Genomic DNA, 71,155 nt, shown 5'->3' with positions numbered 1-71,155 from the left:
CCTATTAAAGCCCATGATTCAAAATGCTTCCATTAGGGGGTTGCACGGAGAGGCAGACAGAGAGACATCCCCTGGAGGGTGAGGCCACGGGGAGGCTCAGCTCTGCCCCAGCTTGCGCTGTTTGCACGAGGGCTGCTTGGGATGAAGTAGCCCAGAGAACGAGGAAGGCAGGTCACGTGGTCGAGGATTCCTTCGAACCGTCTGTGCTGTGCTGGTCCCAGGGGAAAGGCAGGGAGTGACAACTGTGTGTGTGTGTGCCCACGTGTGTGTGTGTAGAGTTAGCAGGGGGTGTGTGACATGGTGTGTGTGTGCATGCATGTTTGCCCATATACATGTGTGTAGGTGTTAGCAGGATGTGTGTGTGTGCACGTGCGTGTGTGCCCACGTGTGTGTGTGTAGAGTTAGCAGGGGGTGTGTGACATGGTGTGTGTGTGTGTGCATGCATGTTTGCCCATATACATGTGTGTAGGTGTTAGCAGGATGTGTGTGGCGTGGTGTGTGTGAGTGTGTGTGCGCGTGTGTGTGTGTGTAGAGTTTGCAGGGGGTGTGTGACATGGTGTGTGTGAGTGTGTGTGCACGTGTGTGTGCCCATGTGTGTGTGTAGAGTTAGCAGGGGGGTGTATGACATGGTGTGTGTGAGTGTGTGTGTGTGTGTGTGTGCCCACGTGTGTGTGTAGAGTTAGCAGGATGTGTGTGGCATGGTGTGTGTGAGTGTGTGTGCACATGTGTGTGTGTGCCCACGTGTGTGTGTAGGTGTTAGCAGGATGTGTGTGGCATGGTGTGTGTGAGCGTGTGTGCATGTGTGTGTGTGCCCACGTGTGTGTGTAGAGTTAGCAGGGGGTGTGTGACATGGTGTGTGTGAGTGTGTGTGTATGTGTGTGCCTGCACGTGTGCCCACATGCATGTGTGTCAGGGCTGGCAGGGGGTGTGACATGTACGGGGTGAACACGTGACCCCTACCTTTGAGGAACAGAATCCTAGTTGGCTGTTTGCCTCGCAGACTGTTCTTTTCCATGCTCAAGTCCCCTCCCTCCCCTCGGGAGCCTTCCGTGACTTCCCGGCCCCAACCGCCGTCCTCCCCATGGCATCCTCACACCACGACACAGGTTTTCTCAGGATCTGCAGGAGGTCAGTTCCAGGATCCCTCACAGATACTCAAATCCAGAGATGCTAAAGTCCCTCCCACAAAGCGATGTTACATTCTGGCATCATCTCTAGGTGCCTAGAGTACCAAATGCAAGGTGAGTGCACTGGAAACAGCTGTTGTGTTGTTTGGGGACAATCATCAGGAAAAGGTCATTATCATTCAGTCCGGGGGAAGATGCCTCTCTTCCAAACATTTCTGACCCGCAGCCGGCTGCATCCATGGTTCTGGAACCCATGGTTAGTCTCTGATGGGGACAAGGGCATTTGCTTAGATGCGGTCTTGACCTCTGCTTGTTACCCATAAGAATTCTCTCCAGCCAACCAACCGACCTACCAATAGGCTCCTCTTAGGGGAAGACGTTGTCCTTGTTGAGTTCATGTTTTAGTTAGAACAGAAACAATCACAGGTGTCCATTGCTTGCTGTATTCCAGGCCGCATACAGAGATGAGTAAGCTCACAGGCCAGGCGGTGGGGTGAATGGTGTCTCCAACAGCTGTGTCCATGTCCTCACCCTGGAACTTTATTGGGCACTGTTGCCAAATTGCACTTGGCAGAGGTACTTAAATTAAGGGTCTTAAGACCACCCTGGGTTACCTGGACAGGAACTAGCGCCAATGCTAAGCACCTGTAGAGGAGACACCCAGAGGGGAGACCCAGACACAGGGAGAAGCCACAGGAGATTGGAGGCAGAGCTCGGAGCACTGTGTCCACAGACGTGCTGTAGTGGTCAGGAAGGGCTCTCTCCTGGGGCCTTTGGAGGAAGCTGCAGAGCCCTGGGTCTCAGCTTTCCAGCCTCCCAAACTGTGAGAGCATAGAGTTCTGTTGTTTCAGACACCAAATCCACGAGTGTGTTACAGGTGCCGGAGCCGGGGCCATGCAGGCAGCAGGAGGGCAGGCAGAGCATCTGGTCCAGTAGAAAGAAAAGCATTTTGGCCGGCGCCGCGGCTCACTAGGCTAATCCTCCGCCTTGTGGCGCCGGCACACCGGGTTCTAGTCCCGGTCGGGGCACCGGATTCTGTCCCGGTTGCCCCTCTTCCAGGTCAGCTCTCTGCTGTGGCCAGGGAGGGCAGTGGAGGATGGCCCAAGTGCTTGGGCCCTGCACCCCATGGGAGACCAGGAGAAGCACCTGGCTCCTGGCTCCTGCCATCGGATCAGTGCAGCGCGGCGGCCATTGGAGGGTGAACCAACGGCAAAGGAAGACCTTTCTCTCTGTCTCTCTCTCTCACTGTCCACTCTGCCTGTCAAAAAAAAAAAAAAAAAAAAAAAAAAAAAGAAAAGCATTTTAGCATTCCACTCCGCTGAAGGCAGGGCTGGACAGGAAGCTCATCTCAGACCCCAGCTGCTAGAAAGCAGAGAAGAGGTGAGGAAACAGGGGATCCAGCTAAGAGTGGCTGATTTTAGCGTGCAGGGCCGGGGCTAGCAATGGAATTCACCTGCCGTTAAAGTACCCAGACAAGAGGTGGGTATTTGGCTTCAGTGACAACACTCATTCAGACGGCCGCCCTTCTTATCTGAGTCCTGGGTTCGATACCCGACTCCCCTCCCAGTGATGCACACCTTGGGGGCAACAGTGATGGCTCAAGTGGTTGGGTCCCTGGCAGCCACCATGGGAGACCTGGATTGAGTCCCTGACTCCCAGATTTGCGTCAATCAGACATTTGGGTAGTGAGCTAGCAGATAGAAGCTCTTTTACGCTGTCTCTCAATAAATAATAAGTATCTAAGTTATTTATAGGCATATGGTGAGACTTCAAGGTGCTAGGAATAAGCCCCAGTGTGAGAGTCACCCACTTGTGCCTCTGTGTGAGAGTACTCACACTAGGTCATAGGCAGCAGATACAGAGCCCATCTACACTGGCCCTGTGGGCCACCGTATTTACTATGCATGATGCTCTTTCAAGGTATCTCCCTGCACAATTTCCATTTTGCACTCAAGAAGCTCAGTGAGAAGCTGCAAGAAGACTGGAACACCTACCTGAGGCCCCCCTTTGCCGCTACCTGGGCAATTCTAGAATCATCCAGAAGCCAACGTTCGCTGACCACATCGGCCCTGAACTGCCGTTTCTCCTGTATTTCCTGGTCATCTCCAGGATACAGGTAGGTGTTGGGTTAATGCACCGTGAAGTTAGATGGAGCTACTTCTCTTCCTCACCTACAGCCAGTGACCAGGCCAGACTCTCTGCATTGCTTATCTACAAGATGCTTTGCTAAGAAGAAACCCTCCTCTCCCTCCTCTCCCGCTGCCTGGGATCAAGCTCCCATCACCTCCTGCTTTGTGGTTCCTCTGGCTCCCAGCTGGCCTCATCCCCTCCAACCTCTCCATTGGAAGCTTTCCTCCAGCTTCCATCAGAGCGATCCAGCCCCAGACGCAAATCTAATCCCAACACTGGGCTCCACTCCCCGCCCGAAAAGCATTGCTCATAAAACCAAGTGGAAGCTTCTTGGTCAGACACTTCAATGCTGACTTCCTCCAGCCCAAACTGGGAGGCAGGCTTGGTTTGAAAGGGACAGAGAGGGAGGGAGAGAGAGAGAGAGAGAGAGTTTTTCCATGGCTTGTTCACTCTGCACATGCCCACAACAACTATGGCTGGCCAAAGCCAAGAGCCAGGAACTCCATCTGGGTCTCTGATGTGGGTGCAGGGGCCCAAGGACTTGGGGCATCTTCTCTGCTTTCTCAGGCACATTAGCAGGGAGCTGGATGGAGGGCAGAAGTGGAGCAGCCCGGGACTGAGTCCCGGGCACTGGAATGGGAGGGGGACAGTCCAAACAGCAGTTCAACCTGCAGTGCCATAAGACCTGTGCCAGGTAGGTAACTTCTAAGCTGGTCCTTCTGATCCCTGCCTCCTGGCCTACACCCCTGGGGCATCGAATGTGAGCTGGACCTCGTGAGTCCTAGCAAACAGCTCTCGACAGAAGTGACGGATGGAACGTCTGAGACTGGGAAGAGGCCCTGGCTTCCGCTTTGCTGGCTCCCCAGCGCGCTCTTAACCTCCTGCTCTTCCTGCTGATGGGAACAGCTGCCACGCAGCGAGCCACCCTAGAGAGAGAGGCCAACGTGGCCAGGAGCTGAGGGTTGGCCCTGCCAACAACCACACAAGTGAGCTCAGAAGCTGACGGTGCCCCAGCTATACCCTGCAGTGCCTGCAGCCCTGACCGTGTTGGTCTCACGTGAGCTGCAGCCAGAGGTGTTGCCAAAGAGGGCCTGGATTCCCAGCTGATAGAGGCTGGGGACCACAGATGCTTGTGGCTTCAAGCTGAGCTGCAGGATAAGTTATTGCACAGGGAGAAATAACCAATGCTCTCTCAACCTCATTTTTTAACCACTTCTTCCTCCTCAGTCAATATTCTGTGACCTTGAACTTCTAACTAGTCTTACACATACCGTTTCTCCCCAGCCCTTTGGAGCTCTCATTTTTTTTTCTTTCCTGCTCTTATTTTTATTTATTTTTTAAAAAGGTTTATTTGTTTATTTGAAAGTCAGAGTTACACAAAGAGAAGGAGAGGCAGAGAGAGAGAGAGAGAGAGAGAGAGAGAGAGAGAAAGAGAGAGAGAGGTCTTCCATCAGCGAGAAGTCTTCCATCTGCTGGTTCACTTCCCAATTGGCCACAACGGCCAGAGCTGTGTCATTCCAAAGCCAGGAGCCAGGTGCTTCTTCCAGGTCTCCCACATGGGCACAGGGGCCCAAGGACCTGGGCCATCTTCTACTGCTTTCCCAGGCCACAGCAGGGAGCTGGATTGGAAGTGGAGCAGCCGGGATTTGAACCGGCACTCATATGGGATGTCAGCACTGCAGGCTGGGGCTTTAATCTGCTACGCCACAGCGTCGGCCTCTCTTTCCTGCTCTTAACACTCTTTTTTTTTTGACAGGCAGAGTGGACAGTGAGAGAGAGAGACAGAGAGAAAGGTCTTCTTTTGCCGTTGGTTCACCTTCCAATGGCCGCCGCGGCCGGCGCGCTGCGGCCGGCGCACCGCGCTGATCCGATGGCAGGAGCCAGGAGCCAGGTGCTTTTCCTGGTCTCCCATGGGGTGCAGGGCCCAAGCACCTGGGCCATCCTCCACTGCACTCCCTGGCCACAGCAGAGAGCTGGCCTGGAAGAGGGGCAACCGGGACAGAATCCGGCGCCCCAACCAGGACTAGAACCCGGTGTGCCGGTGCCGCTAGGCGGAGGATTAGCCTAGTGAGCCGCGGCGCCAGCCCAACACTCTTTCTTTCTTTCCTGTCTGGTAAACACGTACTCCTTGATGAAAACCCAGCTGTGAGCGCACAGCTGGTGAGATGCCGTTCCCAGTGTGCCGCAGAGCCTCTCTCCTGTGCTCCAGGGGCTCTGGCTGCACTTGGCTGAGGGCACGTTATTGCTCATGGGTAAAAGGTGCACCTGCGCTTGTGCCTTCCTTCTCCCCTCACTTCACTCACACACCCTGCACACACACACAGCCTAGAATTCCAGGGATCTCTTCATCTTCCACCTCCAACACCTCCACAGGGCTTGGGCACATCCACAATTAATGTTTTTCATTAAAGGGGCCAGTGCTGTTAGGGCCAGGTTAGGCTTCCATCTGCCAACAACCACAGAAGTGAGCTCAGAAGCTGACGGTGCCCCAGCTGTACCCCGCAGTGCCTGCAGCCCTGACCGTGTTGGTCTCACGTGAGCTGCAGCCAGAGGTGTGGCCAAAGAGGGCCTGGATTCCCAGCTGATAGAGGCTGGGGACCACAGATGCTTGTGGCTTCAAGCTGAGCTGCAGGATAAGTTATTGCACAGGATGCTGTATGGGCGCCGGTTCAGGTCCCGGCTGCTCCACTTCTGATCCAGCTCTCTGCCATGGGCTAGGAAAAGCAGCAGAGGATGGCCCAAGAGCTTGGGCCCGTGCACCCATGTGGGAGACCCGGAAGAAGCTCCTGGCTCCTGGCTGCTGGCTTTGGGTTCACCCAGCTCCAGCCATTGCTGCCATTTGGAGAGTGAATCAGCAGATGGAAGATATCTTTCTCTGTCTGTCTTCCTCTCTCTGTAACTCTGTATTTCAAATAAATAAAAAAATAAATCTCTTAAAGAAACAAAACAACATTTAAACAGTGACATTGGATAAATGAACCTCTTGCATCGGTTTCTTCACATGTAAAATAATAATAGTAAAATAATGACATAACATAATCGTAATAACAAAATAATATGCAAATGACAGTAGTCATGGGATAATGATAATACAAACAAAATATTATTATGAGCCAGACTCTGCACCAAATGTTTCGCATATGCTATGGCTAAATCTCAAGCTAGGCTACATGATAATTAAATTATAGCCACTTCTCACAGGCTCAGAGAGGTTAAACAACATGTTAAGGTCTCAGAACTGAGAGTGGAGCTGGAATCCCAAGTCTGCCTGATTGTGCAACTGGTCCTCTTTCCATTATAAACTTCTTTTTAAAAGATTTATTTATTTATTTGAAAGGCAAAGTTACAAAGAGAGGGAGAGGCACAGACAGAGAGAGATCTTCCATCGCTGGTTCACTCCCCAAAACGAATGCAAAGCCCTTGCTGAAGCCAGGAGTCAGGAACTCCGTCTGGGTCTCCCACATGGGTGGCAGGGGCCTTGAGTCTTCGGGATCTTCCACTGCTTTCCCAGGTGCATTAGCAGGGAGCTGAATTGGAAATGGAGCAGCCGGGACTCTAACCGGCACCCATGTGGGATGCTGGTGTCACAGGCAGCGGCTCAACCCAATGAAGAGTCTCCAATGCTCAACACCAGGGCTGGCATGGAGGATCCCTGTGGGTGGGCATGGCCGGTTCCTGCTGTCTCTGGGGTAAGTGTGGGCTGATCCTTACAGAGCAGGTGCACAGACGGACAGGGGCATGGAGGCAGGAGAGCATCTTACCCCGGAAAAAAGGTGGGAAGGGGTGATCAGTAACCACGTGTTGTAAGTGAAGGCACCGGAGGACCCCAACAGCTGTTCGAGCCTGGCTCTCTCCTGGGGCCTGTGGTTGAGCAGCGGATCCAATTAGCAGACTGATATATGGATGTATGCAGGTTGGAACAATGCAAGAAAGGGCTGCCTTTGGCCTTGGGAATTCTGATGAGCTCTTAAAATTCAATGGACACCAACACAGACTTCATCTGAGGGAGTTTGGCTGGGTGCACTGGGAAGCAGGCAGCTCTTCTCAGCACGTGGAACCAGGGAATGGCATTCCTGGAGCCTTCCCAGGGGCTCGCCAGTATTCCGTGGTCTGGGGCAAACCTCCCTCCCTTACCCTCAGCCACTTGTTTTTGCAAGGGCTCCCTGGGAGAACCCGACTAGCTGGAGAACAAGTTTCGAGGGGTGACGGGGAGGCTGGGCAGCAAATTGGACCCATTGTAACGTCAGCCCCAGGTCCACCAATCAGAGGCCTCCATCCAGACCATCCCATGCAAAGCCCAGAGGAAGACGGGTGTTTCTCTCCAGGCAGCCTGATACATTTCCATATATATATGTATATGTATATATATAAATACTGTTGCCGATTATTAAACAGGATGGAGGGAGCAGCATTCAGTTTCAAGTCTGTTTCCCTTTGCAAAAACTATCCAGTTTCCCTTATCTCTCTCCGCCCCCCTCCCCTGAGCTATGAGATTGAAAGGCAAATTCCCTAGCTGGGTTAGGGAGGCGGGTGTTGCGAATTAGCATATCAAACGCACCCAATAAACCGAATGGAAATTAGCAGGATCCCGGCTCTGACATCTCCTCAGCTGCACGAAATTGAGGTTAATGTGACCCAACCCTTTCTGGTTTAAACAAAGATGAGGAAACCAGTGAATTCTGTGCCATCTGCCCCTGGGTCCAGAGGCTTCCCTCCCCCGCGGCAAACAGAAAAACAACATTAAGGAGACAAAAAGAAGAAGAAGAAGGAAATGGGAGAGAAGACGCCCGGCATGTTAGTGGAATATATATGTATATTCCCTGATATATAACTTAATAAAAGTTTATGGACCCCGGATAAGGGAGCAGCGCTAACAGATGCGCTGGGACTGAAATATGGTCCAATTAAGTCCGTAACAGGGTGAGCTTTACTTTGAACATTCTCCAAGTTGAAATGAAAGCTTCACAGAACAGATAAATCAGGCAACATAAAATAAAAGCGCTGATCAGGCACGGCTCCCGCAAGGAGGGGCGGGGGAGGAGGAAGACACTTTGCAGGGGGTCTCTGGGGCTGGGTGGGGCAGTGGGTATAAGGGGCGGGGCAGCCCTCCTGCCAGACCTCCCTATTGGATGCAGTGACAGGTCCCTGTCGCTCCCCCCCCACCTCAACAGTAAATACAGAACCACTACTTGAGCCATCCCAAGTAATGCCTTCCAAGGCAGCTGTTCCTCCAGGAAGGGGAAGGCTAGGATGGCCTGTGCAGTTAAACCATTTGCCCTTAGCCTTGGACTCATCTGGTTTATGCCCATGGCCATGGCTGAGGAAATGGCTCGCACCTGCCACACATCAGGGCTCAGCTCAGCCTCACCGCCTCCAGGAAGCCTTCCCTGCCTGTCTAGCACTTAGGATAAGACAGAGAATTCCTTTAGGTTTCTCCACAGGAGATGACTTGTGTGGAAGCACAGGGCTGGATTGGAACCACCAGACCGAGGTTTGCATTCTCTGCTCGCTCTCTCTCTCTCTCTCCTCTCTGAGCAGTCATGAGTGAATTCCTCGTGCTGATTCTGACTCTCAGCTGTTACACAGAGCCCGGGGTTCAGGTTTCCAGAGTGACACATGGGGGCGGAGCCGTGTTTGCCTCTCGTCTCAATCTCCATCCCTGTCCTCTGGGCACTGCGCGCTCTGCGATTTGGGTGGGGGTCAGCGAAGCTGTGATCTTTCAGGATCTGCGATGGTTTGCTCACTGGAATATTTTTGAGCTTCTGTAAGAGTACCCGAGGGGATGGCAAACATCCATGCAAGAGGGAACGGAAAGATAAGTTCATTAGGGTGCACAAATTATTCATCTACGCACAGGACGGGGGTCTTTGAAAAGTTCCTGGAGAATACCTGTGATGAAAAGAAACTGTGGATGGATTTCACAATTCTTGTGCCAAAATGAACTTGCCTCTTTTTTTTAAAGGTTTATTTATTTACTTTGAAAGTCAGGGTTACACAGAGAGAGGAGGAGAGGCAGAGAGAGAGAGAGAGAGAGAGAGAGAGGTCTTCCATCCATGGGTTTACCCCCCAACTGGCTGCAAAGGCCAGAGATGTGACAATCTGAAGCCAGGAGCTTCCTCCGGGTCTCCCACATGGGTGCAGGGGCCCAAGAACTTGGACCATCTTCTACTGCTTTCCCAGGCCATAGCAGAGAGCTGGATTGGAAGTGGAGCAGCCGGGACTCGAACTGGTGTCCATATGGGATGCAGGCACTGCAGGCAGTGGTTTTGCCTGCTACGCCACAGCGCTGGCCCCTAAACTTGCCTTTTAATTCCATTTCCCCATGTCCTATTGGAGCACTCTTAGGCGTCTTCTCCAGGAACTCTGGGAAGACACTGCTTATCTGGGAGCGATGCCTTTTCCTTTAACCTTTAACCGTAATCAGGTGGCGATGGACTCTCTTGGAGGCTCGTGTTGCTGGTCAGGCGCACAGGCAGGTGTGCGGGGCCTGGCAGCTCAGTGATGTTCTCTTTGTGCAGCTTGGAAAAGTCCAGAGTGCACATCCAGAAACAAACGCATCCTTACTGGATTCCGAGGGGCTGGATCACTAACGGCTTCCATCCTGGGTCATGGGGTCCAGCCCTTCCCCCAGCTTCCTCCCTCAGTAAGGAACACATCCACCTCACCCACATGTCATCCTCACCCACAGCAACGGCAAGGTCACTGACACCTGGGGCCTTGTCCTGAGCCCCTGGTATCGTGAAGGCTGTCTTTCCCTAACAGCAGAACCCTGCCTCCAAGGACTGCTATGGTCCCATTTCATGGATGAGAAAACTGAGCACCAGACATCAACTGACTATCACAGGTGACACAGAACAGAAAAACAACATTAAGGAGACAAAAAGAAGAAGAAGAAGGAAATGGCACATGGTGGAGGCAGGATTAGAGCTTCTCCCCCAAGAAAGATGTAGCTTTGGGTGGTGACTCTGTAGGGGTCTACCACAGAGCAGGGTCCCAGCCACACACCTCATTCTGCCAGCACCAGCGGTGCCACAGGTGAACCTTGGGAACTAGCTTGAGATTCAGGGACACATTTGTGCCATAATTGTAACCCTAATCCTAAACCCTAACTCTAAACCCAAATAATAATCCTAACCCTAATCCTAACCCTAAACCCAAACCTAACCCTAACCCTAATCTTAACCCGAAACTCAAACCCTAAACCTAGCCCTGATCCTAACCCTAATACTAAACCCTAACCGTAACAGTAATCCTAACCCTAACCTAACCCTAACCCTAAAATTTAACCCTAATTCTAACCCTAACCCTAAAACCTAACCCTAATGCTAAGCCTAATACGAACCCTACTCCTAAACCTAAATCCAAACCCTAACCCTAAAACCTAACCCTAATCTTAACCCTAACCCTAAAGCTAAGCCTAATACCAACCCAGACCCTAAACCTAGCCCTAATCCTAACCCTAATCCCAAACCCTAACACTAATCCTAACCCTAACCCTAACCAAACCCTAACCCTAAACATTAACCCTAATTCTAACCCTAACCTTAAAACCTAACTTAACCCTAACCCTAACGCTAATCCTAATATTAACCCTAATCCTAAACCTACATCCAAACCCTAACCCTAATCTTAACCCTAACCCTAAAGCTAAGCCTAATACTAACCCTAACCCTAATCTTTTTTTTTTTAATTTTTATTTTTTTGACAGGCAGAGTTAGTGGGAGAGAGTTATAGACAGTGAGAGAGAGACAGAGAGAAAGGTCTTCCTTCCGTTGGTTCACTCCCCTAATGGCCGCCATGGCCAGCGCTGTGCCTCTTTGAAACCAGGAGCCAGGTGCTTCCTCCTGGTCTCCCATGTGGGTACAGGGACCCAAGCACTTGGGCCATCCTCCACTGCAGAGAGCTGGACTGGAAGAGGAGCAACCGGGACAGAATCCGGCACCCCAACCGGGACTAGAACCTAGGGTGCCAGTGCCGCAGATGGAGGATTAGCCTAGTGAGCCACGTCGCCAGCCAATCTAACCCTAACCCTAACCTAACCCTAACCCTAACCCTAACCCTAACCCTAACCCTAACTCTGACCTTAACCAAGCACCAGTCTTAAAGGGTGTGGAAAGCAAGAGAGACTGAGTGTGGAAATGTGAGTTCAAAAGCCACAGAGTCCTAGACACATTTGAAGATCTACCCAACGCCAAAGCCTGCTCCTTCCCTGAAGAAGGGAGTGTACAGAGGGGTGGTAAAGTGAATCACTGCCTTGGTGTCCTGTGGCCATCAGCGTAGCCACTGCCTGCTCCCTGCCTCCCCGCTTCTCCAAGAAAGGGAGATTATTTTTAATTACCGGTTTACACTGGATTAATGACTCACCACGCTATGTTAATGAGCAGGACACGGCCTGGGAGACCATGCATTTGATGACTTCTTGAGACGGTCTTCGGCTTCATTCTTCCCAGGCTGTCCCCATGGAGCCACCGCAGCCTGCGTGGAGGGAGCTGGGAGGCGCCCAGGGTGTCTGGTGTGCGGCATTCACAGGACCTGGGACTTGGCCCCATTCAGGCCTGCAAGAAAGAGGCCGGGCTGCCTGTCCCCCAGGGAGAATTTCCCAGCGGAGTCCAATGGTCCGAGGCTCCCTTGATCAGTGCCGTGGAATGGGACGGAGGATTCCTGCCTTGCTGTGCCCTGCGTTGCCCTGCTGGGTGGGTCCTCGTCACCACGTCCCTGGCAGGTGCAGCAGTGGCGTGTCCCTCTGCATCCTCCAATGGCTCGCCTCACTTGAAGACTGCAATGCCAGCTTCCAAGTCCACGACCACGCCAGCTCTGCCCCAAGTCCGAAAATCCACCCAGCCTGCTCTCGGGGACCCTGGGGGCACACCAGCCGACGGGCCTCGCCCAGTGCTCTGCGTGTTCTACCTTGTTCCCAGAGCACCATGCTCAGCTGGTTTTTATTTTCTGTTTTTTTTTTTTTTTTTTTTTTTTAAGATGTATTGTATTTATTGGAAAGGCAGAGTGGTAGAGAGAGACAGAGAGATAGACTGAGAGGAGAGAGAGAGAGAGAGAGAAGAGAGAATCTTCCATCCACTGGTTCACTCTCCAAACGGCCACAACAGCTAAGGCTGGACGAAGCTGAAGTCAGGAGCCGAGAACTTCTTCTGGATCCCCAACCCATTTCTGCTGCATTTCATTGCGCGCAGGCAGGGAGCTGGATCGAAAGTGGAACAGCTGACACAAGCTGGTGCCCACGTGGGATGCCGGCGCTGCAGGAGGCGGCTTTACCTGCTATGCCACAAGTCCCTAAATCTTTAATTAATTTGAAAGACAAAGAGAGGGAGAGAGAGAGAGAGAGAATCTTCCATCCGCTGGTCCACTCTGCAGACCCACAACAGGCTAGGCTGGGCCAGGCTGACACCAAGAGCCTGGGTCACCTGCTTCCCGCCAGGGTGCACGTTTGCAGGAAGCTGAAATGGAAAGCAGAGCTGGGACTCGAACCCAGGCACTCTGAGGTGGGACGCAGGTGTCCCAAGTGACATGCCAGCCACTGCCCCCAAACACCTGCCCCAGGCCAGCTCTTGACGTCTCTGCACCTTCCTGGGCTCCTAGTCTCCCCTGTAGGATGCTCAGTAAGTCGGTCACGCACCGCGTGCTGTGCTCTTCTGCCTGCGACTGCCCTCCTGGCAGGGACAGCTGCCTACATGGAGCCTTCCTGGGAGCGAGAACAGTGGGACGCCGTGCCCTGTCACCTTGCGTGACACCTGCCACTCCACGCCTGGGCTATGCACCGCCACACAGCATCCCCCTTTCAGATCGGCTTCCAGCTTTAGGTCTCAGCTGTGGGCGTGACCGTGGCAGGAAAAGAAAAGGGAGGGAAACCGCCCACCTAAGGTTTGGTGCGCGGTGCATGGCCGGAGAAAACGTGGAGCTCAGACAGTGAGGGACTGAAATAGCTGCCACTTTGCACCTGTACAGAACACTCTGGTTCTCTGAGCAGCTAAAGGAGGCCAGCGCCCGGGAGGCCCGAGGGGGCACGCACCATATGTGGTCACCAAGGCGGGAGGTTTATTTTTAGAGGAGCAGCTCGGGGGTTGTTAGGTCCTTTTGGCCTGAGAGAAAAATCTTACAATAATGCCCTCTCCGTCAGCAGCGAAGCCGGTTGTATCTATAGGGATTTGTTGTGAGCTTAATTAATAAGCCAAGATGCTTCGATTGGGCCCATGGTCTATTTTATTTCCAAATTTTCTTTCTTTCTTTATTTTATAGACAAAGAGAGTGAGCGAGAGCGAGAGAGAGAGAGCGAGAGCGAGTGAGAGAGAGCATGCTTGCTTCCACTGGCTGATTTAACTCCCCGAATGCCTGCAATGGCTGGAGCTGGAGCTAAGAGCCCAGAGCTCCAGGCAGCTTCCCACATGGATGTCAAGGATTCATGTACTTGAGCCATCACCTGCTGCCTCCCAGGGGCTCCATTAGCAGGAAGCTGGAGTTAGGAGCCAGAGCTAGGATTTGAACCCAGACATTCTGCTAGGCAACACACTGGGCTCAATTATGCCCACATTCGGAGTCTGTGTTTGGTGGCAGTGAGGCCCATGCACACGCGTGTGTTCCCTGCCCTCTAGACCTTCCATCCGGGTGGAGAATGGGAGTCCGGGCACATGGTGCCGAGAGGCAGCTGAAAATCCAGGCTGTGGGGTGTTCCTCACTGCCAGGGGAGGAAGAGGAAGGGGGGCTGAGGGAGTGAGGGGGAGGCTGGGGAGGCTGGCAGGGCACTGCAACAAGGGAATGGAGCACAGGAATGTTCAGACAGGAGGGAGAGCCCGGCCGACGTGGGGAGCACTGGCCTTCCACGGCTTTCTCTTCCGAACCCTGAAGTCACCGCTCTTGAAAGCTCCTGGCCTCTTCCTTTGAGCTGGGGCCCTGCCTTCTCTCGGAGGGTCCCGACGCACTGAAGAATATTCCGCCTCCTGTCTTGCTTCTTCCCTTGGCCAAGCCCATTGCTTCCCTTTGAGCAAGCGTGCAGGGAACGTGCCCTGCGGTGCATGGAGTGAAATGGAATCACGGAGCGCTTCTGAGGGCTCTGGGACCTGCGGGAGTCCAAGCAGGAAACCTGCTGGCCTGGGATTGTCACGGCAGGTCAGGGAGTCCGTGCCTGGTACTGAAAGGAGCAAGGAACTGCAGGGGCAGAGGGCAAGGGCGTGATGTGTGCAGGAGTCACGGTGTAAGTCAAGTGCAGAGAGCGAGCTGACCCAGCAACCCAGCACAAGCCTCCCACGTGGGGGTGGTGGGGGCAGGCTTGGGTGGGGGGAAGACTTCTAGTGTGAGCGTTCACAGGGCCAGGTAGGTTTCTTAGACTAGAAGGTTCTCCGGGCAGGGTCATTCTTTCAACAGACACACTTGGTTTTGGTGTTGAACACATGGGGCTGAACTTAGCATAGTGATAGCGCGGGGAGGGAAGAGATACAGGTGCATGTTAGATGTGGGGCCCCAGACACTCTCAGATGGGTGGTCCAGGGCTCTACAGCACAGGGGGCAGCTGCAGTTCACAGAAATGGATTTGAGGCTAGATGGAAAACCAGCAGACAGGAGCTGGTAGACTCCAAACATGAAGAGAAGAAATGGAACTGCTAATTGTTTGACTGGACGAGATTACATTATATGCATGAGCTGAGTGAGATATGGCCATAAAACGTGCAAAATACGTGTTATTCAAAAAAGAAAGCAAAATTTGAGCCCTGTGCCTTCTTCTGGAAGCACACAAGCCTCTCCATCAAGCTCATCATTCTCTGGATTTCCGGAGAGTCGTGGGTGCAAAGAAATGCGTCTCTCCAATGATGCTATTAGCCGCTTGAACAGCACAACGCATGGCCGCAGACACCGATTTGGGTGTCACGGCTACCAGGATGCGCGGTGGGCACCGTGGTGGCTGGAGCTCTCGACCTAGGCTAAAGGAGGCAGCTGTGGCTGAGCTCCGGCCACTGGGGAACAAGCCGGGACACAAGTCTCGCATCACCAGACTTCCTTGGAAAGAGTGACGGCACTTTATAAGGGTCACGGAGAATGGGCTACAAGTCACATTTCTTTGCCATACATGAGGGGGTCTTGGAAAAGCTCCTTGGGGGCAGGGTGGTCTGCGTATTTGGCCTGGCATGGATGACCCTGGTTAGGGAAGATGCTGGTTGGGGTGGTCCCTTCCAATATTCAAGTGTCTGGGTTTGACCCCTGGCTCTGGCGCCCGACTCCAGTTCCCTGCCAACAAACACTCTAGGAGGTAGTGGTGATGGCTCAAGTAGTTGAGCCACCGCCACTCATGAGGAAAATGTGGATTCAGTTGCTAGATCCTGGCTTTGCCTATGTGAGCCCAATCGCAGGCCACTGAGGGAACCTGGGGAGAGAACCAGCAGATGGGACATCTCTCTCTCTCTTTCTCTCTCTCTCTCCCTCTTTCTCTTCCTCTCTCTCTCTTTTTCTCTGCCTCTCAGATGCGTAAAGAAATTGGTTTTTTTGAAGTTCATGCAAAATTCAGATTATGAAAAAAATGCATAGGCTTAAAAATTTTAGCACCAAAATAAAATTATCTTCCAGTTCTATTTGCATACAGTTTTTTAAAAAAAGTTTTATTTATTTATTTGAACGTCAGAGCTATACAGAGAGAGAAGGAGAGGCAGAGAAAGAGAGAGAGAGGTGTCTTCCATCCACTGGTTCACTTCCCAAATGGCTGCAACAGGCGGAGCTGTGCTGATCCAAAGCCAGGAGCCAGAAGCTTCTGCTGAGCCTCCCACACTGGTGCAGGGGCCCAAGGACTTGGGCCATCTTCTACTGCTTTTCCAGGCCAAAGCAGAGCTGCATTGGAAGAGGAGCATCCGGGACTAGAACTGGTGCCCACATGGGATGCCAGCAGGGCAGGCGGTGGCTTTACCTGCTACGCCACAGCGCTGGCCCCTTGCCATACAGTTTTATTCATTTCTTTTAACATTTTATTCGAGGAGACAGTGTTGTGGAGCAGCAAGTGAGGCCAGCACCAGTGCTGCTGGCATCCCACAGAGTAGCAGCGGTTTGAGTCCTGGCTGCTTTGCTTCCAACTCATCTCCCTACGAATGCACCTGGGAAAGCAGCTGAGGATGGCCCAAGTGCTTGCGGCCCTATCACACACCTGGGAGACCTGGATGGAGTTCCTGGCCCCTGGCTTCCGCCTGGCCCAGCCCTGACCATTGCAGCCATTTGTGGAGTGAACCAGTGGATGGAAGCTCTCTTTCTCCCTCTGTGTCACCCTCTCTTTCCCTGTCGCTCTGGTTCCTGTTCAAAAGGCCAAGAAAGAGACATACAGATATCTCCCATCCACTGGCTGACCCTGCAGATAGCTGCAACAGCTGGGGCCGAGCCAGGATGAAGCCAGCAGCCAGAACTCAACTCACATCTTCCACGTGAGTGGCAGGACTCAGGTACTTGAGCCTAAGATGGACAACAGCAGGAAGCCGGATTGGGAGCAGGGCTGGGGACTTGACTCCAGGCTCCGGCTTCCCAGGGTAATGAATGCTCGGCCCTCAGTGAAATCTGGGAAGTTCTCTTGCAGAAATCCAGAGTTCTCCATTACTCCTCAGAATCCTTGACGTGTTGGCTCACAAGCGTTTGGGACTCTGCAGGTGCCATGCAAAATGTCACCACTGATCTCTGCTTCCCAGCTCTGCAAAAAGGATGAACCAGGACCCCCAACGTCCAAGATCAGAGTCCCAGGTCTGATAACCACTCACCTTGAGCAAGCTCCTCAGTCTCCATCCTTGGAGGGGCTGCTTGGGAAAATGATGTGGGGGCTCAGCCTGGGGGCTGCTGCGCACCTGGACCCGTGATGACAGCCCTCCTAGAAACTACAGGGTTGCAGAAAGCAGGGGCGGTCTGGGCAGGGAAAGCACCTTTGGCTCTGTTTTTTCAAGCACCGGCAACTGCATTTTGCACATCAGGAAAAGTGTCTTTGTGAGCGAAATGGAAATGATTCTTAGATGAGCACAACTTCTCTCGGATGTTTGTTGGATTCAGAGACCCGGTGCAGGTGCAGGTGCGGGTGGGGGTGGGGGTGGGGGTGGGGGGTGGGGGGAGGAGTGCTCCACGTGTCAGAGCTGCACAGGGCCAAAGCAACAGCGAAGTCCAGAGGTAAAGGTGACAGCCACCACGGGCAGACGCTGGTTTCTCAGGGCTGCAGAGAGGCCGCGCTATCGCCAAAGCTCAGCTCGCACGCGGTCACAGTTTGATAAGCTCCCACTGAAAGCCCCTTTTCATATTCTCTGCTTTCAGCACAGTCAGCTGGCTGAGCCACCGGAAATTATCCTACAGCAACGAGGGCGTCAACACTGCCCGGCTTTGTCTGGGCTGCCCTTGGCAGAGCTAACCCTCTTCCCGCGACTGCATCTGTAGCGATCTGTTCCACAGACTTCACAAATGCCACACGGAAGGGCTAAGGAACTGGGTTTCTTTCAAAGCTGTGTGTGTGTGTGTGTGTGTGTACCTGTGGGAGGCTTACCTGTCTGCAGCTGTATGGGAATCTGTGGCTTGAGCAATGGTCTACACCAAAGGACAAAGCCCTTATCTTTGGCAAGGATAACTACGGAGGTGTGCGGGCTGTCTCGCCAGGGACTCCTCCTCCATGAGCCTGCTGCCTGGGAGCTAGGAGGGTAACACAACACAGCATCTGCTGCCTTACAGACAGCGCTGTGCGTCACCACAGCTGAGATTTTGTGTCGCCACATCCAAGTCTAAGAAGGGACCCTTTGTAGTCGCACGATCATCTTAATATTTCAGAAACAGCAGCTGACAAAGCTCAGCATGCATTCCTCAGAATCTCTTACTGAAGTAGAAATAGATAGACTCCCCACCCCCCAACATCACAGACTAGTCTACAGCAAATATACCGCATGCATTGTATTCACAATGTATTCACAAACATATGGAAACGGGGTTGGCACTGTGGCATAATGGGTAAAGCCCTGGCCTGTAGCACCAGCACCCCATATGGGCGCTGGGTCAGATCTCAGCTGCTCCACTTCCAATCCAGCTCCCTGCTAATGTGCCTGGGGAGGAAGTGGAAGGTGGCCCACGTGCTTGGGTCCCTGCACCCACATAGGAGACCTGGAAGAAATTCTTGGTTTCTGGCTTAGGATCAGCTCAGCCCCACCCATTGCAGCCATTTGGGGAATGAACCAGTGGATGGAAGACCTTTCTCGCTCTCTCTCTCTCTCTCCCTCTCTCCCTCCCTCCCTCTCCCTCCCCTTCTCTCTCTGTGACTCTACCATTCAAAATACATAAATGGATCTTTTAAAAAATATGGAAATGATGCCAACTACTACCAACTTGTATTCAACAAAATTCTAGAAATTTTCAGCAGCGCAAAAAGAAAAGAAGAAATCAAAGCTGTAAAGACTACAAGGAAGACATAAGAGCATCATGCTTTAGAGATGTTATGAAATAAATTTAAAAATAAAAAGAATTCAGGGAACACTTTGAATTACCAAATTCAGCACCTTATACAGATTGGTAAACTCATTATGCAAAAATCAATTGTATTTCCAAATGGCAGCGACGATGATTTTCCGAAAAGGAAAAGCAGGAAAAAGATGAAAATTTTTCCCATTGTACATCCAGGCAAGGACTTGCGTCAGGTCTAAAGAAATATTTAAACCCAGTAGTAAGATGAGCAAATCAATTTTTAAAACCTGAGCACTTTGCCACGGAAGACATGTGAGCGGAAAACAGGCGAGTAGATCACTCACAATCGTCATCATCAAGGAAACGAAGACTAAAACTGTAAGAAGATACAGCACAAAGCTGAGCTTCAACATGTAAAAAGCGGTGCACCCCACCAGGGACAAGGAGGAGGCGCGGCTGCTCTGCTCCTGGGAGGGATCTAGTGCTTCGCTGGCTGTTAAGGGGGGAGGGCTCCTCCAGGCTCTGGAAACTGCTCATTGATATGAGTTGTAGCCCTATAGCCACACATCTCTGCCAGTATTTACTAATTTATACGTAACGACTTATTTTAGTTTGCCTGTTATACGTCACTAAAGTAGCTTATTTTGAGAAAGTTTAAAAAGACATGTAAGAGTCTGATTGAGTTGAGTTAACTGATCTTTCAGATGGACACCGCGTTTCTCAGCACCCGTGTTGAGAGCGTGGGTCTCACCTCCCAACGCATGTCGCTGTTCTGTTCTGATGAGCAGTCTTTTTCGTCTAAACTCTAAGCTAACGAGGGAAAAGCTCCTGTCTTAATACTCCTCTGTGTCCTACCTCATCACACCATTCTAATTTTTCTTTTACAGCTCTGTCCTCTTGACCGCATGAAAATAATCCACCCCCTGTCCTCCGTTTTCCATTTGGATCCAGAAAACCCAGTCACCACCCATTGTGATGTATAATAAACCTCCACGTGCTGTCACTTGGAAATAATCTCTTAATTCATGTATCACAATCTCTAGGTGGATACATAAAGCAACGACTATTAAAATCATTGCATCCGGCCCCGCACTTCTGCAGTTTTCCTGTGTGTCTGTCTCCACCCAGCAGTGAAAGCCCACAGCTTGGACTATAGATGCATTCTAAGGCTGGAGGAACTCAGGATCAGCCCGGGAGCCCAGTCCCTCCTCCCAGGTTAAGTGGCTTTGTAGCCCAGTCTGCTGGGATTCAGGGGCGGGCGGCTCAGAGCACAGCAGTGAAGACACACACTTCGTGGTCAGAGGATGCAGCTTTCATCCCAGCCTCTCCACTTCTGCGTGACCTTGGGCAAGTGACTTAATTCTGTTAAACTGCAATTTCAATCTCCAAAGTTGAAATAATGTTTTGTTATCTCGCAGGAATATTATGAGCATTACAGGGGATCTGTGACGAACGTGTTCAGGATGGAGCTCCCCCAGGATTAAGCACAGCAAAACTGTGTTATCATTTCAGACTGCTTATTCTGGGGAACACACTCCGGAATGCCCTGATTCTCACGCTTGCCTGCTTTTGGGAATCTCCCACACGCACAGAGCCTGCGGAGGGGTCAGTTCCCTCCACTCCAAGGCTCACCTTTGCTATTCATCCCAAACCACACATGCAAGTACTAAGACCTGAGCTGAACCAGGTAGGCAATGCTTGGTAAGTAGTGGCAGGGCCCCACGGGCAGTGGCGGGCTGTGAAATGGGCCGTGAGAGCAAACCCGAGCTGTGGAAAGGGGCAGCCTCCAGAGGAAAGTGGCTCTGTAGCTCCCCTAGATAACCTGCCCCTCCCAAGATACACGGGAGGTGAGAAAGCACCGCACAGATTCCTGAGACCTGGGCTCCTTGGAAATGGAGCAGCCCGGTCTTGAACTGGCGCCCCCTATCTGGGATGTTGGCATTGCAAGTGGTGGTTTAAACTGTGGCATCACAACACTAGCCCCATAGCTTCACTTTTAACAGCACAGAGGCATTGTCACAGTGTTGCTGCCCCAGGAATCCAGATTCTGATTAACAAGCAGGAGAGCTGCGGTGTCAGGCTCCAGGGTTCAGTGGGAGCAGGTGCTTTGTCCCCGATGCTGCAAACTCAGAGCCTGCATTCCGTCACCAGGTGCGTTTTGTTCAGCCTACATGATGCGAAAGATTGTTTCACATGTCTCTAGATGGTGCGTGTGTTTTCCAGGGACCATAGGCGTCCACTCTTTAGGGTGTTACCCTTGGGCTTCTTCACTCATTTGCATTAATACCATACCCTTGAAGTCCTGGGGTTTGCGATATTAGTGACAAACTAAACTTCAGCTACTACTCAGGAAATGGGTAAGAAGTATAATCTGGGAACAGAGAAGAAGCGACTTCATTCCTAGATCAGATGAGTGGGAAAAGAAAGAAGACAAGAAGACTGCTCGGACACAGAGAATGAGTACTCGAGGGGGAGGGATCCCATCTCAAATGGAGGCAGGGGTTGCTGAAGGAGCTCTCGGGTGCACCTGTCAAGACGGTGAGAGAGCCAGAAGGGCAGGCTGCAGGTTGCGTGTGGGGAGCAGCAGCTGCCTCACCAGGAAGCGGTGTCACCTCCATCACCTCCATACGTGTCATGTCCATCACCCAGACGAGCTGGCTGGGATAACAGTTGGCCATCAGTTGGTTGCCTGATGCTGGGAAGTAAAGGCCAAAGCCCTGCACTCCCCTGCAATGTTCTGTTTCCTGAGCTTTCGGTCTCAGCCTCTCTGGCTGCCAGTGACAACCCAGTGAGGACTGTGGACAAGCCCCGCCTTGGCCAGCAACGTGAGGCTCCGAGGATGTGCACCATCTGATTGATTTTGATGCAAACTGCATTTACTGTTATTAAAATGCTTATGATTCCTCTACACGTCTCTACTATGAATGGTGTCTGAGTCCATCTTCTGTTGCTACCGTGAGGTACCAGAGCCTGGGAGGTTTATAAAGAACAGGGGCTTAATGACCTGACAATTCTGGGGGCTGAGAAGCCCCAGAGCATGGTGCCGGTACCTGCTCTGTGTCTGGTGCACTGTGACCCGGGGCAGGGCATCCCATGGAAAGACAGAGCAAGCCAGCCAGAGAGAGCTCACTACGCTAACGAAGCCACTCCCTCTATAAGCTGTCCATCCACTAGCCCGTGAACCTATGGGTAGATTAATCCATTCATGAGGACAGAGCTCGCTTGAGCCAATCACCTCCCAGGTGTTGGGGCGGTGGGACTAAGCTCCCAACATATAAGGTCTGGGGGACACTTAGACACTGTAGTATCCAAAAATGAAGGAGAAGAAACCATGTTGCATAATCTGCTTAACCATTGCTGTATTCTTGTTTAACCTCTTGTTCCTTATACATACAACTGGCAAAGAAAGGAAGAGAATAGAGAAGCAAATTGAAATCTGCACCTGCGGAGCTGGTCCATCCGTGAGTCCCCTCTGTGGATTTCAAGATGGCGGCATTTCCTTCCAGACCAGCAGAACACTGGTGAGTCGCAGAACAGGCTGACAATGTCTTAAGAAGTCTGGTGGATCCCTTTGCTTGGCAACCTTAAACTTCCTCCACAGAGCCCCCCACGAGGCTTCCTGGGATACCAGCAGCACAGATCAAAGCACTGATTTGAATCCCGGATGCTCTGCTTCCAATCCAGTGCCCTGCTAATGCATCTGGGAAAGCAGCAGAAAATGACCCGAGTGCATGGGCCCCTGCACCCACATGGGAGACCTGGATGGAGCTCCTGGCTCCTACCTTTGGCCTGGCCCAGCCCCAGCGGTTGCAGCCATTTGGTGCGTGAACCAGCAAATGGAAGATCGATCGCCATAACTCACTATCCTTCTTTCCCACACCCATCTCTCTTTCTTTCTCTTTGTATCACTCTGACTTTCAAATAAATAACATATATACATACGGTATGGCCTCCAGTTCAGTACCCTCATGGATCAAATCTCTACTCATGTGATGGAGCCAGAGCATTGGAAAACCCAGGGGGAAAGAGCTCCTCGGTACTAGAGAGACAGGACCGGCGGAGTAGGAAAACAATGGGAGCGTGGACAAAGGTAGCTTGTGTCTCGCTTCAGCAGCGTGGGAGTGGACAGACACCACGATGCACCACTGTGTCTCTAGGAAAGCCTTCCCCGTGTGTGTAAGTGGGGTGGGGTGTATGTGCTGTCTTCTGTTAACCAGTCCTACAAGTTTGTTGCAGGATTTCTTTTCCTACCTCTCAGATGTGGCCATGAAAGGATTCCAGAGGAGACTGTATGAAACCAGCTCTCTTGGGTTAGTGTAGGAAGATGACAGGGACAAAGGGGCTGCAGCTGGAAGCAGGGTTAAGTCCTCCTGAATCCTGGTCACAGCAGGGGCTTCCTGGATGCCAAGGGATCGCGGATCCTCTCCTTGGTGCCTCTCAACCTTCCTCTCCGGAAAGGATGGGGACATCTTCCCTGGCCTTCATCCTGCTTCGTGAAGGTTTCATACATGGTCACCGGCCACTGGTCATATAGCAAACACTGCGTTAAGTAACTGGGAAGTGGAAAGGGTTTCTTTTTTAGGGACAGCTGTCCATCCACTACCCAACCTACACATTCAGCTTGGATTTAATCTATTATGCATTCACCTTGGATCCTTAGCTGAGGCCAGCCTCACAGTCTGCCTGCTTCCCTCTCTATGAAATCACCCTCACGGACTTATTTTTAACCCTTTTAGGTTGCGAGGATTTGCGTATCCATAGCTACGGGGATGGCAGAGCCAAAGGGTTTTCATAATCTCTGCATGTCCAATACAGGTCTTCTGAGGCATTTCAGAATTGCGGCAGCCAATTATAAAGGGATTTGGAAGTCGTGTACACCACAGCCCTAGCCTTTTCCTCCTTTCTCTCTAGTGGATTATATTAACCGGAGTAACTACCACAAATGAGGGGATCTCCCAAGCCCGCATGGAGGGACCTGTGTTGTGGCGCCGTGGGTAAGCATGCTTTAGAGGAGTTCCAGTTCCAGTCTGGGCTACTCCGCTTCAGTCCTGCTTCCTATCCAGTGTCCTGCTAAGGAACTTGGGAAAAACAGCAGAAGATAGTCCGAGGGCTTGCATTCCACGTGGAAGACCCGGATGGAGTTCCTGGCTCTTGGTGTTGGCCTGGCCCAGCCCCAGCTGCTATGGTCACCTGGAGTAAACCAGCAGGTGGCCAACTCTCTCTGTCTCTCTGTCTCTCTCTCTGCTGCTTTGCCTTTCAAATAAACATATAAATATTTCCAAACAATGCACGGAAGGGCATAGTATGAAAGAAGTGTACAAGTGTTTCAAAAATTGTTTTAGCAAAGCAATTGCTCCCGGGGTAGGTAGCTTGGAGCCCAGAGTGGCCAGGGGCCTGGAACAGTGTGAGCTCTGGATGAAGGGCCTGCAGTTCTGAGCACAACATTCTCTAAAAATATGGGCAAAGCGCTCTTTCTGAGGCCCGATGGATTTCATTTGAACACACAGGTGGATTACTGGAATCACTGCTCTGGGTTTCCTGGGCAGGGTGGTGAGTTGAAAGAGACAAAACTTCATAGAGAAGCAGGGATGCAAACCCCGAGTCCATTGTATACCAGCAGGATAACTTCACTCTCAGTTTCCTAGTCTGTGAAATGGGTACATATATAACTCACCTTAAAGTGTTGGGAGAACTCACTCACACGATATTATGTAAAGTGGTTTGTCACTGGCCTAACAGCCACAAATAAAGAGCCGGAAGAAAAAGGGAATTAAAAATAAAAATAAAAAAATTTATAGACTTTATTTCTCAACATGAGCTCCTTCAGATTCAATATGATTTTGAATGTGATGATACCAGCCATTTAACACCGTAATACTGAATGTTCTGGAAACATAGCCTCATCCATGCAGTGCTTTTGCCATTATTAATGGAAGAGAAACAGGAGCCCTTTTATAGATTGGTTAATATTAGGAAGCCAAGCATTCAGCAGGAGCCAAATCATAGCTGGGGGGGGGGAAGTCCCCAAAACTCCCAGAGGCTCACCCTTGTCTGATGAGAAGGTGGCACGAAGCATGGCCGTGGTGCAGAAGGCCTCTCTCGGGCTGAGTTCCTGGGCATCTCCTTGCTAAAGCCTTGGCTGACTTGCTTAACTCACTGCAGCAAGCAGAGGTCACCATTCTCTGCCCCCCCCCCCCGGAAGGTCAGGGAGCAAAACGCCTCGAGCAGCCCCAAGAAACCTACCGTCGCCACCTTTGCTCTGGATAGCTCTCCTCTTGCTTCGACCGACGACTCGGGGCTCCGGGCAGCCATCGCTTGGACTGTGCACCTGCTGCGGATGGCTTCTGTCTAGCACACCCCCACCCAGGGAAGCCCAGAGCCTCACCCTGCCCAGGGTGGCTCAGCCCACAGGGTAACCTCCCGCAGGACCAGGAGGCCCGGGGTTCCCACCCTGACCACAGGAACTCATGACTGTCACTCCACTCCCCTGGCCTCAGCTCCTTCCTGTGTTACACGAGAGGCATCATGGTGGTGAGAGGACTTCCTGTGGCCGTCCGCCTGCGCCCCACCCCCACAACCAAGAGCCTGCTTGCTCCTGCCTCACTAAAACCATTAGCCTCAGGATAACATCCTGGGGGGGGGGGGGGGGATGTCCGGTTACAACCAGGACATTATTAAAAAAAAAAAAAAAGCTGGGTTTGTCATTGACTTCACGGCCTTCAGCAGCTCTTGTCCCTTTCAGCAGATGGGGAGAAATCTTAGGGCTGACGCCTGGGGAGAGGCATTGTCTGAAGACCTGGTACATAGAAGCCAGGAGCGGGCAGGACCTGCCCGGCCAGGCAATAGGTTGGCGTGATAATGAAGTCTGGTGGCAAAAAACGAAGCATTAAAACACCCCATAAAAGCCTAAGTACTTCATCACCATCTCTAATGAAAATATATGATTGCCTAATAAAATGCTCGTGCAGCCGCCGGCCGTGGCTCTGCATTGCTGAACACCTGTTACCAGCGCCCTCTGCTTCCCGGGGAGGGTAACCTTCCACCCCAGATGGTGCGAGGCCTGGGGACATCTCCACAGTGCAAATGTCTGGCCAGCGGGTCTCACGGGAGCACTCCGCCGACCTAGGACTCAGCAACACCTGTGCTTCCGTGGGCGATACAGAGACAAGGGCACGGGCTGGCGAGCCAGCCGGGGCCATTAAAGCAGGAGGTGCAATCTGTCTCGAACGTGCATGGGGATGCGCCACGTGCGTCAGGGATGGAGCCCGAGGGAGCTGCCGCCCACTCAGCATGCGAAGCAGGCTTCTCCGTGGCCAAGACAGAAAGAGCAGATTGGATCGTCATTCCCAAACTCTTCCGTTCTGATGAGCATTTTGTCCCGTGTTCGAAGGTAGAGTCATGGAGGGCATCTGAAACATGACGCAGTGGTGTTATTTTTTTTTATCATTTCCCGAGCTCCTGCGACTTGCGCCCATCAGCGTCACCAGTGACATGTGGACGAGCCATCCCACTGGAACCTAAATTAAACCCTGGGAGGTCGGCCAGGCCGTTGGCTTCACACACGCACTGCGTCATGACGCTTCCGCAGTGACATAGGCGGTTCTGAAAGATTGTCCTACCCAGTGACGTTGTCCACGTAACGTTCCCACGACGATGAAACCACCCGACGTCACGGATCTCAGAGCAGAGCCCGGTGGTTAAGCAATGCGTGACTACATTCCCAGTTTTGTGGATGGGACCTGGCGCGGGAAGAGGTTAAATTATTCGAGGTCTGGGGGCTGACAGGTACCAAAGTTAGGTCCCACCACCCCCCAACAGTTGGGCTTGGGGTCGCTGATCTGGTGCCCAGCCATCACAAAGTGGAAAGAACCCACCACTCACTGAGACCACCTTTGCCCACTAGTGCCTATGGTAGCCCTGCCCAGTGCTTTCACGCAGTAACTGGATTGGTGTGTGGGCAGTGGGGTCTCCCAGGAGGCTGGGGACTTCCCACAGGAGAAGGTCCTGACCAGGACCTCCAGCCCCAAGATAGTCCTCTGGCTGCCCCCGGGTGTGAGCTGTCACTTGGGAGCAGTCCACACTCTGGGGCACCGGAAGTGATGCACCTGCCAGAGCTCTGAGCCGATGCTTCCCTTCTGCAGGTGTGAGAAGAGTAGAGATCTATGAGATGACTGGGATTTAAGCAGAACTGCTCAGACAGCGCATGTCAGCACCCCCACGGCCCTCCCAGGGAGAGGTAGCCCAAGGACGCAAGTCTCGTCCAAGTTAAGGAGTCTGCTTGGGTCACTCGATGGAAGGCAACAAGATTGGCTTTTGTCCCTGAGTCTGTGCAGGGCCTGTGCCCTTTCAGTGACAGCCTGCTGGCTCCTGGGGACAGCCCCCCACCTCCAATGCCCTCGCCGCGTGTCAGAGAGACCCCGTCACGTGGCTGACTACGCCTCTCCCCCTTGAAGCTCGCCTCCCAGCGGAGGCACTTGATTACCGGGTATTTCCTCCCATGCCTTTTTCCCCTCCCAGCCATTGCCATTTTCCCCAGCACAGGGGCGTGGCGAATGTGCGCTTTCCTCGCAGCACTTGACGTTGGCTGATGGCAGTCCCCTGCCGTGAGCTCTCCCGCTGCGAGGCTGAGCTAGCCCCCTATCATTTCTGCATCCCGGAACTGGCAGGGTGTCTGGCTGGAAGCATCTTTTTTTCCACTCCAGGAAGAATAGGCCGGAGCAGCTTCGTGGGTGAAAATGAGAGGCTCTCGGAATAAGAAATCCAGATTACTGCTTTCCTGCAAGGGGAGAATTCATCCTCTCCTCCCTCCTGTTTTGCCCACATCTCTTTCCTTTGTTGCTTTGAAGCGTGTAGCCCGTGGAAAGCACCATTGAAGAAAAGGTGTATAAATATGGAAAGAATGTTCACAGCATGCATGAGACCCACGACCCCCGAAAAATCTATTTTGTGGGTGTAGATCTGGTATCATAAGCCACATGGGGTTCTGGCCACAGCTTCAAAAACCGTCTCAGCTCCCTAACGGAGGCTTCTGCACCAGGCTAGCCCGTCTTCTGGTCTGCCCAGTCTTGCTGGGAGGAGTTGGTCCTTGACCCTTGGGGAAAAATGACCCAAGGAGAAATGTGGGCTGGGCGGAGCTGCACAGCGAGACAGAACAGAAGAGAAAGCAAGGGAGAGGACCCCCAAGCCCTGGGAACATGGAGCTCAAAGACTGAGACAAGACAGGTGTGCAGCCGTGAAAGTCAGAGTTTCCCCTTTCGCGGCTGGGGCGAGAACTCACCCAGTGGAGAGCAGTGTTTGCGTCCGGAGCCACGAGGGTGCCGGCGTCCCAGCCCAGCACAGTGTGGAGGGTGGGGTTTGAAGGTTGCTGCATGCAGTAGGCCAACAGCGGAAGCTTGGTTCTGCTTCTCACCATCTGCACTTTCTAGCCCTCAAAGGAGCCCTTTCATTTGGAAAATGAAGAGGCTATCACCTGCCCCGCGCGGTGATGCAAACCCGGAGTTCACACGCCAGGAATGACCTGCAGTTTCTTTGTCTTTTCTCGAGGTTGTCTTACAGAGCGCAGTGGGTGAAGCTGCTACCTGCGACTCCAGCAATCCACACGAGCTCTGGTTTGCCACCTGGCTGCTCCACTTCCAATCCAGCTCCCTGCTAATGAGAAGGCAGTGGAGGATGATCCGCGTACTTGGGTCCCTGCCACCCACGTGGGAAGCCTGGATGGAGTTCCCGGCTCCTGGCTTTAGCAAGATTATTTTATGGGATTTATAAGCTATGTGGGGCTTTTGTTTCCTTTCCTCTTCTCTGCAGGGGTCTGTGCTGTGTGGCTCCCTCTGTCCCCATGGAAGAAGACATGGGAGGAAACAGGTGAATGGAGGGATGATGGAGGCCAGTGGTCTCCCTGTGCCTGAAATGAAATCCCTCCCCTGGGTGTCTTACTAGGAACAGACAGGTAACAGGTATGGTTCAGAGTTCTGGAGGCTGGGAAGTCCCAGATTGGGGGCTCATGTGGGAACGGCCTTCTTGCTACGTCGACACTCAGTAGAAGGCAATCCCAAGACGAAACGGACCTTGCTGCTGCCAGCCATCTTAGAATCAGGCGAATCCATGCCTGAGGGTGGGGCATCCCCATGAGGTCACTGCCCACGAGGGCTCACAGCCGGTCCCCGCTGCACTGGGGGCTAAGTCTCCAGTACACTAAAGGGCTCCACTGTTCTCGGTGCTTAGCTCTGCATCCAACCCCCAGCTCATCAATAACCTGCTCTTGGGGGTCTCAACTTTATACTACTCCTTGGGATAGTTTTTCCCCATAATTCCCCAGGCAGCGTAACGTGCCAGGCATCCCAGGACTCAAAGAAGCCCTTATGAGTGCAGTGGGCTTGGCAAAAAAACGGCCAGCTCTGCCTGCCTGCAGCTTCCTGCCCATGGGGTGACAGGTAGGCGGTGGCCAGAGGCAGCAGTAATTAAGCTCCCGCGGGCTGTGTTTTGCTCGAAGTGGCTGCTTAGACAGTGATATCTCCTTTTAGCCGTCTCCTGTCAGCAAACATTTATTCAGTGCCCGCTACGAGAGGCATTGATTCAAGCACTTGGCTGCTTTTGTGCAAAGTGTATCCTTTCTGTCTCATCCCAGAGCTGGAGCTGGGAGAAAAAAGCAGCCCAGGAGCGCGCTGCAAGGCGGAGCGCACACATGCTGGGAGTTTCAGAGGGATGCGGTGCAGCCCATGCTCACGGCCAGGCTTCCTAAGAAAGGCAGGGATGAATAAAACACCCTCTGTGTCCTTGATGATCCCGCAGTCTGGTGGGTTAAGGCAAACAAATAGGGAAATAAGAATAACACAGAACCATATGCCTTGAAATACAGCCAAAGCCCATTGCACACTGGGAAAAATCAGGTGCCGCCAGGCAGGGCCCGCGCAAACCAGGACTCTCTCTGGCACCAGAAGCCAGCCCAAGACAGCAGTGTAGGGGCTGAACCGAGACTTTGAGCCCAGCCAGGGGAGGGTCCTTGTCCGCTGTGATGCCAGCCAACCTGTATCAGAGTGCTGTTTCTATCCCGGCTGCTCTTTTTGGATCCAGCTTCCTGCTAATGTGCCTAAAGGCAGAGGGTAAAGGCTCAAGTCCTTGAGTTCTTGCCACTGGTGTGGAGACCAGAATGAAGTTCCTGGCTCCTGATTTTGTCCTGGCCCAGCCCTGGCTCTTGCAGCCATCTGGGGAGTGAACCAGCAGATGGAATCTGTGTGTGTGTGTGTGTGTGTGTGCATGTGTCTCCCTGCCTGTCGCTCTGCTTTTCAAATAAATTTTAAAAAAACTTTCAAAGCCCAGAAATATAGAATGCTAAACAGTAAAAATAAACTTAATAAATATTTTCATCGTATAGTAGAAGGGTATACATATGTAAAAAAAAAGTGATGGGGTAGTGGTCAGGAGATGAGTTGCAATTTTAAATGTGTGTGTGTGGGGGCTCATAACTGGTCTGGATCCTTGTCACAAGATGACCACAGATGGACTGGTCTCCATGGCAAGTATCTATCAGAGCCTGGGAATTCTACGACCATGCACCGCCGGTGGACCCAGTGTGCAGTCACCTGCTCACTGCCTGTCCACACAGCTGAGAGAGGGTCCTGGTCCCTTTCTCTCCTCAGAAGGGCACTCTTCCCACCCACAAGGACTCCTGTCTCATGACCCAATCACCTCCCAGGGGTCTCCTGAAGACTGTCACTGGGGGAATTAAACAGTCTTCAACATAGGAATGTGGAGAGGGGTCATCACTGTCACTCCCTAGGAGGGACATCCGGGTCAACCCCAACCGGAAGGGGATCATTGAGTGAACACTTGAAAGCAGTGGAGGTGATGGCCATGCTGACCTGGCAAGAGGGCTCCTGTTGGAGGGTGTGGCCAGTGCGAGGTTTAAGAAGGACTCTGCAGAGACACTGCTGGAGTACTGGGAGCAGTAGGAGAAGAGTTGCAGGAGGGAACTGGACACCAGCACCGAGGGTTCCGGAACAACCAGCAAGACTGTGGCTGTCACTCCCAGGAAAATCGGAAATGACTTCAGGATCTTGAGTTTAAATATGTACTTATGACATGGCCCATTCAGCTTCTGAAAGGCTATCTTTGGGGTTGTTTCTGACCCCAGGAGGCAGAGGCAAAGTAGGAGATCTGCTAGGAAGCTTTGCAGGGACAAAGAGAGTGGCGGCGGGGGCGGGGGGAGCGGGTAGCCATGGAGGAGGTAAGGGGCCGTCAGAAGATGGGTGTATTTTGAAGGCAGAATGTAATGGGATTTTGTCGACATCCGTTCAGGCTGCTATTATAAAGGATTACTGGGTGATTTGTCAACATCGCAGGTCTGGAGTCCAGGGAGTCCAAGACCAAGTCAACAGCAGATGTGGTGTGCACTGAGGACTTGCTCTGTGCTTCCAGGAGGCTGCCTTCTGGCCACGTCCTCTCGAGTCGGGGGGAGGGGGGGAGTGAGTGAGCTCTCCAGAACCTCTTCATTAAGGCAGGAATCCCACTCAGGAAGGTGGAGCTGTCATGACTCCATCAGTCTGTGTTAGTCAGCTTTTCATCACTTCACAGTAAATCTCCAACAGCAGCTCTTAGGAAGGAAGAAGGTCCACTCGGCTTATGCGGTTTTGGAGATTCACAGTCCAAGGTCAGGTGAGCCCTAGTCCAGGTGATCTGGTGATGTCAGAAGATGCTGGTAAGCTGGAAGACAGGGGGAAGTTAGGCCCAACTCAGCTTCTACAACCATCCCTATAACCAAAACTACCTTCCCTCCACATGCCCCATGACCTAAGGACCTCCCACTGGGCCCACCTCCCAAACACCATAACTGTATCAACTCCCACCCTTAGTCCATTGACCACTAGCTTGAATCCATTAAGCATTAACATAAGACTTTGGAAACCAAGTTCCCAACACGTGGGCTGTTGGGGACACTCAAACTATTATTTTAACCATAACACAACCTCAAAGTTCCACCTTTTAATATCTTCAGCTGAGGGATTAGGTTCCAACATATGAATTTTGGGCTGACATCAGTACTCAGAACAAAGTGTTTTGAAAGGGCATTGGATGTATAATTTGAGAAGATTTCATCAAAAAGATTGACCTTTGGAGGCATCTTCAATAGAATGTGATTAAGATTGATGGAAAGTAACAGAGGAGCAAATCAGATACCAGGAAAGGCACAGCACCAGAAAGTACAACCAGCATTAGAAGATGTTAGGGTCTGCTAGGCCTTGGTGGAATCTCACAGCCTGGTGTTCTGCTGGCCTGGCACCAGCTTTCACCAGTGCCTCTCCTGCGGCAGAACCACGTTCTATAAAGAATCAGCTTCAATCAGCAACCGCCAATGAGACTTCCTGCACTTTCAAGCCTGCAGTGGTATTCTGCACACCCACATGACTCTCCCCGACAGACAAGAAGTTTACAAGGGGGACCTCTGCCAGCTGCCTATCGCCTGGGTGGGCTGAAGTCCTACTTCAAACTCCATTGTGCTGTCCTTTCTACAGCAAAATTCTCTTCTGCCTTAACTGGTCATCTCCACGCCTTCTTTGAACCTTAGATCCTACACCTAAGAGAAGATGTTGTGTCGATGGATTTGGCTGAAGTTAAATGGTCTAGGAAGATCAGTAACCCAAGATCAGTCCATGGGAAAGGCAACCATTTTTTTCAAGTTTTATTTATATATTTGAGAGCTAAGAGTTACAGACCAAGAGGGAGAAACAGAAAGAAAGGTCTTCTATCCACTGGTTCACTCCCCAGATGGCCACAATGACCAGAACTGAACTGATTTGAAGCCAGGAGTCAGGAGCTTCTTCTGGGTCTCCCATGTGGGTGCAGGGGCCCAAGCACTTCAGCCCCCTTCTGCTGTTTGAGAGGTGCTCATATGGGATGCCAGTGCTACAGGCAGAAGATTAACCCGCTACCCCACAGCACCAGCCCCATGGCAACCATTCTTGACTGTAAGGATCCTTGTAGGGTGAGCCTTAGGCTGGAGATGATCCAAGCTTGTTTTCCAAATTCAAGAACCCTAGAAGTAGAACAGTGGTCAATGTCACTCTGAACAAATGGCTGTCTGCTATAGCCTTGCTGATAAGTGCCGGGTTAGCCTCTTCCTGAGTATCTCCAGTGTGCTAATTCATTACTTCTGAACAGCCCCTGCCTCTGGGGTCAATTTTGGTTTTTGGAAGATCTCCCAGTATTGAGCTGAGTCTGTTTTCCTGTGGCTTCTATGGGCTGTAGCTCATTTTCAGTCATTCGGGATAGCTTAAGTGCCTGCTAAGACAAAGCATGGGAGAGACTCCACATGGCCTGAATTTCATTTTACTATTATGGTGAAGGTTGTTTTATGCTAATGGTCTCATTTGATAGTCCCAGTAATCCTATGATACAGAAAACCCTCCGATCGAACCATCCCTCCCAATAAAGAATAAATACAATGTAGACAGAAAAAGTTGATATAGGACATACATTTAGGTGTTCCTATCAATAGCTCTTGACCAAGGAAGGGCAAATAAGTCAACATTTTCTTTCCCCTTCTCTGTTTCTGTCAACGCCTGAGTGGTGTGTGAGGGGCTGGGTGATGCAGTGGACCTGAGGCCCAAGACATGAGTTATCTGCACATATCTAACCCTGACCTGGACTTGGGAGAGAAGAATGGACAGTTGGGTGCATACAAGGTTCACAGGTGGCTCTTCCCATCACCAGGTGCAAGAATGGAGAAATACTCAGCTAGGAGTAATGGGTGGGCTCAAGGACCAAACGGTGGTTGTGGGAGACGAGGCGGGAGTTCAGTTACTTCAAGCCCGGGCAAGTCCAACTTTGAGTTTCCTCATCCCGTTTCATAAAGCAGAGCTGAGGCCAGAGAGATGGAGAAGACGGCTCCAGGTTAAAGTCTGGAAAGAGGAAAGATCAGCGGAGAGTGCAGCTCTAACCACCTCTGAGGAAACTTCTATGGCTGGGGCTGGCGTCGAGACACAGTGGGCTAAGCCGCTGCCTGTCATGCCAGCGTCTCATATGGGTGCTGGTTTGATTCCTGGCTGCTCCACTTCCAATCCAGCTCCCTGCTAATGCACCTGGGAAAGCAGCAGAGGATGGCCCAAGTGCTTGGGCCCCTGCACCCACATGGGAGCCCAGAGTTCCAGGTTCTTGGATTGGCCTGGCCCATTTGGTGAGTGAACTAGCAGATGGAAGATCTCTCTCTCTCTCTCTCTCTCTCTCTCTCTCTCTTGCTCTCTCAATCTCTTTGTCTCTTCCTCTGCCTTTCAAATAAATAAGATAAATCTTAAAGAACATCCAAGGTTCCCAGGACGTTGTGTTAGGCATTGCTGGGGAAGCAGAGAGGAAAAAGACCCAGATCCTGTCTTCCTCTTACTCACAGAACAGCAGAAAGCACACAGGACTCAAATAAGCTGGAGTATGACAGCCTAGGAGTGCTGAGAGACAGGAAGGCCGTGGGAGACCAAGAGGTACAAGATTAATTTCCAGCTGTGGGGTTCAGAGGCTTGGAGGAGGGGTGAGGCTTTGGATAAATGGAGATGTAGAGAGAATATGATGGCTAAAAATGTAGAGGGAAGAACCACAGGTGATACAAGTCAATCCTTTCATTTGACTTCTGCACCAAGTATATGAGGGGAAGCCATGCAAGCTAAGTGTGGAAGCCATTGCAAGGCCCGGATTACAAAGGATCTTGGATGAGTTGACGATACAGCTCCTGTGGTGGGTGACCAAGAATTCTTCAAGGTTTTGAATGCTGAGTTATGGTTATGGCTGTGCCTATCCATTCTGCCCTCTAGAAACAAGAGAGTAACTTTCTTTGCACAGAGTAGTCTGCAACGTGTTTAAGAGGGAGGGCCTGTTCCTCTTGGTCTTACTTGGAAGCTAAGACTCTCCATTTGTAGCGAAACAGGAGAAGCCCTTTGTCTTTGAGGCATGGCTTCAATCCCGTCAACACCTTGGTCACTCTCCTTGGACGCACTACAGCTTATTCCAAAGCAACTAATGTTTACTGAAATCTCCAATGTACCAGGTACTACTACGATGATTTTAAATGGGTTATTTTATTTAAACACCGCGATAGCCCTGAAAGGGTCATGTTAATTAATCCCCATTTTATAGATGGGGAACCAGAGATTTGGAGAGGTTGTGTAAGGCACGCAAAGCAAGTGAGTGCCAGACATAGACTCCAAACCCAGGCTTTCTGCCTGCAGAGCTCAGGATCTAAATATCACCCTCACCTTCCTCCACGCAATGCACCTGCAGGTCTGAGCCTCAGTTTCCCTTCCGTTAAGTACGGCTTCTCCAAGGTCCGGTTGTGCCATGCCAGTAAAGGCTTGGGGTGGGGGTGTGACGGTCTAGTAGGGTCAGGGTGGTGTCTGTGGAACAGACCCCGCTCTAGAAGAGCAGAGAAGCCAAGCCCTGTCCATTCTTGCGCAGCCCTAGGAAAATCCCATCTACTTTTCTGTAGTGCCTTATCCTTTACAAACCAGAGCCGGGGAAGAGATCCTGTGTGATAATGTGCCACCTGTTTAAAGCGTACCTTAAATTAGACGTAATCTCAGACCCACATGGCACTTTTCTTTTCATCATAATAGTAGTCGTAATAAATTATTGATGACTGGGAAGAGGGGAAGGGGAATATGCTTCTGACTGGGACCGAGGCAGAGAAATCCAATAACCTCCTTTGCCTTTTAGCACTAAAAGCTTGAATTAAAATGATTGAGCACCACACTATAAATATAAATATAAAAGCGTATGGAAATGTGAGAAAACCATCCCAGCCATGCTGAAAGCGAGGGAGTCTTCCAGACCCGGTGTGACCAGATGGGACAGACGGGCGCCTATAGAGACCGGCCTCTGTCTCCTACCAGGGAGAAGACACGGATGGTGACATCCCTGTTATGGCGCGGTCTCATCATCTGCTCACGGCGTCCACCTTAGCCAGGCCAGGTCCCCTGCAGCTGATCCACAGTTGTTCAGCAGAATCTCCAGGTCTGTTTCTCTGAGGGCCGTCCACGAGGGCCCTTCCCTTCCCCTCATATTCTGGGCTCCAATTGGCCACTTGGCTCTTGGTTGTTCCTGCACACGACTGGACTGTGCCAGGTCTACAGGGGTGAAGTTTCTGCTCTGAGCTTTTTCCAAACAGCCCTCCCCACTGAGCACAGATGGAAACCAAAGACAAGACGGAAAAGGGATCTCAAATTGGGTCGTCTGTGTTTCAGGACTGGGTGAAGAAGGGGCATCAAGGCCTGTTGTCAAACAGAGAAATGAGAGGCAAAGACAGGGCAGGGAGCAGCTTAGAGGCAGGATGGATGACTCCGTAGGCAGAGGGCCATTGCCTGCAGCCAATGGCACACACTCTCAGCTGAGGACTTGGGCATGGGTTCATTTATATTTGATGGGCCCTCTAAGCCAGTGGCTGAAATCCAGCATTCTTAGTCCGAAAGATGGATGTACATCGTAGCTCTAGTAACTGCTAGCTAGGCTGTGATTGTTCTAGAATTTCTACATCGGAGTGCCCGAAGGGAGCCATCTGGTTGGAATAAAAGCAAGGGAATTTGTCTCCAAGCCGCCTTGGCGTGATGCTATAAGTAATATTGAAAAGAATTAAGTGTCCATATCTAAGATTGCCTGAGGGTGGGACGGGAGAGCGGCATGCGTCAGCTATTGTCACAGTAATGCTACCTAACAAACAACCACGCAGTCTCCGTGGCGTATAACAATAAGCTTTTTATTTCTCTGCTCGGTGGTATGCAGGTCAGCTGGGAAAGTTGCTGGAGGCTGTGGATCTGTGCAACTCAACTCCCTGTGCACTGCACTTGGCCAAACCAGGCTTCAAGTTGGGGATCAAGCCCACATTGGCCCTACACGCCAGTGTATTCTACTCAAGGAAGAACGGAGCCCTGGACAGTCAGTCCCTTTAGTCGTCACATCCGCTGCCATCCCATTGGTCAACGCAAGCCTGGGGGGAGGGGAGGGGTCCAGCCCAAATCTGCATGGTGGGGGAACACATTCCTTTCATCCTGATAGGAACAAAAAGCACGGATGTCAAATCCAACCTCTGAGGATAAGAGTTAAGACCAAGGCACCTTTTGGTAGACTTGGCCTTGGACGAATGCCCTAGAGTTGGTGTTGGACAAACGCCTTCAAGTTTTCTCCTGGGCTGGTTTAGGCTGTGAGTGCTCTTCAGAGGAGCGCTAAAGTAACAGTGTGGCCTCTGGAGCCTGACTCACCGGGTTGTGTCATGGGCTGGGGGCTGACCAGCTGTGGGCCCCCCGGGGGAAATCACGTAAGTGTTCCACACTTTCCTGAAATAGAACTGCTGTGGCTTTGATGCCCCAAGAAAACTCAGATTGGAGTATAATCCTCATCGTAGGGTAGAAAGAGTGTAGAAACTCTATCTGACTTGGGGATTTGGAAGGAAGTCCTCGGAGAGGTGATTACAGTGAGGGTGGATGTGAGGGGATGGTCCTGACACTATGGGGCTGGGGAGACCTGAGCTAGGACTTCCTGCCTTTCCAAGCCATACCCTGTGGCACCTTGGGGCTGCACGGAGTCCCCATGAGCTGCAAGGAGCTCTCCAGATGCTGCCCCCCGATCCTGAACTTGCCAGGCTTCAGGATATGTCCCAAAGAAGCCTTTATGAATTACTCAGTGTGTGACATCCAGAGCCCGTCACAGGAAATGAGCTAAGAACAGGCTCAGCGCTAGTGGTGGTGCTTCCTTCCCATCGTTGCTGAGACATTGAATGAGCAAACATCCACAAGGCACCTGCGCTGTTGCCTGGTTAGAGCTCGGTCAAGGCGCCGCGCACAACCACTCTGAACCTGCACTTGGGATGCACTTGGTGTCCTGCCCATCTTTGGCCCAGTGGAGCCCTTGCTCTTTAGCCATGCTTGCTTGTCCCTGACCTCTCTCCTCCCCGCTCACCACCTCTCCCGGGCTCACATGCCCAGGGGCACCACCCTCCTCCCCAGACCAGAGCTCCTCTCCAGCTGGGGCCTCCTGCAAGGCTCGCCAAGGTTTAAGGGCCAGCAGGATTTGGAGCTTGTGGTGAGCAAGAGGAGGGAGCATGGACTCCCAGGAAGTCCAGGGGATGATGGGGTCTATTTAGAGTTTTAGGGCCCACGATAGGCTCAGCAGAGACAAAGTTTATAGAGCTGGGGCTGTGTGGGACCTGGAACCCTATGAGACGCTGGGACTGGGGGCTTCTTTCCTTATTGCCAACTGTTGTCTTCAAGAGTCTGGTGTCTGTCATTGCTAGTGACAGCAATGGGCCAGTGTTTTGCATCTTATTATAACTACTGTTGTCCAGGAGACCATAAACCCGAAAGGGCCAGAGATTCATCATTCTTGTGTTTTAGCCACCATTCACTCCCTTTCTCTCATGTCCTCCTCTCTCCAATGCCTATAAGACAGTTTGTGCACAGTAGCAATTCTCTCCTCAAGGAATAAAACACTGCGCCAAAAGCATTGCTTGGGCGACTCTCAGAGATGGATTGGCCACGCCCACTTCCTAGAGACTTTAAATAGCAAAGATGGCAGCACAAAACCACGCACACACACACACACACTTCCCTGTGCCAAAATGCCCACTAGGTGCACACACATACACACACACCCCTAGAGTTTGATCACCCTGTTTATACTCTAAGTTACCACCATTTGGGGCAAAGAAAATATAATGAGGAAAGATCAGAGGAAAAAAAATTCTCATTTAAAACATCGCAGCTAATTCCATTAATTATGTTGTGATGCAATTAAGCATTTCATTCCTGGGCTATCAAAGCTTAAATTATTTATTAATAATTGCAGATCATCACCTGATAGTGTCGACTTGACAGAGGAGGTGATGAATAATTCAGTAGCCTTCACCTAGTTCTCTCCTCCTTGGGCAGCGTCTGTAGCTGTCCGTGTGTGCTTGTCAACACGTGTGCCTGTTGTAGGAAGCCACCAGCGCCTCCTGTTCATATAGAATCTTCCAGGTTCCTGAATGTGCTTGGAAAGTTTTCACTCTCCAAGTGTTCTAACATAGGCGGCAGGTGAATTAGGAAGGAGGATAGTGTTATAAACATAAAATGTGTATCTTCTAATTGATATGGACTTTGGTTCTAAAACTAAATTAGAATTACACTTTCTCATTATGAAAACATCCCCCCTTGCCTTCTCCTTTAATAGTTAAGATTCCGTAATCATTACCACTATTGCCTTAGTGCAAAAATATGCATGATCATAAATTCATACTTTAGCTGAAACGTTGTTTGAAGATTGTTTTCAATAAAAATTAAAACCAAATTATTAAAGTTTAAATTTATAAAGTAATTTTGTGAAGTACTTGTCAAGTACATGCTGATGCTATGTAAAGACCAAAGTCCAGTCATTAGAGAATTTAACCAGTCAGTTTGAATATTACCCAGAGTGGTTTAGCCTCATGTTAAATATGTAAGAGAGGGGCGGGTGCTCTGGCATAGCAGACTAAGCCGTTACCTGCAGAGCCAGCATCCCATATGGGTGCCTGTTCCTGTCCCGGCTGCTTCTCTTCTGATCCAGCTCCCTGCTATGGCCTGGGAAAGCAGTGGAAGACGGTCCAAGCCCTTGGGCCCCTGCACCCACGTGGGAGAACTGGCAGAAGCTCCTGGCTCCTGGCTTGGATTGGCCCAGCTCCGGCCATTGCTACCATCTTTGGAGTGAACCAGCAGATGGAAGACCTCTCTCTCTCTGTCTCTCCCTTTCTTTGTCTGTAACTCTACTTCAGGAATCTTAAAAAAAATGGAAAGAGTTCCAATTGCTGTCATCCACTGATACTACTGATGCTGCTAATGCAACAGATGTTACCTGTATTGCACATTAATTCAAGACATATACAAGGGACTTCCCATAAAGTTCATGGAAAATGTGCATTATGAAAAAAAAAGTAGGCATGGATTTCAAATTGTTTTTTTGCACCAAAATAAACTTTTAGTTCCATTTTCCATGAATCTTACAAAGTCCACTTACACACCAAGAGCATAGCTTCTCCTGAGAGACCTGATCAGGTACCGTCTCTGTGAGCATGAATATACCGTGAGCTATTTTAGGAGAGGAGGGGAGACCATTTCTTCACTCAACAGATACTTCTTGAGCATCTCAGTGAGGCCAAACCCTGTACTGGCTGCTGGGGGCATCGCAGTAAATAGGGCGAGGCCGCAGACTTCGCTGGATCCACGGCACAATTGGATTAGATCTATAGTATGCTATTTTCTAGTTGATTTCCCATCATTCTTCTGTCTTCTAGCGATTTGCCCAGGAATCAGGACAACAGGTTCCACTCCCAAACCAAATTGATTCTTGATACAAAAATCAATCAAACGGCATGTTCTCTACCTTTAACTTGGTATACAGTCCCCGCTGATAGCTCTTGGGAGCATGGCATCCTTGCGGCTGGGAGGGTGCTATGCATGGATTCAGAACAAGTTATGTTTTCATGCACTTTCTCCCACAGCCTGAACAGGAGTAGTAGGGAGCCTTGCATTTTTTTAAGGTTTATTTATTTTATTTATTTGAAAGACAGAGGGACAGAGAGAGGGGGAGACACACACACACACACACACAGAGAGAGAGAGAGAGAGAGAGAGAGAGAGAGAGAGAGAGAGATCTTCTATCTGATGGTTCATTTCTATCTGATGGTTCACTCCCCCACTGCTCCAATGGCTGGGGTTGGGCCACGTGGGTGTCAGGGGCCCAAGCACCTGGGCCATCTTCGGCTCCTTCCTCAGGCCTGTTGGCAGGGAGCTGGATCAGAAGTGAAGTGTGGCGGCTGGGACTCGCCCCAGCGCTCTGATAGGGCACGCTGGTGTCTCAGGCGGCAGAACACTCTGGTGCACCACAGCACCTCCTTCTTCACTCAACGACAATTTGCTCTCTGCTGCTGCCAAGCTGTCTCTCCTGTTCCAGAATGTTCCAGAAACACTGTGGTTTTATTGTGGTAAAATATGCCCCACATGCTAGCTATTTTACTCATTCATAGGTACATGAGTATAATTTGGTGGCATTAAATAGACGAGAGGTCTTCAGAAAGCACGTAGAAACTGTGTATTATGGAAAAACTACTTAGGGATTTCAAAGTCTTTTGTACCAAGATAAACATATCTTCCAGTCCCATTTTCTGTGCACTTTTCTCCACAGGCCTTTGTAGTCACAACTTGGTGTAACCAGTGCCACCATCTGCACCCATTCTTCATCATCTTGAGCAAAGCTCTGTGTGTAATAGCCGCTCTCCTCATTCTCCCTCCTCCCAGAGCCTGGGAACCCCTCTTCTACTTCCTGTCTCTATCGGTCTGACCAGTCTAGGTGCTTATTTAAGTGGAGTTGTACAATATCCCTCCCTGCACGTCGGGCTCGTTTCAGTAAGCATGTTTTCGAGGTTCAGATATCTTGTGGCGTGCATCACAATCCCACTCCCTTGCATCGTTTGTGGGTGTCAGCCATCGGTTGACAACGTGGTCTTTTCCAGCTTTAACCATCGTCAATAGTGCTGCTTTGAACATTCACGTACACACGTCTGTCTGAACCTCTACTTTCAACTATTTTGGATCTACACCCGGGAGTGAGATTGCTGGGTCTGATGGTAGATTTCTGTTTGCCCTTTTGAGGAAGTGCCCGATGGCTGTAGCACAGTGCATGCTTGGTGGCAAGGCAGGAGGGCTCCACTGTCCTCACATCCTGTTGTTAGCTACGTCAGTGCCTACAGCACTGTTATCTTTCTTGTTATATTGGAGCTTTCCTGGCTGTGTGATGCGCCTCTTAGTCTCCTGTCACCTCACTTGATTTTAAGTCCATTTTGTCTATTATTGGTATAGACACTCAGCTGCTTTTGATTATTAATTGCATGGAACATAGCTCTTTCCATCCTTTCACACTTGAACTATTTGTGTCTTTGCATCTCAATAGAATCTCTTCTGGGCAAAAGACAGTTGGATCATGTCTTTAAATCTCTATCATTTGCTTGGAGAGTTTAATCCAGTTACATGCAAAGTCATTACTGATCAGGAGGGACCCACTTGTGCCATTTTGCTCTATACACACCACAACACACTTCTGTCCTTTATCTCCTCTACATTGCCTTCATTTGTGCCTGGTTTCTACATTGAAACCTTTTGATTCCCTTCTTATTTCTTTTTTTCCTACTTTATTGACATTTTCTTTGTGGTTACCATGGGGATTGCAGGTAACATCCTAAAAATTAACAATCTAATTTAAATTTAACTTTAATAGCGACTTTATTTAATTTTTCTAAGATTTATTATGTATTTATTTGAAAGGCAGAGTTTGGAAGAGGAGAGCAAGAGGGAGAGATACCTTCCATTGGCTGGCTCACTCCCCAGAGGGCTGCAGCATCTGGATGAGGGCCAAGCCAGGAGCAGGGAGGGTCTTTGGGATCTCTCAGGTCCATGCAGGGCCCCAAGCACTCGGGTCATATTCTGCTGCTTTCCTGGATGCATTAGCAGGGAGCTGGATTGGAAGCAGAGTGGCCAGGTCTCAAACCAGTGTCCACACTGGCTATTGGCATTGTAGGCTTAAGCTAATACGCACCACAACGCCGGCCCCAGCAATTTGATTTTAATAGCACACAAAAAAATCTTCTACATAGTTTTGTTGCAACTCCTTCCTATTATGAACCACTCAGTGTGCTCAGCACTATACATTAGTAATTGCATCTGGGCACTTGTTTTCCAAATCACATGGAATGTAAACCAAAATCATAACCATTCTGCTGTCATCATTGTTCTCACTTGGGGTTGCTGGTGGCCAGGGTGCTTGTTTGTTTCTCTCCATCACTTGGAACATGTTAGCCTGTATATTCTGGCCTCCAGGACGTCCGATGAGGAGCTCAGGACAGCCTTAGTGAGGACCCTTATGTGGGATGCTGTTCCTCTCTTGCTGCTTCCACGAACCTGTCTTTCGAGACTTGGATTATAAAGCGCCTTGCTACGAGTCACTCCACATTTGGTCTACTTGGAATTTATTGGGCCTGCAGAATTTGGGCTCTTTTTGCCCATTATTTCTCTGACTGTTCTTTCTGCCCATTTCTCCTGGGACTCCAACAAGGTATATGCCAGTCCATCTGGTGGAATCCCACAGGTCCTTATGATCTATTCATTTCTATTGATTATTTTTCTCTTTCTCTTTCTTCAGACTCAATAATTTCAATTGTCTTTTCTCTCCAGTTCTTCCACTTGTTCAAATCAGCGTGTGCACCATTCCAGTCTGTTGTCTGTTGTGATTTTCAGCTCTAGAATTGCCTCTTAGGTGCCTTCCATAATTTCTGCATCTTGTCTCATATTCTTATTTTGTTCACACATTGTTTTCTTGTTTTGGTCCAAGCCTTTAGCTTGTTGAGATCTTTAAGATGCTTGCTTTAATGTTTATCTAGAAAATCCAACATCCAGGCTTAAGTTCATTTCTGTCCTTTTATTTTGTTCCTTTGAATGAGCCATTTTTTCCCATTTCTTTGTAGGTCTCACCGTTTCTTAAAGGAAACTGGATTGAATCTTGTAGAAATCTTCTGTCTGCTGGTTCACTCCCCAAATGGTCTCAATGGCTGGAGCCGGGCCAATCTGAAGCCAGGAGCCAGGAGCTTCCTCCCGGTCTCCCACATGGGTGCAGAGGCCCAAGGATTTGGGTTATCTTCTACTGCTTTCCCAGGCCATAACAGAGAGCTGGATCGGAAGTAGAAGAGCTGGGACTCAAACCGGCACCCATATGGGATGCCAGCACTGCAGGTGGCGGCTTTACCCACTACACCACAGCACCAGCCCCTCATTTGTCTACTTTGAACTGCTACAGGCTACCTCTGTGATGGGGTTCAGCCTGAGGGGAAACTTCATGGTCTTATCGGATCTTTTCTGAGCCTGTGTCTTTCCCTGGACATGCAGAGAGTCTCTCTAAATGCTCCATATATTCAGATGTTTTTGAATCATCAAATAACAAAAATATGGTTCCTCTAGTTTCCTTTGAGGCCACTCCATATGACTGAAATTTAAATGACGTCCAGTCTCCTGTCTATAACCCAGTTATCGGAGGCCGGCATCCACAATCAGAGCACACAGCCCCAGCATTTGAGAATTAGGTCCTGATTGTCCACCCTGGCTCCAGGAAGCCGTGGGTGACACGTGGCTTGCTGTGCCCACAGCTGCCTGCTGTGAGGCTAGAAGTGGGAGCTGGACAGGGCAGTACACTGGAGGCTTAACTTGACGGTTGTCCGTGTCGGTTGGCCAGGCAAGCTCTCCTCTGGGAGCCGCAGACATTCACAGCGACTGCCTAGTTCCAGATTAGTTGCTTAAGACCATGTATAACAGCAAACTTGCTGTTTAGGTGGGAGGTTGGATTTGTATTGCTTCCCTCTCTGCCATCCTACCCGACACCAGCCTGTTCCAGGGAGATCTTCTCCAGAAGGTAGAAGACACAGAAGGCAAGCCCAAGCAGGTGCACCTGCACCAGGACGAACTCCTCGAGAGACCATCTCCAGGGACTTGCCTTAAGCAGGGGGCGGCTGTCTGCACCTGAAGCCCCGGAGCCTTTGATGTACCAAACCCACTGGCCTGAAGATGAAGGGCAGAAGGCACGCTCGGACGAGCCATTAGACTATCTGTATGCTATGGTTGCCCGCTGAGCACTCATATCTGAAAGACATCGTGTCATCACAGACATGTGTGTAACACAGAGTCTTTGCTCTGGAGATGTTTGCAATCCGGGGACAATTACTCAACAAATAAACAGCTTTTCGGCTAGAAGTCAAATGCTGACTAAGAGAACAAGCACCCTGCCATGAGCAGGGTGGTGCATATGTAGGGCGTTCAGGGTGGGAAGAGACCAAAGGAAAAATGTGTGCAGATTGGACAGCAGTGTGGGACAAACTGCCAAAAAGATTCTTCGGGGGGCTGGCGCTGTGGCGCAGTGGGATAATGCCCTGACCTGAAGTGCTGGCATATGGGCACCAGTTCTAGACCCGGCTGCTCCTCTTCCAATCCAGCTCTCTGGTATGGCCTGGGAAAGCAGTGGAAGATGGCCCAAGTCCTTGGGCCCCTGAACCCACGTGGGAGACCCTGAGGAACTCCTGGCTCCTGGCTTCGGATCGGCGCAGCTCCGGCCGTTGTGGTCAACTGGGGCGTGAACCATCAGATGGAAGACCTCTCTCTCTCTCTCTCTCTCTCTGCCTCTCCTCTCTGTGTAACTCTGACTTTCAAATAAAAATAAATAAATCTTTAAAAAAAAAAAAGATTGCTCAAGGTGAGTGTCAGGCGTAGCTTGAGACTCAATTGGCTGAGTTAGAGGGTGCTGGGAGGTAAGATTGGAGATGGGTGTTCAGCTGTTGCTTGGGACACACGTGTCCCATCATCGGAGTGCCTGGGTGCCAGTCTCAGCTCCGCCTCTGATCCAGCTCCCGACTAACGCACACCCCGGGAGGCAGAAGGTGATGGCTCACGGAACTGAGTCCCTGCCACTTGTGCGGGACGCCGGGATTGAGCTCTGGGCTCCTGACTCCAGCCTGGCCCAGCACTCGCTGCTGTGCCATTGTGTCTCTCCCTGTCTCTGCCTCTCTGCCTTTCCAATATAATAAATACATCAATAAACATTCTTAAAAAGAAATGGTCGGGAAGATCAGCAGTGGGCAGGTGAGAAGCAGTGAGCAATGTGCTTATATTTTACATTTTTTTGCAATAAAGAAAACCTCAGATACACAAGAAGTTTAAATAATAAGCAAATTAATAAATAAACATAGTACACTAAGGTACCAATATACATATATACATGCAGGCTAGGGACAGGAGACCCATGAGGCATACACACATATATATGTATATTTCCCTTAAATATTTAGCATGATATTTCATATTTCAAAATGTTCTGTAAGTGCTATAAGGTAGGGCTTTGCCTGCCATTTGCTTATTTTTATCCACGTCACATCTACAGCTCAAGATCCCAGAGCAGAAATCGGCTGATGCTTTGGGTAGGAAGTGGTATGCCTCAAACAGGAGTTTAGGAAGATTAATCTAGAAAGGGGCTGTTTTGAGACAATTACCTCACTGTTGTCAGTGAGCAAAAAATCAGTTATTTTTTTCCTTAAGACACAATAATAGTTATTTCCTAAGATCGAACTTAAGACTCTTGACACACTTTTCGAGCTTGAGAGGATTACTTCCACCCAACCAGAGTGTGCAGAGAGTGAACCAATGTCTCCCGCAGCCAGAGGGCCACGGGTCCCCTGACTGCGTGCTGAGCTTGTCCTAGACCCGCTGTTTCTGACGTGTGCGGGCTGCTGCTTTTTAGAGATCTGCCTCCACGGAGGCTACAGAGAGGAAGGAAGGAGGGGAAGGAAAGAAGGGAGCAGAATTTTAAGGAAAGCAGGAAAATTTTAAAAAATAAAGGCTGTGCACGCCCTAGATGAGGGGTTGGCAGACTGCATACTCACAGCTGGAAAACCACTGTCTGTGGCTCTCGGCCACACTCCCAGTCGGCCACAGCCCCTCCGCCCGGCTGTTGTGCTGAGAAATTCACACGTGGCAACCACTGACTGCGCTGTTGCCAATGACACTGTGCTTGCAGAAATAGACACCCGGGTAGACTGGTCTGCTGACTGTGGATTGCTAATCCCCGGCCAAGAAAAACCAACTCCAGGGTGAGACGGGGACACGGTAATTGTGGCTTTCCTGGTGAACATGAAGCCATCTTCCTCCTCTCTGTGTGCCAGCCCCTGGTGCTCGGGGCGATGAATAGTAGCAGCCCCCTTCATGGGAGATTCGTGGGGGTCCGTTACCCATTTAAAAGGCCCTGCCTCCCTCACCTCCCCCCAAACCACAAAGTCTTCTTTCTTCTCAAGTCGTTTGTTCGGTTCACCAGGATTTTGACTCCAATGCTAGGTTCCCATGCCCCGTGCTCCGTATCAGCAAACCTAACAGAGCTGTTCTACTTCTGAGCACTACACCGATTAACAATTGCTTCTAACCATGGACACGTGCACCCGCACCCGCACACACATTGGTAGCTTCCCCAGTGACAAATCAATTGGGAATACGGCCATTGCTAAGTGGTCAGAAGGACCATGTTCCCGGGCTTAGCGTCTTTTAGGTGCAGGCTCACTAAACGTTGGCTTCTCTATTGAAGGGGCCCTTGACTTGTCAAACGTGCCCCTGAGTCACTATTGCAGTCTTCCCCTTGGCTTACCAGCTCCTCTTTCGTTGGGTTTTCTCCCTTCCAACACAACTATGGCCTTTTGGTTTAGAGGAGCCTTTATGTGTGTCTCTTTGGGAGAGCTTGACCAAGGTCCCAACAGGCAGGACAGGAAGATAATGGAAGTGACACCCAACAGTGCTGCTTTTGAAATCTTCCTTCCTGGCCAAACATCTGGGCAAATTTGGTTCCTGGCCATGGAGGTGTAAACCCAAAGACCTACTCATCATCCCACGAGAAGACAGGTAACATTTGCAAGTGGGACAAGAGAGGGGCTGGCGCTGTGGTATATTGGGTAAAGACACTGCCTGCAGTGCCGGTATCCCATATGGGTGCCAGATCAAGTCCCAGCTGCTCCTCTTCCAATCCAGCTCTCTGCTATAGCCTGGGAAAGCGCTAGAAGATGGCCCAGGTTCCTTGGGCCCCTGCACCAGCATGGGAGACCTGGAAGAAGCTCCTGGCTCCTGGCTTTGGATTGGCACAGCTCCGGTCATTGCAGCTAATTGAGGAGTGAACCAGCGGATGGAAGACCTCCCTCCCTCTCTCTCTCTCTCTCTCTCTCTCTCTGTCTCTGTCTCTGTCTCTCTCTTTCTGCCTCTCCTTCTGTGTAACTCTGACTTTCAAATAAATAAATAAATCTTAAAAAAAAAAAAAGTGGGAGAAGAGACAGTTTAGCACAAGGTCTAGGTACAAAATGTGGGTAGGGTTAGGGGACCCATGAGGGCTGGTACAGTCCACTAGGACTAGTTAGCTTGCCTGGGATCTAAGGGTGAGGGGAGAGAGGGTATCTTTAAGGACAGGGCTGCCAGGCTGGAGCTGTGACCCTCCAAAGAAGATGTACCCAATTCCAAACAGCATAAAGAAAGGAGCTGAGGTTCTCTTCTCCCGCTGGAGTTTGGAGGTCTCCCCTGGGAAGGAATCTTCACCTATCTTTGGCTTCCGGGTCACCAGATCCAGCAGAAAGCAGAGCCGAGAGAGAAAGCTGTTGCAATTCACAGGAAGTCCGCCATTCCCGCTCACAGAGCTGGCCGGACAAGAGTGCAGTGGCTTGGGAAGGGCAAATAGAAGCACTCTTATCCAAAGAGTTCCCTTGGCTTTTGCACCCTGTGGAAGATAAGAAGTGTCATTGCTTTCTGCCTTCGGGGCTCAACACTAAGGGTCAGCCATTGGTTCCAGCCTTGATTGCTCTGTGAAGAGAGTCATCAAAAATGCATCTCCCTTAGTGTTAACAACACAGCTTCCAATGTCTGGCTCCAGCCTACCCACCCCAACAGGGGTGTGTGGGCAGCTATTGAAAACTTCTGTGCTCCAGTGTCCTCATTCACAACATGAGGTCCTGGGCCCTTCGGGGCTGTGAAAGCAAGCAAAGGAGGTGCCCGTTGGCCGCTCCTTCCATGCATGGATGTGTCTGCAGTCTGCGGCCATGGCCCTTGTGACAGGTACTGTGTCTGTGACCATCTTGGCCATGCACAGATGCCATGGCTGTTGGAGGAAGATCTTTGGATACCGGAAAACAAACCTTGGCAGTGTAGGCAGAGAAAGCAGATACAGAAGTTGGCAGTGCGCAAGGCTCACAGCCTGTCTGTTGCACCTACCTGGGGGATGCAGACCCAGCCCCTGGAGTGGTACCTGCCACCTGCAAGCCCCCTGGTGGTGCTGTCACTCCCCTGGGAAACAGCTCCCTCCATTAGCTAAGGAGAGTGCCTAAGGGAGAGAGGCACCCTTTAGGCAGGCTCTGCCCTGGGTGCTGACACTTCCTGTGGGCCAGGGGATAGGGGCAGAGGGGCAGAGAAAGGCTGCAAAAGGCCAGCCAGCACGCCTTTCTAACTTGGCAAACAGAGCTTGATGCTGTTTGAATTTGCAAACTAATGATAAGAAATAATTGCTAAATAGCTCAATAACTGACAGGAAATTACCTCTTTTTCTCCATAACAATGCAGCCAGCCGATTCAATTAGGGCTCCTGTAGATTAAAAGCAAAATGTTTGTTTACACGATTCATTTCCAACAATGACAATGGATGGGAGGGATGGGAGGATGGGGAGAGGAGGAACCAGAAGGGAAGGGTTTAAAAGACATGCCTGGGCCAGCAGGGACCCCACAGGACAGCTCCTCCTCAAACTGCTTAGTGAGGAGGTCAGAGGTCAGATCAAAACCTCAGAGAACTGCGCTGAGATTCTCAGCATGCCCCAGGCCTGCAGGAGGGCAGCCCAGGCTCCTAGGTGGAGAGCACACATGCCCCAGCCAGTAACAGAGCCAAGTGGCATCCACTTTGCAAACTTGCCCTCACCCTCCCTTATTACTGTGCCTGTTCCAAGTTCAAGTTTCCACTGCGCCAGAAGCAGATCTTTGTCCCCAGTGTCGTTTATCAAGGACTTGACAATGATCGACAGTTTTTACCTCTTCTAAGAAAGTTTGCAAGAAAAACAACAGCAAACACCCAATTCTTAAAAAATAAATGTCATTTTCAACTCCAAGGAATAAATGTCTCATTGATGGGCTCACTAATAAGGGTGCGGAGAGATAGCTTAGTAGAAGGGGTCCTCTGGGTCTCCCCAAAGAAGCTCATCCTGTGACAGCATCTGCTCCGTCCCACGGGCCAAAGAAAGCCAGAGGATCCAGGCCAGGGGAGAAGAGAGAATTCCAGCATTCTCAGTAGCGAAAAGCTTCCTGCAGTGCTTGGTGCGGGGAACATCAGAAGGCAGGAGCCCTCCCCAGAGCCGGGGTTAAGGTCTCTCCCTCTCCTGAGACCCGGAGGTTCCGAGGCAATGATGGGTAGCAGCAAAGCTGCAGCAGACACCAATGATCCACAGCACCGTTGTTTTCCCCCTTAGAAATAAGCCCAGGGACCCCAGCTGAGCCTGTTTCTACAGCTCCTCACTGCTTATGCAAGCAAATCAGCACTGTAATTTCTTCTCTCTCAGGGCAAGAGTTTTCAGAGCAGAAAGTTGGACTCCCATTCGCACAGTCAAGTGACAGTCCATCCATTCTCCCTTCCCAGCTCCGCCACCCCGCCCCCAGCTCCTCCCCAGCTAGATCCTTCCCTGCACCCAAGTCCACACCAGACACCTGCTCCATTTCTCTGCTTTGGAACCCAATTACAGTTGGCTGGTGCGAAATTAACACACACAGCCATGAAATGATGCTATAGACGCTTTGCAGAAATCACTCAATCAGACAGAGAGAAACCTTTTTTTAAAAAATATGATCATCATTTCCCACCATCAAATTTCACAGGAAAGAGCAGTCTGATTGAACCACCTAGTTAAACCGTGTATGAAATTGGTCATTCTCACCATAAACAGGGTTCCGCTGACTTCTCAGAGCAAACTAACAGCATCAAGGCACTGACTGGCTGGAAAGAACAGGTCCTAATGTTAGGAAGGAAGTTAGGTATGAGCTTATGTGTGCGTGACAAAGGCCTCCGGAGAAGACTTCTATGTCCAGCGTATGTATCTACATCTCAAAGTTATCCGGATAATGCTTCAGGGCAGCTCGGCCTTCCTGTCCTGCCCTGCCCCTTCTACCTGATAACCTGCCAGGTGGAGATCCCCGCCCCTTCTGCCTGACAAATCTTCCACAATCTCCCAGGTGCAGCCCAGTGTCTGCATTTCAAACACCCTGCTCAGCATCCCCATTCTCTAGGGGGTCCTGCTCACCCTTCCTCTGAACCCAGGATGGCACCAGCTAGGCTTCCTCCTGTCTGATACCTTCAAGGAAAAACTCAGATAGGAGCTTCTTAGTATTTACAGCCATAAAATCCTTTGTTTCAGGAGGAGATGTGTGAAGACAGAGACCCATCTCCTTAACCCCCACCCACCCAAGCCTCAACCGACTGCGGCTCAGCCCTCTGCCTCTCTGCTGAGCCGCCCGCCTGGCCTGGCCAGGTGTACTCTCTCTACTCAATCATGTAACCTCGCTCCTCCCTCCCCCCCAGTCTCTCAGGCTCTGTCTGGAGGGGTGCCCATCCATCCTTACGGATGTCCCTTCCCTAATAAACCTCCCACTACTCTCTGTCTCACACCTGAATTCTTTCTTGCGCGAAGACAAGAACCCTGCAATTTCTCCGGTAACACTAACACTGCTTGATTATGTTCCTGTTCTCACCCCCATCCAGGTGGAAACGCTAGACTTACAGGCTTCAGGGTTAGGTACATCCCCCCTTCTTCCCGGGTCATCCAACACGGTGGGCAAAAGTCTAGGCTTGGAGCCCATATCCCATCTGCCTGTGCTAACCACCTCTGGACCAGCAAACTCAGGAGTAGGCTTGGTCAGCCCTTCATCATGGCGTCTGTTTCTAATTCTGGCGTCTGTTTCTAATTCTTCTCCATCCTACAAGAGCACTTGAAAAGAGTTTGCTTCCTTGGCCTGAAAATAAAGAATGGAATGGGATGCAAATAAAGATATGATGATTAAAAAAAAAAAAACACTCTTTCACGGTACACTACAGTCTCCAAAAATGGGTGATCTCTAATGTTTCGTTAAACAAATGCCAAACCATTTCACACACACACTGTGAAAGCTTCCATTTCCTTTCCAACAGCTGTCTGATAGTTACTTGTTTATGCCCATGAGGGCCTCCTTTTTTTTAAGATTTATTTTTATTCATTTGAAAGACAGAGTTACAGAGAGAGGTAGAGAGAGAGAGAGAGAGAGGTTTTCCATCTGTTGGTTTACTCCCCAGTTGGCCACAATGGCTGGAGCTGCGCAGATCTGAAACCAGGAGCTTCCTCCAGGTCTCCCAAGTGGGTGCAGGGACCCAAGGACTTGGGCCATCTTCCATTGCTTTCCCAGACCGCAGCAGAGAGCTGAATCAGAAGAGGAGCAGCTGGGACTTGAACCAGCGCCCATAGGGGATGCCAGCACTGCAGGCGATGGCTTTCTCCGCTACGCCACAGCGTTGGCCCCAAGGAGCCTCCTTTTGTTCTCCTGCTGCCCTGCGGCAGCTTCTCTCTACTCCACCTGAGGGTTACGATATCTCTCCTCCTACCCGGCTGACCACAGGCGGTTCCTGCAGAGGATCTTAGGCTGTGCCCATGCACGCATAAAGCCTGCAATTTTGAAAACTGTTAAAAATCCAAACATAATGGCTTCCGGCTGTGAGCTCTGCTCATTTTCCTTCTACTAGCAGTGTTCGTTAGTTGATGACAAAATCTTACAAATTTTGATCATGTGGTCGTGGTGGGGATTCCAGGTGTTTTAGTAGTGCTGAATGTGCTTCCCCCTAGAGTGTGGAACAGTAGATAAATCAGTTTCCGTGCATGATCTAATGGAATTTTCATAACAACCCCAACAAGGTAGATATTCTTGTTATCCCCAATATACCCGTAACACAATAAAGGCTCAAGACAAAACTGGGAGTACCATCCTGGAATTGCAAGCAGCACAGTGACAATCTGGTGCCACATTTGCCAGAAAGCGTAAAATAATAAAAATCATAATAAATAAAATAATAAAGGCTGGCGCTGTGGCTCACTAGGCTAACCCTCCGCTTGCAGCGCCAGCACACCGGGTTCTAGTCCCAGCTGGGGCGCCGGATTCTGTCCTGGTTGCTCCTCTTCCAGTCCAGCTCTCTGCTGTCGCCCGGGAGTGCAGTGGAGGATGGCTCAAGTACTTGGGCCCTGCACCCCATGGGAGACCAGGAGAAGCACCTGGCTCCTGGCTTCGGATCAGCACGATGCGCCAGCTGCAGCGGCCATTGGGGGGCGAACCCACGGAAAAGGAAGACCTTTCTCTCTGTCTCTCTCTCACTGTCTACTCTGCCTGTCAAACAAATAAAATAAAAAATAAAAATAATAAAAAGCTCCATGACAATAAACAGAATACAAGTCAGGTGGCAGATGGCCTGGGCTCACCCCTGATGGCTTCACTCCCATGCTTTAGGGGCTCGGCCTTCCTCCCCTCAAACTCTCTCTCCCTCTTTTTGACCCTCATCCTCCAGCAGGTCCACCCAGACTTCTTCAGAGAATGGTGGTCTCTGGTTATAGGGGGGCTGGAAGTTGCAAGGCCCCATGATGCCTTGGTTCTGGAGCTCCTATAATTGCACCTCCCCCACATTCTGATGGTCAAAGTCACAAGGACAATGTGGGGGGTGGAATTAGACTCAATGGGACCAGCTGCAGAGTTGTGTGGTCACAGCTTCTGGTCTACCACGAATGATGACCGAGAGGAAGAAGTGGGATGCACACAGCACACACACACACCCTGCACCTGCACGATGCTGGGGCTCTTGATTAGAAAGGTCAGTCTTCAGAGGACAGGGACAAGTGCCCTGGGCACACTCCAACACTTAAAGGAAGATGACTGACACATTCCAGATCCCCGGAGAAGATTCTAGACGAGGGTATCAGAGACTGAGTTTCTGCTCTGTGTATTTTTTTTTTTTTGGACAGGCAGAGTTAGACAGTGAGAGAGAGAGACAGAGAGAGAGAAAGGTCTTCCTTTTTCTGTTGGTTTATCCCCCCGAAGTGGCCACTACAGCTGGCACATTGCGGCCGGCGCTGCGCCGATCCGAAGCCAGGAGCCAGGTGCTTCTTCCTGGTCTCCCATGGGGTGCAGGGCCCAAGCACTTGGGCTATCCTCCACTGCACTCCCGGGCCACAGCAGAGAGCTGGACTGGAAGAGAAGCAGCCAGGACAGAATCTGGTGCCCCGACTGGGACTAGAACCCCGTGTGCCGGCGCCGCAAGGTGGAGGATTAGCCTAGTGAGCCTCAGCACCGGCTTGCTCTGTGTATCTTATCAACCAGCTGCGTGAGCCTGGACGTTGAGTTTCAGCGCGATTCTCCGTATTGACGGCAGAAGGCTACTCCTACCCTCCTGCCAGCGTTGTTGGGAGGCCCCAGTGAGATGCCAGGTAGCAGGCTGCAGAGGACCCAAAGCTCCCAGCAAGATCCAGCCATTGCAAGGTGCTGGGGAGGAGGAGTTAGACAGGGCCTGGTGAGGAAAGCAAGGCAGGTGTCATTAACCAGCACATATAAAGGGATCTGTCTGCACTGGGTGCAGTTTCAGGGTGCTCCCCAGGGGCTCCTGGGCTGGAGGCTGGTTATCCATTTTTGCAGTGATGTTGAGAGGGCCTGGGACCTGTATTAATCAGCTTAGGAAGGAGGAAACTTTATATTGGCTTGTGGCTGGAAGTTCACAGTCAAGGGCATGTGGCCTCATGTGTCTGGCTTCTGGTGGAGACGAGTGATGGCCCAAGGGGTGTGGAGGGAAGATCACATGGAGAGAGAGAGAGAGAGAGAGAGAGAGAGCGAGCTCAACTTATCTAGCCAACCCTTTAGCGAGAGTTCTCTTCCTAGGGCAAATCACTGGTGACCTACAGACCTCCCACCAGGGCCACCCCCTTGCTGCCATAATCAGACCAAATCTCTGCCCCTGGTGCATCCACCATTAGAGTTATTTGTGATGAAATGCGACTTTGGGGTGTAAGCAGCTGCATGAGCTTGGGGAGTTCAGTCGTGTTTGATCCATAAAAGGGTCTTTAAGAGGTGGGGCCTGGTGGTGGGTCCTCGGGACCCTGAGGATTAATGCACTTTTCACAGGGTGAGTCCTTCTGAAACAGCCAGACTGGCCCCTCGCCCTGGCTTCCTGTCCCACCACGGGGCGGCCCCCAGGGGGTGCTCTTGCCATTGGGATACCATCGACCATGCGGCCCTCACCAGAGGCTGACTTTCAGTCACCCCTATGGTGAGCCCCTTAGGTCACTTATCTTAGCCTGAGGTACTTGTTATAGCAGTGGGAAATGGATTCGTGCTGGGATTGTCTCCAAGTCGTCACCTTCCCATAGGTGAACCCCACGTGTTCTGTTCTGTACACGCACCAACCACGTGGCGCTTCCTCAAACGCTCCTCTGGAATTAGCTAGACTTCTCTCAAGGTCTCGGCTTCAGACAGGCCCTGGTTGGTCTGCCAGCTCACTCTTACTAACCGAGTATCTTGGCATTTAGCATCTGAGCATCTTGGCATTTAGCGTCCGTGAACACTGGTTTCTCCTCTCGGGAATAACAGCTTCTGTCTCAGGAAGTTGTAAATGCCATGTTGGGTGAAGGTGAAAACAACGGTAGCCGTGGCTGACGTTGCAGTGAGTGCTCAGTGAATCTTGACTCTCCGATCTCCCCCAGGCTGTAAGTATTTGGAGAAATCGGGATCCCAGGAGACATAGGAGAGACCCTTAGCAAAGCCAGAGAGCAGAGGAGGGTTGCTGAGGAACCCACCACTCTCTTTGGTTCACCATTGTACCCAGCCCAGGGTAGGCATAACTTTGGAACCCAAGAAATCTTTGTGGAGGATGCAAGTCCCAGGACACTAGGCTTACGTCTTGTGCCCTATCTCACGCCTGGCTACCTATGCTCTTTCTTGTGGACCTCTCCCTAGTTAGTACCTAAGACGTAAGGACAGTGTGTAACTCAGTGTCTTTCCTGGCACAGGACGTGGTGCTTTGTTCCACACAAAATGGTTTGGGAGCTCTTCAGGTGTCACAAGCAAGAAGGAGCAGACCAGGTGGGAAAATCTGGCTCCTGTTCCTCTCTCCCCCAACCCTACCCCAACCAACCCAACAAGCTTGGGCATATCATGCCCTTGTAGAGTCCAGCTCCCTCCCTGTGTGGTCAAGACCCATATCTCTAAGGATTAGCATCCCCAAAGCCATGGAAAACAACGCAATGTCATCTCTAAAGAGTTTAAGTGGGGGAGGAGGGTGGGCAAAGGCGGGGTTTGCAGCGGCCATTCCAGATTGGCAGCTGTCACAGGTCTTAGCGAAGAGGCCGTGAGGTTTCTCAAGTCAGTTAAGTTCCATGCCCCCTGGATAGCTCTGACCTGCTATCCTTGAGAGCCCCAGTCACCTGACTTCCAGCAGGGGGCTGCACCCAAGTGCTCGAAGCTCCCCCAGCAGATCATACGGCCAAGGGCTCTAGAGACCTGGGACCCTGTCAGAGAAGTGGCCACCGTGTTGCCACTGTTCCCAGGTCTGTCCTGATGCAGCTGCTGTTCGGAGAGTGGGTTGGCAGTAGGAGCAGTTGCTGCTATGCGTGGGGCTCCCGGGGAGTCCTCACGCAGGCCCTTCTTGGGAATAGGAACCCTGGGATTCGGAGGGGATGGAGGGGTGGACGTTTGGACCAGCAGTTGAGACATCCACCTCCCATGTTAGAGTGGCCGGATTTGAGACCCAGCTCAGCCCTTGATTTCAGCTTCCTGCTAATGTACATCCCTGGAGGTAGCAGATGGTGTCTCAAATACTCAGGTCCCCTTCACAAACAGGAGATACCTGGGCTGAATTCTGGACCCCTGGCTTCAGCCAAGCCTTCATTGTTGCCATTGCAGGCATTTGGGGAGTGCACCAGTGGTTGGGAGCTCTCTCGGGGGGGGGGGGGGGAGAAGGTTGGTAGGCACATAGCAGTTAAGAGTCAAGGACTTCAAGAATAAGGGGAGGGAAGACACTTCTCTTTCTGTCACCTTTCCTTTCAAGCACATAACCATAAATACGTAAACTTTTTGAAGCAAACGCTGTGGTGCAGCAGGTTAAGCGGCCGTCTGCAGTGCCAGCATCCCATGTGGGTGCTGATTTGAGTCTTGGCTGCCCCACTTCTTATCCAGCTCCTTGCTAACACACCTGGGAAAGCAGTAGAAGATGGCCCAAGTGCTTGGGCCCCTGCACCCACGTGGGAGACCTGGAAGAAGCTCCTGGCCCCTGACTTTGGCCTGGCCCAGCCCCAGTCTTTGTGGCCATTTGGGCAGTGAACCAGCGGATGGAAGACCTTTCTGTCTGTCTGTCTGTCTGTCTCTCTCTCTCTGTGTGTGTGTGTATGTGTGTGTGTGTCCCCTTCTCTCTCTGTAAATCTGCCTTTCAAATAAATCAATGGGTCTTTTAAAATAAATAAATACACTTTTTAAAAATCCAAAATATAGAGACAACTCAAAATGTCCATTGGAGGGAGAATAGATTAATAAAGTGTGGTGTTCATTCAGTGGGATATATTTTTTAAAAAAATTTATTAATTTTATTTGATAGGCAAAGCAATAGAGAGAAGGACAGACAGATCTTTCATAGGCTGATTCATGCCCCCAAAGGGCTGCTTCATCCCAGGCTGGTCCAAGACAAAGACAGGAGCCTGGACCTCTATCTGGGTCTCCCACATGGGTGCAGGGGCCTGAGGACTTGAGCCATCCTCTACTGCTCTCAGAAACCTTAGCAGGGAGCTGGATGCAAAGTAGAGCAGCCAGGACTTGAACCTGCACCCACCTGCGATGCCAGCTTATAGGCAGCTCCTTAACCCGCTGTGCCACAACGCTGACTCCCAGTGGAATCTGCTACAGCAGTGACACGTGACTGTATGGGTTCATCTCAGGAATCTCACCTTAACAGGAAAAATAAATCCAAAATGATCCCATGCATCATGGCATCATTCCAACTGTTATACACAAGTCACTGTGATTTTAGGAAAATCCAAACAATGGAACCATGTAAGAAGAGAACGATTTGGAATGCGGTCACTACTACGTGTGGACACCATAAAGGACTCTTTGTTTGGGTGGAGGATTTGCAGGCACTTGTCACGTAATGAAGAATGGCTGAATTCAAAACAGCGAGCATGGACCACAAATGAGAGCACGCCAGGAACTCAGATCGCGATCCACCTGACTCTGCGCACCTCAGGAAACCAGCTCTGGGGAAGAGCAAGGGAGCCTCAAAGCCCCCTGCCCCCGCCCCTGCAGAAGCCGACATTCCTGAGAGGGAGGGGTGGACATCATCCTTTCCAGTCCCGAGCCTGCTGCAGAACAAGAGCTTCGCCTAGGACCGCAGGCAACCTCTCGCCAAACGAAACCCGCGCGCATGCGTAATTCTCACAGGATTCTTCAGGTCGGATGTGCGACACGGGTCTCGGGGAGAAATCTGCGTGGGCACAGCGCTGAGCTCCCACCGCAGGCCCCTTGGACCGTGCTCCTCCTAAACTGTGACCTGGAATCACCTTTCCCTTTCTGAGTTAGCTTCTCTCAGGCGCACTAGTATAGCAGCGAAAAGCGGACTAGCACAAGGGGTTGTGTCGAGCTTGCCCGTGTTCCCTCTTTGCCTTGGAATCCAGCGGGCAGGAAGTACAATGGCCAGTTCTCTCCTGCTTTCAGCTTGATGATAGGCACTGTCTCCTGGTGCTGTGCCAGCCTCACTTCTGGTGCCCCCCCCAAGGTCCCCGCGGGGGCTTCTCAGGGGGCACTTGGATCTCAAAGCACAGTGACAGCCAGAGCTGGCTCCTGCTGGTTCAGCACGTCACATGTGCCTTGCTCTTCCCAATTCTGCATTCATGTTGGTAACCAGATATCAGCCATGATGGGAGGATTCACACCATCCACGTCCACAGACACGACCCGTCAGGATTCCCTTCCCTCCCACCAGAGCCCGTCTATCGGAAGCCATCAGCTGGGTGGCATGCTACGTGGGCTGCCACCGCACTCCCGGGTGCATGAGAGAAGTGTCACGGGCACAGGCTAGGGAGGCCATGGGCCAGCTTCCAAATCTAGATTCTCCTTCTCTACCTACTGCACCTTAGATCCCATGGGAAAAAATGCTTAGTGTTTACTAAGGCTGCTCTCAGGATGAGATGCACACAGTACTGAGTATCTGGTGCTCAGATCCCACTCTTCCTGTCATTAGCACGGGTGGTGTCATGGCACAGGTGCTGACCAACCCTGCTCTGAGGGCCCCGGGGGAATTCACACAACAGTGCATGGCAGTTTTCAGTCTCAATCGTGTCTTCCCCCAGTCTCTCCAGCTTTCGTACTGGACTCAGCTCCAGGGAGCCTCCTGGGCCCTCCAGGAATGTAGATGTCGGAGCAGACTGCTGGCTACAAGTCACACAGCCAGCTCCTGGGATGTGCCTGCCCCCAGCACCGGGGCCCCAAACACCCCCATGATTAGGAAGAGTGCTCCTGCAGGGAGGCGGGAGGGGGGCTCCGTCCTCCCTGGGAAGTAAGCAGGAGAACATCAGGCGAACTTGTGCCTCGGTGGGCAGACTCCAGTTCACAACGGCCTCGTCTCTGTTGGCTGAACAAATAGGAGAGAGACGCTCCGAGTCTCCCATCATAAGGAAAAGTCAAAGAAGGGGAAACGTTGAGTCCCTGTTTGATCATCCCGCACGGTCCCCTTGTACTGAAAGCTCACACTGTAGCCCCTTAATAAGCACAATTGCTGTTAATAAAAAGTATATCTTGATTGACCAAAGTTCTATGGAAGGAGGCATCTTGTCAAAATCAAAGACATGGAGGAGGGATTCTAGAGGCAAGTACCATTAGTCTTTTCAAAGGTAATTTTAAAGTCAAGGGAAAAAAATTAAAAACTCTTGTTGAGTATTTCTCCTCCCCCAGGGTGCATGTCGGAGACACAGCCCATCCCCCCAGGCAGCCCTGAGCAATCAATCAGCCTGGCATGGGATACAAAATATATTTGTCAGCCTCAGGCTAGTTGGAGCCAGGAATGGACGAGATGTTCATACAGAGTCCTTTGCAACTCCAGGTTGCAATAATAGTGTGGCTATACGACCCGGCCCTTACATGGCCATTGGCCAGGTTCTCAACAAATATCACAATTAATTGGTGGAATGTGGCAACATTTCCTGGGGTTCACTCTTTCTAGTGGAGGAGGGTTTGTTTCTCTCTAAATAACCTAAGATCTCTATTTGTTGCATATTTTGTCTGACGAAGCATTATTGATGGTGGCGGTGCTGGTAGCCATTAATAACAGCGGGAAGAATAAAAATAATGTCACTTTATGTTTCTAGCTAAAACAAATGAAGGCAATTATTCAGCTTGATAAAGTGTCACGTGCTAGTCCCGCCTCCTTCTCACCCCTCTGAAGTTTCAAGCCTGCTCAAGGAACAGAGTGTCCTCTTCCATCTCATGTCCCTCTGAATCTTCCTAGATTTTTTTTTTCAAAAAACTAATTTATTTAAGCGTCTGACAGACAGACATACAGACAGAGACAGAGAGTGCCTATCTGCTGATTCATTCCCCAAATGTCCACAATGGCTATGGCTGGGCCAGGGCTGCAGTCGTCGGCAACTGGGAACTGAATCCAGCTCTCCCACATGGATGGCAGGAATCCCACTACTCGAGTCATCCCCACTGCCGCCCAGGGTCTACACCAAGGCAGGAAGCTGGAGTTAGGAACCAGGACCGGGAAGCAGACTCGTACTGTGATCTGGGACAGGGGCTTTTAATAACGGCTGGGCTCAATGCCTGCCCCTCCACGGGCCTTTTTTTCTGGTGGCATTGGGTTGTCACACGTGTCCATCAGGCTGCAAGGAGCCTGTCGATGCACTGACACCTGCCAACTGAGCTCCGGGAACGAGACACCGGGTGGGTGTCATTCCCGCAAGAAGTAGCAGCTGGTTCTGGCATCTGCATGGGCCCATGGGTGCCGCAGCCTCTGATTGTTTCATTGGATTTGAATGACCTTATCACCTTCCTGAAATTGGGCTCTTGAAATTTTTTTTTTTTTTTTTTTTTTTTTTTGGCCAAGCAGAGTAGTTAGACAGTGAGAGAGAGAGACAGAGAGAAAGGTCTTCCTTCTGTTGGTTCACTCCCCAGTGACTGCTATGGCCGGCGCTGTGCCGATCCGAAGTCAGGAGCCAGGTGCTTCTCCTGGTCTCCCATGCGGGTGCAGGGCCCAAGCACTTGGGCCATCCTCTACTGCACTCCTGGGCCACAGCAGAGAGCTGGACTGGAAGAGGAGCAACCGGGACAGAACCCGGCACCCCGACTGGGACTAGAACCTGGGGTGCCGGCGCCGCAATGCGGAGGATTAGCCTAGTGAGCCATGGCGCCGGCCGGGCTCCTGATTTTAACAGCTGACAAAACCCAAATCCAAACTGAGGCAGTGCAACCCCCCACCCCGCCCTCACCCCAGGCCACTTAGGAAGTGGTGGGTGTTGCACAGCTGGAACCCAGATCCTGGCTCACCTGCCACTAAGTCCTCGGACCAATTCTTACTGTGTCACATCCCGCTTCCCAAGTAGACGTCAGCAACATTGGCAGTGAAACGCTGCACATCCTCAGAACACCAGGTCAGGTTCGCAAGTACAACTGGAGTTCATCTGCATTGGAAAAATCACCATGTGTGAGTGCTGAGTTTGGAGGCTGGGGTTCGGGATTTGCTGGCTGGCAGTGGAGCGGGCTGGCAGCTCCACACGGGGCATACACACATTGCATCCGCGTTCCTTCCCACACGTGGATACCCAGCCCAGCACACACTTGTTAATTTAATTTATTTGTAAACATAACCTGTCAAATTTTGAGATGATGGATGATTTGGGGCTTTAATAAATCCAACATTGAATGAGCCCAAGAAATTGTTTAGTGTCAGCTTTTCACTAAATGCAATTAGTCATGTGGAAATATTACAGATATAAAAAAATAATCTTCAGTGGAATTTCATAGATTTCGTAGAGTATACAGAACAGAGGCAAGCTGCTTGGTTAGAAAGAGAGAGAAAGGAAGGAAGACAGGGGAGAGGGAAGATATGGGAAGGGAGAGGGAAGGAGAAAGATGGGTAGAGAATCACAGAGAGAGAAAGAGAGAGAGAGGTTTTCCACCTGCTGATTCACTCCCCAAATGGCTGCAATAGCTAGGGTAGGGCCAGGCTGAAGCCAGGGAGAGAGCTCCTTCATCCACTGGTTTTCCTCCGAAATGCCTACAACAGCCAGGGCTGGGCCAGGCTGCAGCCAGAAGCCAGGAGCTCCATCCTGATCTCCCGCAGGGATGCCAGGGGCCCAAGCACTTGGGCCATCACCTGCTGCCCCCCCGCAGGATGCACATTAGCAGGAAGCCAGAGTCGTAAGCAGAGCTGAGATGCAAAACACAGGCTCTCTGACATGGGATGTGTGCTTGCCAAGCAGTCTTAGCCACTGTGCCAAACAAACACCTACCTCTGTGGCTGACAATTAACAATGCATATGTAGAGGGTGTGCCTGCAACAATGTAGCTACCATGTAAGAACTGTTCCTTTCCTTAGGCCTCATTCTATCAGGCCATGGAATGGGAATAATAAACAAGCCTCCCATTCACCACTTGTGTGATATTGACACTGTGCGTTGCACCGCAGGTGTGCCCAGGGGCCCCATTCAGTGGGTTGGGGAAATGACATTCTTCGCATTTTTCCAATCAGGCGCTGGAAATAGGGAAGATTCCCCTCACCCCATAGCAAGCAAGCAGAGACCCCTGTGCAGTCCCCTGCTTCTGATTCACCTAGAGTGGAGGAGAAAATCCCAAGAGCGCTAAACAGAACCTGGCGCGTAAACTGTGATTGGAGAAGCAAGTTCTTGCAGTGAGGTTGGGGCTGGCTTTTAAACTTAATTATGCACATGTGTCTCTGGCAGAGTTTATTGAATCATATGGAGGAAGCCATAAACAAACACTAAAAACCTGGCTGGGCGGCCGGCTGCGAGCTCCAAAATGATCTTTAAAGATCAAATATTTATTCCCAAATCCCAGGAGCCACGCTGCCGGCATTAAAGGCAAAGGCAAAGTGCTCCGGAGGCTTGTCTCTTGATTGGAACAGGCAGGAGCAGATTACCGGCCAGGGAGCGAGAGTACATCGGCGTGGCACTCCCAGGGCACAAGCTGAAGGGTTAGCAGCACGTGGCCTGGGCAGGGAGGGCACCTGATCTCCAGAGCTTCATGTCAATCAGCCTCGTGAGGCGCCATTCAGGGAATCTAAATGCCCCGGTCCCGTTGGTCTCTGTCTGGATTCCCTTCTGCACTGTCCCCCTGGGCCTGGGACAGTGGGGTACTCTGCGGGCGGCTTCTCAGGGCAGCTCATCGGAAAGGGGATTCAGGCGTTCCAAGCAGCGGGCTAATACAGACAACCTCAGGGTGAGCTGCAAAACCCAGGCCAGCTCCTCATTTCCCAGGGAAGAGGCTCTCCCGCACCCAGACTCTCCCCCACCCCCCAAAGCTGGTGCCTCCTTGCTGATTTCTGTATCATTTAGGGGCGGAAAGGCAAGCAGGTGTCACTGAGCTTCGTTGCTCCATAGGAGGCCTTATTTATATTGATTGATTTTTTTATGGAGCAATTCACAAAGCAAGGCAAAGTGAGTAAGTCTGCCCGTGGCAGGCGACTTTGCCCGTGTTTTTTTGTTTGTTTGTTTGTTTATAATTTTTTTTGACAGGCAGAGTGGACAGTGAGAGAGAGAGAGACAGAGAAAAAGGTCTTCCTTTGCCGTTGGTTCACCCTCCAATGGCCGCCGCGGCCAGCCTGCTGCGGCTGGCGCACCGCGCTGATCCGATGGCAGGAGCCAGGTACTTATCCTGGTCTCCCATGGGGTGCAGGGGCCCAAGCACTTGGGCCATCCTCCACTGCACTCCCTGGCCACAGCAGAGAGCTGGCCTGGAAGAGGGGCAACCGGGAAAGAATCCAGCACCCCGACCGCGACTAGAACCTGGGGTGCCGGCGCCGCAAGGCGGAGGATTAGCCTAGTGAGCTGCGGCACCGGCCTGCCCGTGTGTTTTTACAGTCGCTGTACACACGTGCACACAGACATAGTGAAGCATTAAGTATAAACGTGTGTGTGTTGAGGAAGCCGCCCTCCAGCGGGGAAGCTGGGGCTCTCAGCAAATGACCACCTGGCACGTTCATCTTCCGAGACCCAGCAGGTGCAGCGACGCCTCGCGGTTCCTGGAAGTGTCACAGAGAGGCGCCCACGTCCCCATGTTGATTCCAGCTCCACCAGGGCCAGCGGGACTGACGCTAGCACACGTGCTCTTTGGAAGACTCTGAGGTTCTGAGGGGCTCCCTTCTGACAGCTTCTGCGCATGTGTGAGGACATGGTGGATGGCTGCGCTCCCAGGAGAGCGCCGAGCCCGAGGTTGGGATTATTCAGCACGCGGTCCCTCCGCCCACTGCTGCCTGTGCTGCTCCCACCCATCCAGCTCTCTGTTTGCCGCCTACGTGGTGCCAGCCGGGGTCTGGGGCAGATAATGAAAGTACCTAGAAAATAGATTACCACCACGGATTGTTGGGTTAAAGAGCTCAATTTTTTTTTAAGATTTTATTTATTTAATTATTTATTTATTTGAGAGAGAGAGAGAGAGAGAGAGAGAGAGAGATCTTCCATCTGCTGGTTCACTCACCAAATGGCTGCAATGACCAAAACTGAGCCAGGCCAGAGCCAGGAGCCAGGAGATTTATCCAGGTCTCCCACATGCGTACAGGGGCCCAAGCACTTGGGCCACCCTCCGCTGCCTTCCCAGTCACATTAGCAGGGAGCTGGATCGGAAGTGGAGCAGCCCAGCACAGGTTCTACACTGTAGTGTAGAGCGCTAAGCCTTGCCTGTGGCGCTGGCATCCCACTGGCTGCTCCACTTCTGATCCTTCCCTTTGCTATCAGTGGTGAATCAGTGGAAGATGGCCCAAGTCCTTGGGCCCCCTGCACCCGAATGGGAGACCCAGATGAAGCTCCTGGCCCTTGGCTTCGGCTTCACCCAGTCCTGGTCACTGCACCATCTGGGGAGTGAACCAGCAGATGGAATCTCTCTCTTTCTCTGCCTCTGCCTCTACCTCTCCGAAACACTGCTTTTTAAATAAACAAACAAACAAATAAATAAATAAATAAATATCTTTAAAAAGCAAAACAAAACGAAGAAGTGGAGCAGCCCATATAGGAGACTGGCACTGCAGGCCTCGGCTTTAACCCCCTGAACCACAACATCAGCCCCGCTGCTTCTCTTGGAAAATAAATCTGAGACTGGGGTCTCAACAGACCCACGTGCCATGTCTCACTCCCACCCAGCGTGCTTTCTCCAGTGTGACTCGGTCCTCGTCGTGTCCCCTGTTAGCCCCTGAGGCTAAAGCCCGGCTCCTGGCACACTTTTCACATCACAGTGAGTCTCCCGGGCAACCGTGGTGGCGCCAGTGGCTGGGGTGGGGTGGTGCTGCCTGTGCAGAATCCCAGCTGTAGACACCTTTGCTTGTCACGTCTCCGCCTGCCGCCGGTGGATCGCTGTCCCCACAGGGAGTTGCTCACACCCTGTTGGTCTTCCAGCTGCCTTGAGAACCCTTATTCAGCTCTCCCGTTTCTGTGACCGGGGCCAGACAGGTGCTCAAAGCCACCCGACGACACCCGGACCCGGGACCCTGAGTGAAGATGCAGGAGAGACTCCCACTCTGGGGTCCCTTCCATGGGGGGAGTCAGCTAGGCTGCCATCCTTGCAGGCGACACCCAGTGGGGGCTGAGGCTTGGGGGTACCTGTGAACAGTAACCCCTACCTGAGGACCAGGGATAGCTCCTAGGCTGTTGGGTTATAGGGGGGTGCCGGGGACCCCTGATGTCAGGGAGGGCCCTGCCCATGTAGCCCAGCACTTCGCTGTGGTAGCCACAGTTGCTAGGACCCTGGGTGGCCTGTGGCAGGTCCTACACTGCTCTGGGTGCTTCTACAAGGAGGGTCCCTGTGCACACGGGACCCTGTCACACTCCTTTCCTAATTCCTAGACAGCCAAGTGTGTCCTAGCAGACATTACTCATCACTGCCTGCCGCTCCAGCCTCACATGGATTTGACAGTTCTCTCAAGATTCTATACGGCGCTCTCTTGGGAACACCATGTGAAAACCCACATGTGGGCCACTCTTCTGTCCCCACTCTTGTTTGTGAATGAGTTGTTTTAAGATTTATGTCGTTTATTTGAATGGCAGAGTGGGGTGGGGTGTGAGGAAGACACACACACACGCACACACACACAGGTCTTCCATTGGCTATTTCGTTTCCCAAAAAAGCCACAACACCCAGGAACTTGGAACCCCAACCAGGTCTCCCACATCAGTAGCAAGGGCCCCGGGGACTTGGCCCATCCTCCTCTGGCTTCCCAGGCGCTTGAGCAGAGCAGCCAGGACTCAAACCTGTGCTCCGTTGTGGGATGCAGGCATCCCAAGTGGCAGCCTCCCATGTTGTGCCGCATTGCAAGGACTGTAGGTGAGGTCTTTGTCTCTGCCCGTTGGCGGACTGCAGGAGGTGCGGCCACAGCCCCGAGCACACTCTGGCTGTGGAGCATCATCAGCCGGCGTCCTTTGGGTTCTTGTCTGTCCCACAGCTCTGAGAGAGAGAGGGGCCCTGGTCTGTAATGGTCTGGTTCTAATAACAAACAGCTGGCATTACACGTGCTGCTCCTGGTGACGTGGTCTCGTTCACCCCACGCTGCAGCAAATGCAGCTGTCCGAGCCACACTGCTTTGCTTCATTGACACTTTTCTTGCATTTTCTGACCCCATCCTGTGTCTTGGGGGTGCGTCAGTACACACAGGTTCTGAGCACTGCCCACACAGCCCTCCAGCACACCTGGCAGGGGTTCAAGGGCAGGACAGCTCACACTGAGACTGGCCCTGAGCACCCTAACGGGCGTCTGAGCGGGAGACACTGCCTGGCTGTCAGGCCCACTCCCACCCACCACTGCCTCGTGGAGGAGCCTGCTCTCAGGGACCATTTATAAATGTATCTATCGCAGAAGCAGAGACAAAGAGAGCACAGTCACCCACTAGCTCACTCCCCAAATGGCCCCAGTAGCCAGGGTTGAGCCAGCCCAAAGCCAGGAGCCCAGAACTCAAACCAGGGCTCCCAAGTGGGTGGTAGGGGCATGATGTCTTGAGTTATCACCTGCTGCCTCCCAGAGTGTGCATGAACAGGGAGCTAGAATCAGGAGCTGGAGCCAGGCGTCCATGCACCTGTGATGTGGAGTGTGGGCATCTTTACCTCCCTGTGCATTTTTGACTACAGCCTTACCTCCTCCGGCCCCTCTGTCCTCTCATCGCGTCTCCAGAAAGCCCGCATCACAGAGACTCCAGCCCGCGATCCTGCAGATGATCTCAGAGTTCCTAGGGAGCTGAGACAATAGGATCCAGCAACTGGTTTCCCTAGGGGTCCCACAAGCCTCGCCAACCCACAACGCGCCAGGCTGCCTTAGAGGCTCTCGCCTCCCCAGGGCAAACCTGATCCTGCCTCACCCCGAGGGTAGGGGAGCAGTGATGCCAAGGGTGCAAGCCCAAGCAGAGGCGGCTGGGTTCACACAGCCCAGGGCACTCACACGGCCACCTGCACCTGGAAACGGCTGACACCTGGCTCCCTAAGGCCATGTCAGCGTCAACACAGCCCCCAGCCATGGTGGGTCCCTGGGAGGCAAGGGACCAAACTAGAGGGAAAGGAGAGTTTCATTTTCCAGCTCAGTCTTGATTACTCCAGGGGGTGATAGGTTCTGTTCTTCCTCCCCGCCAGGAGAGCCAGGACTAGCCTGATTCTGCATGTTCTCACAGTCCGCCCCTGCCCACTGTCTGGCCAAGGCACTAACAGAATGAAGAAATTCCCCCACGGCAGGCCGCAGACAAGATCCAGCCTCCTCCATGAGGGCAGGTAACCCACAAATTGGCTCGCGAGCCGATGAATAAACACGCATTGATTTTGTTCCTTTAACTACCAGCCTAACTGCCGAGGGGGAGGGCCGACTAGCGGGAGAGAGAAATTGATGAGCTGGTTAATGTGGCTTATTGGCGAGATGGTTTTAACATCGTGTGGCTCTAAGAGTCCTGTTTTTTTAAAAAATTAATGTGGAGATTGCATTTTAATGGGTCTGAGTCCTCGGCCAGTGAGCTGCCAATATGTGTCCCTCGGGGCAGTTCCTGCATTTGCTCCGAGGTCCTCTGGGGGTGGAAGAGGGTAAGGGGTTGTATCGAACACTTGTTAAGTGCCAGTGCGTTTGTGAGCCTTGCAGAGAGAGTGGACAGGTAGGGGAGGCAGGCTGCATGGGGTTAGCTCCTGCCTGCCCTGCAGATCACAGAGATGGGAAATCTTAGGGTTGGGTTGGGAAGGGTGGGGACAAGTGTTGACGGATGGATGGGACCGGATGCTGAAAGGGACACACGGGAAAATCAAACTCTGGGGGTTTAGAGAGGACTTAGATGTTGTTGGATGTATCAAGAGAAAGAGAAGAAGAAGAGAGAAAAGATTGAGGAGGAGGGGAAGGAGAAGAGGGAAGAGGAAAGGAGGAAGAGGAAGAGGAGAGATTGGGATGGAGGAAAGGAGGAAGGAGTGAGTAGAGGAAGGGAGGGAAAAATCCTCACCAATTCCTCTGTCACTAAAATGTAACTTGGCCTCACGCGTCGCCACATCATCTCCCGCATCACTGTAGCTCACAAGCACCTGTCTGGGCGACATTTCACGCATCATCTAACAGCACGTTATTCTCGTATCAACATGTCACCTAATTTGTTCGAATGTTTAATGTGCTCCCTGAAGGTGGGTCCATCAGCCAACCTCTCCCCACATCACCTAGAGTTCCAAGGCCGCTATTGGAACATAGCACAGTCAGTGGTTATGAACCATATGAACTTGAACTTGAAGTCTCGTGCAAGTTCAGAATCCTTCTCAGGGGCCAAGGGCTAGAGCCCTTTGCTGCTCTCGACTCACACGGCACGGGCTGACTGTGCCACAGACCCCCTCTGCTTTGGTTTCTGCCCCCTGGAATCCTCTTCCTCTGCTTGATTTCCGTGCACCCCTAGAGAGACTGAGGCACAGGAAGGACTCCCTGCCATCTCTGCAGTGCCCCCAGCCCTGCATGCTCACAGCCCCGGGCAGTGTCCCTGGGAGCCAGGAGAAGCCCCTGTCTTCCTTGGAAAGGCCCTGCACAAGCTCCCCTGGGTGGGACCGCCTTGCTGCTTTCCCTACTTCCTTCAGTGACTCCATCCAGCTGTTTCAATGGCATGGGTTTCTCAAGGTCTCTGCTCCCTTCATCAGCTCTGGGTGCCTTGCGCTGCAGCGTCTGGAGGGCAAGTGCTTCTCAGAGGGTGACCAGGTCCTCTTTCCAGACACCCTAGGGTGCGAGCGAGAGCTCAATGACTTGCTGAAGTCTTTGGACAACCTTGTGTGTACCCAAGGGGTACCCAGGCACCTCAACTCCTTGCTGCTAAAGAAGATCCACCTTGTTCCCGAAAATATGCAGAACCCTCACTTACCTTTTGCTCCAATCCCCCTTTCCCCCAGTGCTTCTTTAGCCCTTTATCCCCATCAGCCCACGGAGCTTTAAACTTTTCAAAGCACTCTACACCTTTAATCTCAGTTGATCCTTAACAATATCCCAGACATTATTAACTCGTTTGAATAATGAGCTCAAGAGACTCGGGGAGATGAAGTGTCTCGCTCCACACCCCCCCGAGAAGGGACACTTGGCACCTGACTCCTGAGCCACGCCTTTGTGGTCATTCCTAGGACCTCAGTGGCTTGACCCCCCTCCCCTGCCAGGCTGTCTAAGGCTCTATCCAGCGGGAGAGGGCAGGGGAGGAGGGCGTGTGCACTGGGCCGGAGGGGGTGGTGGTCCAGAAAGGGAAATGCTTACGTGACTTACACATCGATGGCCACTCATTAGGAAGGAGAGGTCAGGGCATCTGCCGATAATGAGGTCGGCATTATGGGTCTTAATGGAAATGGGGCAGCACCTGCCCCCATCAAAAGCTAATCTGCCCAAGAGACACCCTGGCCCAGCACAGCAAGAATGCGGTCCCCGCTGGGGCCAGCTCCTGGAACTGAATCCAAAGCCATTAGCATCCGGGGGTCCTGCTGATTCAGACAGTGGCCATTAGTGAGGCCGGAGAGAGACTGCAAAAGTAAATCTGGAGGCCAGAGGCTGAGATCCACCCAGGCTGCCTGGGAGGACGCTGAGCCGCAAGCAAAGAGGAGCTGAGGAGGAGGGCAGAGGGTCTCCCTCGCCCCAGCTCCAGGGCACTGTTTGCATGAAGTCCCTGCCAGTTCTCCGCAAAACAGTGGAGAATCTCGGCTTTCTTCATGCCCAGGTCTTACTCAGGGCAGCCCGATGGTCAGTCTGCCTCTTTTCCTGTGTAACTTCCTCCTGAGGCTGGGGCGGGTGGGGCTCCACCACTGACTTGAGGCTGAAAAACCACTGATGATCTGTAACAATGACTCAGAGAGAACGGACAGAGGCAGGTGGGCTTGGCTAGTGCTGTCCATTGAGCCTTGCTGTTTGTAAGCTGCCCTTCTACTTCTATTGACCTTGAGTTAATAAAGAGAACAGCTACCGAGGCTCACTGCCCCCACCCCATGCCAATAGAGAAACAGCGTAACCCACCATAGAGCAGCCCTCACTAGCTGGGTAGAGTTGATCGTATTCTGATCATACTAGCAATGCTATTGTTAATACACCTGTAGTCTGGGGCCGGCAATGTGGCGTAGTGGATAAAGCTGCCGCCTGCAGTGCCAGCATCCCAAAAGAGCCCTAGTTCGAGTCCCAGCTGCTCCACTTCCTATCCAGCTCTCTGCTATGGCCTGGGAAAGCAGTAGAAGATGGCCCAAGTCCTTGGATCCCTGCACCTGTGTGGGAGACCCAGAAGAAGCTCCTGGCTCCCAGCTTCGGATCGGCGCAGCTCCGGCCATTGTGGCCAATTGGGGAGTGAACCAGCGGATGGAAGACCTCTATCTCTCTCTGTCTCTGTCTCTGTCTCTCTCTCTGCCTCTCCTTCTCTCTCTGTGTAACTCTTTCAAGTAAATAAATAAATCTTTTAAATAAAATACACATGTAGTCTTCCATGGAGGGAAGTGACAACCTAGCTATACCATACATGGGCCACTACATCTGTGTTGTCCAACAGAGCCTCATTTGAGGAAGGCGAGAGGTTAACCGGTGCACCTGGTTAGTGTGTTTGAGGCCTGGAAAAAGGAGACGGAAGGCTCAGAGCAATGCACTCTGTCTAAACACTTGAGGGGTTGTTACTGTGCTTGTTCATATGTATTTATTTTTATGCACTTGAAAGGCAAAGGTGTAGAGTGAGTGAGTGAGTGAGAGAGTGAGAGATAGGGAGTACCTTCCATCTACTGGTTTACTCCCCAAATGCATGCAACAGCCAGAGCTGGTCCAGGCCAAGGTCAGAAGCCCAGGACTTAACCTTGCTCTCCCATGTGGGAGCCCAAGTACTGGGACGATCGCCGGTGGCCTTCCTGGGTGCATTAGATCAGAAGCAGAGGAGCAAGGACTCGAATCAACACTCTACCGCTGGATGTGGCCGTCCCGAGTGGTGGCTTAGCCCACTGTGCCATCCCGCTGGTCCCTTGTAGTGCTGCTGGCTTAGAAAAATCGTGGCTGCCTCCTGGGTGGCCCCCTAGCTTGTTTTGGGTATTGGCATGATTACTTTGTTGCAAAGTCTTCCATTATTTAAAACAACATTTCTAAAAGTTCACAGGGGGATCTACACTGAAAGGGAAGCTGATTGCAGATCAAGGTGAATAAGAATTTGCTGGGAGACTAAACTGCTCTACTACTGAC

General features: G+C 51.5%; 1 long non-coding RNA gene across 1 annotated transcript; it reads right to left on the bottom strand.

Annotated features, from left to right (window-relative positions):
* Window positions 1-47,589: 47,589 nt before the first annotated feature.
* Window positions 47,590-50,856, bottom strand: LOC149124959 (uncharacterized). The gene is made up of 3 exons (XR_016212529.1): window positions 50,158-50,856; window positions 48,779-48,824; window positions 47,590-47,966 (listed from the first exon to the last, which is right to left on the bottom strand). It is a non-coding gene; the product is annotated as an uncharacterized LOC149124959 (long non-coding RNA).
* Window positions 50,857-71,155: the final 20,299 nt, after the last annotated feature.

The sequence above is a fragment of the Oryctolagus cuniculus genome, chromosome 8 (assembly GCF_051225735.1).
Source record: "Oryctolagus cuniculus isolate XC-2025 breed Fujian yellow rabbit chromosome 8, ASM5122573v1, whole genome shotgun sequence".
Taxonomy (NCBI): Eukaryota; Metazoa; Chordata; class Mammalia; order Lagomorpha; family Leporidae; genus Oryctolagus; species Oryctolagus cuniculus.
Note: the sequence above shows the minus strand (reverse complement) of the source record. Positions and strands in the feature narration are given on the sequence as shown.